At 45.1% G+C, this 63,343-nt stretch overlaps 3 protein-coding genes across 5 annotated transcripts; 1 reads left to right on the top strand and 2 right to left on the bottom strand.

The window, feature by feature from the left end:
* Window positions 1–9,802: 9,802 nt before the first annotated feature.
* Window positions 9,803–35,152, bottom strand: ZNF652 (zinc finger protein 652). Its single transcript, XM_052705021.1, has 6 exons — window positions 34,804–35,152; window positions 19,806–20,953; window positions 16,341–16,488; window positions 15,918–16,033; window positions 14,698–14,842; window positions 9,803–14,280 (listed from the first exon to the last, which is right to left on the bottom strand). The coding sequence occupies exons 2-6, from the start codon at window positions 20,712–20,714 to the stop codon at window positions 13,769–13,771; spliced, it is 1,830 nt and encodes a 609-aa protein (XP_052560981.1). The 5' UTR covers window positions 20,715–20,953; window positions 34,804–35,152; the 3' UTR covers window positions 9,803–13,768.
* A 7,659-nt stretch (window positions 35,153–42,811) lies between these two features.
* PHB1 (prohibitin 1) lies at window positions 42,812–46,996 on the bottom strand. 2 transcript variants are annotated; one of them, XM_052705054.1, is made up of 7 exons: window positions 46,871–46,996; window positions 46,250–46,372; window positions 45,707–45,868; window positions 45,074–45,216; window positions 44,689–44,805; window positions 43,590–43,685; window positions 42,812–43,180 (listed from the first exon to the last, which is right to left on the bottom strand). In XM_052705054.1, the coding sequence occupies exons 2-7, from the start codon at window positions 46,335–46,337 to the stop codon at window positions 42,968–42,970; spliced, it is 819 nt and encodes a 272-aa protein (XP_052561014.1). In that variant the 5' UTR covers window positions 46,338–46,372; window positions 46,871–46,996; the 3' UTR covers window positions 42,812–42,967. The 2 variants fall into 2 exon arrangements, with proteins under 2 accessions (XP_052561014.1, XP_052561015.1); XM_052705055.1 differs by having other exon boundaries at window positions 46,790–46,903.
* Window positions 46,997–48,735: 1,739 nt separating this feature from the next.
* Window positions 48,736–60,981, top strand: DHX8 (DEAH-box helicase 8). 2 transcript variants are annotated; one of them, XM_052705018.1, is made up of 23 exons: window positions 48,736–48,908; window positions 49,144–49,229; window positions 49,448–49,520; window positions 49,798–49,886; window positions 50,379–50,488; window positions 50,592–50,897; window positions 51,198–51,342; window positions 51,686–51,889; window positions 52,263–52,350; window positions 52,499–52,596; window positions 52,697–52,844; window positions 53,118–53,299; window positions 53,661–53,855; window positions 54,172–54,357; window positions 54,870–55,080; window positions 55,410–55,591; window positions 55,818–55,958; window positions 56,334–56,489; window positions 56,682–56,819; window positions 57,158–57,286; window positions 57,872–58,068; window positions 58,222–58,401; window positions 59,550–60,981. In XM_052705018.1, exons 1-23 carry the CDS (start codon window positions 48,782–48,784, stop codon window positions 59,767–59,769), a joined length of 3,591 nt encoding a protein of 1,196 aa, XP_052560978.1. In that variant the 5' UTR covers window positions 48,736–48,781; the 3' UTR covers window positions 59,770–60,981. The 2 variants fall into 2 exon arrangements, with proteins under 2 accessions (XP_052560978.1, XP_052560979.1); XM_052705019.1 differs by having other exon boundaries at window positions 48,737–48,908; window positions 49,801–49,886.
* Window positions 60,982–63,343: the final 2,362 nt, after the last annotated feature.

Genomic DNA, 63,343 nt, shown 5'->3' with positions numbered 1-63,343 from the left:
TGTGCACAAAGACCAAGGATTTCCTCAGGGATGGATGCTTTCTTTCTCCATCTAAAGAGAAGCACTGCACCCCTTTGCTCTGCGAGCAGCAAACCGCGGCACCGCTCCCACCAGTGCTATTTATACGTGGAGATGACTCACCGGGCAGCTGCTTCCTGGGAGAGTGTCCTTCCACCTTCTGCAAAAAGAAAGGAGTCCTTCCGAAATAAAATTAAAGCAGCCGTGCTTCCTAACATTATTCAAAGTCTGAAGGTTGGAACTGGAAAACGAAACAGACGTTGGTTCGTTAACAGCACCGAAAGCGAAGGGTTAAAGAAACTCAATTTCGAGACGAGGGTGAAAATGTCCCCGATAAAAGCAGGGAGCTGTTGGTGTCACACGCAGATGAATCTCTCCGGGTCATTTATCCCCCAAATCTCGATGTTTTCTATCCCTCCCATCCCCCTCAAGCATCCTCCCGCCCCCCACAGGAACCCAACGACATTTGCCACCCTCGTTATCTCCGCGGAGCGGTCACCGCTGTGTGTCCCAGGGGAACTCTGCCCGGCTGTGGGATTTACAGCTTAATCCCATGATTTCGGGTTCAGCCCAGGACACGGCGCCGGCTGAGAGCAGCGCAGTGCTGCACCCACCCAGCCAGCACTGCTGCAGGACCTGTTGGCACACTGAGGGGCACTGGGACATCTCCCACCTGCCCAAGCACACTTCCATCGCCCTGCTTACCCCCACACCTCCGGTTTTGATGATTTGAAGCTTAGCTGATGTTTCTGGAACAGACAATATATCCCTTTTTTAAGCCCCAAACCCAACCGCTAACCTTCGCCGAATTTGTTTGCTCAGCCCGTAAACCCGTACTAAAGGAAAAGCAGAAAACAAAGTGCTGCTGCCCCAAAAGCAAAGGAGAGGAAAGCACCCTCCGTTGGTAGATGATCCATTGGGGACCGCCCATGGGGACGGTTCATTTTATACATTTGTTTTTTCCCCCTGTCCGACAGTAAGAGGACGACGCAGTTCAAAGCGCCGTCACCAAAGCACTGCTCTCTCTGCAAAAAAACCAAACCAAACCAAACCAACAAGCAGCAAACCCGAAGCAGGCTGTTTTAGCCCCAAAATGCTACACCTGCGAGGCGGTGGACGGCAGACAGCCGGTTCTCCGCGGTACCCAAAATCGGTTCCCGGAGTGCAGTTCGCTCCCCGGGGATGGGGCTGGCGAGGGGCGCATGCAGAGGAGCGGCACAGGGAGCTGCCAGGACCGAACCGCCCGGCACACGGAGCGGGGCCGGTGCCGGATGATGCGTGGTTGCTCCTCGGGTCTTGTCGGTACGGGTGACAGCCGCAATGGGGCTGGATCACGCATGATCGGTGCCTGAAGGCTCCTGCTTTATACCAGCATATCCCGGTACCGGCACCAGCGCTACCAGATTGACACCTCCCGGCACCGGTCGCACCAGCCATTGGAGACCGTCACGGAGCAGGCACCTCCCGGTACCGGTACCCGCCTGCATCTCCCGGTACCGGTGCCAGCCGTCCCTGTGCATCGCTCCTCGCAGCCTCCTACTGGAGTCGGCACCTCTCGGTACCGGCAGCAGCCGTACCGGTGCCGACTCATGTCTGAGCAGCCTCCAGGGCTTCCTTACCAGGTCGGAACCTCCCGGGAGCGCCCGGTTCACCCCACAGAGCGGCGGAGCACAGCCAGACACCAGCGACTGGGGAGCGGCGCGCGGCCGGCGCCGCTGCCGGGACTGCCGCGAGCGCGGCCCCTTTAAGGCGACGCAAACGAAGCCCCGGCGCGGCGCCACGGGACAGCCGCAGTGCGCGTACGTCATCGCCCACGCAGCCAATAGCAGCCCGCTCTGTGCGCAGCAAGGAGGCGGGGCTTACAGAAGTCCCACCCCTTTCCCGTCGGGCGGGGGCGCAGAGAGCCGCGTTTCCCTCCCCAAATAAACGTCGGGGACGCGCACCAGCACACAGGGAGCGCGGCCGTAGCGTGACTTTGCTCCTAAAAAGTTACAGCAAAACCAGCAATAAACCAACAAGAACCTATTTCTTTTCTTTTCTTTTTTTTTCTTTTTTTTGAATCTCCGAGAAGCTTCGCCGTTTCGCACTGCTTTGCAAAAAGAAAAAACCAACAGCGAGGCTCGGACCCAAAAATGCGGCAATTCACCCCAAACGGCGCCCGGGCGGGGCGAGGGCTCGGCCCTTCGGCGCTGCCCAAGATGCCCCGTTTGTGGGTGACAGGACCCCAAAATAGCTCTTTTTCTGGCCGGGCGCCGCCCGCAGCACAGCTAATTTTGGGTGCTGGCTCCGCCGCAGGACATCGAATTGCAGAGTGCTGCAAAGCGAACCCACGCCCCGACCCCCCCTTGTGCTCGCAGGGCGGGGGGAAGCGGTATCTGCGGCTCCGCAGGACGTGTAATTGGGGCCGGGATCGCCAGTGATTAAGGGAAAAAAAGGGGGGGGGTTGGGGGGGGAAGCAAAGCGCTGCTTGTATAAAGTCTGCACTGAGGACGCGCACAGGGAGGGACGCAACAGCGTGGCATTGAAAAACACGTCCTGAAGAGGCTGCCAGAAGATGGGTTTTGTCCTGCTTTTTAATTAACGGCGGCTAAAGAAAGGAAGGAGCCGCGCTAAATTGAAGAAGAGCTGCACAAATTGGAGTTCTCCGGTGCCAGCTGTGCTGCGGAGCGCTCCCTGCCCGCAGTGCCAGGCGTAGCCCCGTAGATTCCCCCCTATTTCTCCAAAATCCAGCCCCAGCCCGCAGCGTTACTGCAGCCACAGCACTGCTATTTTGAGATCTCTCCTAACGGACTTCGCTTCTGAGAGTTAAAGCACACTGACTTCTATGCAGTGAGAGCTGCCTGCAGGCACCGTCCTCCCCTCTGGAAGAATCCTGGTTATCAAGGAACTGTTCTATCATCTATTTAGTCTGGGACGTTGGGGCTGTTACAGCCCCCCGTGCTCACACCACCCCCCAGGAACGCAGCAGGCTGCGTTTATGTGATCCATCAGTAGGTCCAAGGCAAGGGGAAACCCAACAAGGGCACGTTATCCCCTGCATGCTGTCTCTTTCCCACTGAGCAGCAGCACCAGAGCGAAGATCATTCCAGAAACACCACAGGCAGAGGAGTTTGGCAAGGGTGATCCTGTATCCCAGTGATTTTCCACTGTTGAGAATCCAGGAGAGCAAGTGAGGACGGCATGGCTCTGCATTGGGCTGCTCTGGTTGCTGGCAACCCCCAGACAGGCAGGCAACCCTCTTATGAACACACAATTTCCCCACAATGGGTGTAACATCCCTATGCTGAAGGAAATTCACTGCTGTATGCTTGTCTCCAAGCCTGTCGTCCTGTTTTCTAACCAACAAGTGGATTGCATCAGCAACCCAGCAAGCCTACAATTGCACACAGCTGCCAGCCGCCCCATTGCTGCCCATGGCCCTCCAGCAACACACAGCAGCACTCAGGTGAAGCCTAATTCCCTATGAAATCCATCTGGCCAACTGTCTCAGAGTCCTGCTCTCCTTGGGTTACACCTTTTGGGGAGCCTTGGAGTAAAACTGCAGCTTTTTTCTATTCACAAGGGGAACTCTTGCTGTCTTTAAGGTACACAGACAAGGAACCTTCAATTGCAGTCACCTTGTGCTACCTCCTTCCCAACACGCTGTCATCTTACACATTTCTTTTATAGCAATAAACATTTGCTGAGCAAATAATGTTTGTTCAGTATCAGAGAGAGGAAAAAAACAAACAAACAAACAAACAAACAAAGCACCACCAAAAAACAAACCGTCAAGAAAAGAGAGAACAAAACTCCACTCCTTGCTTTTCACTGCATGGAGTGACTTCACCATGCATCCAAATCTGCAAACCCCTCAGTGCAGCAGCTGGGACACGACACAGAGCAGGCAGGTGTGCTCAGTTCAGGCCATTCCAGGTCTCCTGAGGTTCCTCCAACACAGGCTTCAAGTTTGTACTGGTAATAATCCCTAAAGAAGACAGACAGACTCACCAGAGTGGTCAGGTAACCATCCAGCAGGAGACGAGAATCCCACACCTTTTCCATCTTGTAAATGCTGTTTTTATGGAAGCAAGTTATTAAATGGGGCAAATAAAACAGCCGTGCTCTGTACCTCCCCACAGTCACCTCACTTGTACTCATGTGGTCAGGGGATGAGTACGACTCCAATTTCTTTTTAAGGAAAAGTGAATCAAACGTCTAACTTAAATTCTGGGCAAGCTCTTCAGAGGACTTCCATCTCCCCGCTTCCCCAATCAATATGGAGAATTTCCCCTTCTTCACCTAGACAGAACTGTCATGAAGTTCAGACAATCTGAAAAACAACTCTCCCACTCAGAACTCATTCACCAAAAGCTCCTTTCTGTCTCAAGCTAAGCATGTTGAGGAAGAAGTTTTACATTAAGACTAGTAGTTAAGAAAGCATTTACAAGATTAATCACCATTAATGATTCATATAACAAGCTGCCATAATATAAAGGTACAACAAGAGATTAAAAAGAAGCACCAAACTGGAACTGTGCAGCTCCATATAAAACAGAGCACTCAATTTGTTCTGTTCTATATAATACTTAGAAATCAGGAAACACAGGCAACAAGACAGGGCTTTTTATCAGGTGGGATAAGCTTCTGCTGAAGCAGTGTAAGAGAGGCACTGATAGTGCTATCTCTGCACACTACAGGTCAGCAGAATCTGCTGCTTTAACTGCTCTCACGCTGCCAGGCTGGTGAGCAGAGCAACACATTCTTCTCAGTAACTGCAGTCCTGTCGAATACATTTCAATCATTCAGCTGGAAATCCTATTCTTTCACATGGAAGTAATTCCAATCTCTGTGTGTTTCGTAATAAACCAAGGCTAAAAATGCTGGAGAGCAGAACTTACTGGGAGTTGGTACAGCAGGAGGAAGGGACGCCATCCGAAGGGACCCCAACAAGTTTGAGAAGTGGGCTGCTGGAGCTGTGCTTGTTCAGCCTGGAGAAGGTTGCAGGGAGACCTCATGGTGACCTTCCAGTTCTTAAAGGAGCTCATAAAAAACATGGAGAGCATCTTTTGACTCGCTCTGATAGCGATAGGACAACGGGGAATGGCTCTAAACTAGAAGAGGGGAGATGTGAGGAGGAAATTCTTTACACGGAGGGTGATGAGGCCATGGCACTGCTGGCCAGAGCTGGGGGTGCCCCATGCCTGGAGGCTCCCATGGCCCTGGGCTGCCTGAGCTGCCGGGGGGCACCCAGCCCATGGCAGGAGTGGAACTGGATGGGCTTTAAGGCCCTTTCCAACACAACCGTGCTGTGATTCTGTGATTGCAAACCTGCAACTGGAATGAACAGTTAGATGACACGCTTCCTTAACGCTTTCTTTTCCTAGTCCACCTGTTCTTTTTCTCCCCCCTGGGAACAATCCTTTGCCTGCTATCAAATTCAAATTCAACCTCTCTGTTGACATACGATGCATTTTATCATTCTAAAGAACCTGTTGTGAAAGAGAGCTGTAGGATGCCTTAACCTATTGAAATCACAGTTGCTATGTAAGAACCAGAGCCATTATCACACACAGTTTGAACAGGACACCGTCGTTCATTTTAGGTGTCCTGAGACCTTCAGACTATGAATGATATCTACCAGAAAGCTGATATCTTCACGCTCGGGCTGTCTTGGAAAGTATCAATTTTCAGTCTGAACTAATTTTGTTCATCGTTACTCTGACACATTGCCCACTGAAATACAGGCTGTGCTCTGTTCCACGCTTTACCTTAAGCAATCAATGTGTTCCACATTGTGAGATGGGTCAGATTCCTGAGCTGCTGTTTTTCCTGTTGACACAGTAGCTACCGTACAACCACAAAGGAGCTGACTCTTATCTCCTTTATTGTAATATACTCCATCTACTGACTGAAAAACCTTGTGGAGGAAATTATGCAGAAAATCTAAAAAGAACTGAAAAGGGAAATGGTGATCCTGTGGTTAAGGGCAATAGTCTGGATCAGAAATAACTCAGAACTCTGTCCCCAGCTGTCATTTGCTTACATAATGTCAGTCTCTCAGTTTCACATCTGCAGAACACGGATATTTACTCATCATACACTACATTTATGCACACAGGCTGCTCAAGTAAACACCAAAGGAAAGCTTTAGGTAAATGGTTCTGTTTTGCAACAATTCCCTTTTAATACACTCCCTAATTTTAACACATCTGATGGAAAAAGTCATGTTCCTGGTAAAGGTATTAAGAAATTCTTACAGCATGCAGAAAGGAGGCTGAGTTTTAAGCATCGAGATGAAAGCACCCCAGTATTTTATATGGAAAGCAAGAAGACAACTGTTCATTGCCTGGCATTGCAGGCTGGATTCCTGTTTGAGAGCAAAACTGGCAGCTATTTTGTAACATGCTTTCTCACTCTTTCAGTTTGCAAGCTCTCAGGTATGCCAACACACAGTTGCAGAGTTATTTTGCAGCTCACAATTCAGACGAGAACACAGCATCCTTGAATTTTAACTCCCGGATCCCACTCCAATGTGCAGCACACGTGAAGGACTGCACCTCACACTGAGGTCACTGCCAGCTGCCCCTTCATCGTTACTGTCAGACAACAGGCAAAACAGAGCTAAGGCAATCTGAAGACGAAATTGCAAAATTAAGATGGTAAACATAAGCAGCACTTAGTCACAACACACTCAGTTACGTTCGGGCTGCATAAGCAAGAAGTGTGGTGTAACCAACAATTACACATCCTTACTGTTTGTCAGGTCAAGGTCACTGCAGGGCTGTCAGTCGTTTGGTGGCCGTGCTGCAGCATTCTCCTGACTTCACTCTGTGGGCCTCTTACACTCCTTTTGCTAGCATCAGCTATCACTTGAAATCTCAATGCAGGAACTGTAACAGGGATTCAGGAGAAGCAGAGTCAGAACACTTGAGGTTCATATATGCTCAACTCTCTTCTTTTAATACGTTAAATAACTTTTCAGGTGGGGAAAACTCATTACTGTGCTTTTCTACAGCTGCAGCTTTTGAACAGAGCAAAAACCCTTTTTCATAACCCTCCCATCAAGACATTGTACCATTGCTGCTTTCAAACACACACCAAGCTCTCCAACATCATCTGACAACTGAACCCGGAATTGAAGGTTGAAGAATGAAAGGTGCTACATCACTAAGCCCCTCCTGCCACATGGGCTGCAACCTCAACTGACATCAGCACCAAACCAGTTGCTGTGCCTACTGAGAGCATCAAATAATACGTTACCAATGGCAGCTGAAAAAAATTAAATCAGACTTTTTGCAAAAATACAGTCACAAATTAAGTTTCATTTTTCAAGCTTCAATTGTTTTAGGGGAGAGAAAAACTGAGACAGGCTGCTTCTGTTTGGAAAAGCTCAAATGTCTTTGGAAACACTGCCTGCTGTTTGGTCCAGCTGAGCTATGGCAAACCTCAAAGGGACACAAAAACCTTTGTTCTTACAGTGGATTCCTTTCTATACCTTCCAATCTAAGACATGAGAAAATGCAATTCACCTGCAGCTTACCCAAAGAACCTTCTGCTTTCTTACCAACAACAATTCCTGTCAAATCATGATGCTCCTGCAATTTATAACAAGAATGGGAAAGTCTCCCCCAAAGTGAGAAACCACCTGTATTACTGAATGACACAATTTATCCCAGTACTTCTAATGAACTCAGTGTGTCTAGCAAGATTGTCTTTAGAGGTAATCATCTAAACAAAGTTAAATCTGAACAGACGATGCACGTGTGTGTCTTTAAACTGCACATTAGACTTCAGCTCTTGCCCTTGATGCCTCTCCTAAGGCATTAATTCAGCAGCATATCAGAAAATCAACCGACCTCACCAGTCCATGAGAACTGGAGGGGTGTTTTCCCACCAGCCTTTATGTCTGGGTTCTGTAGCCGGTCAATGGAGCTTGAAAGGCTTCAATGACCCTGTAGGAAACCAGACACCTAGCTCAGGAAAATGTAGACGTGCAGTTTATTGAAAAGACATCCTCTACTGATTACTGTCAGCGTGGTTACAAATGTCACCTTTGTGCAGAATCGAGATAAAAAAATATCACAGAGCCATGCTGTTGTCATATGGGTTGATTAAAAAGAAAAAGTAACAACAGTGTGCAGAGTTCTCCAAGCAAAAGATAATAATTAACGTTAACAGATCAACTTCAGCGAGGGATTTCTGCTCTGCCTCCACCTGGGCAGGTTTTTCAAGGCAGGGAATTCAAACAGAATCCAAACCAAAGCAGCATTTCCTTTCTGATGCAAAATATTCTATCGTTTCTCCATTTCAGGTGTGTTTGAAGTTCATACCATAAGGCTGTTCTGCTGGAGTACATGGTGTAGGGAAGCAGCGTGAAAAATGGGAGTGCATGCATGTACCACCCAGATCTGCCTTATGCCAAATGAAAAGGATGAAAGAACTATTTAGCAATATGATGAAAGACAGTGAACACCAACACCCACTGCTGAGCTCCATTTGACTACAGTGTTTGTGTACGTAAAGTCTCAGTACACAGAGGCCTGCACTGAAAGAATGCACTTTGTACACACATGGGCCATGACTGAGCACAAAGGCAATTCCCAATATCCAGAGAAATTTCATCAGAAGATGCATTTGCCAGTTCCAATCTGCAAAAGCAGCAACGGATGAAGGCAGCAGGAGGATTTATTTGCAAGAAAAAAGGAGGACAGGCCAGTTTTTAGAATGGAGAAAGGAAAAGAAAGCCTTCAAATCTTTATCCTCATCTGAAAAAGGCACAGCTCTGCCTGAATTTCTGAGGGCAGAGGGCGCCCTCTGTGATCCACAGGGAACTTCTGCACCACGGTTAATGGGAACACGTCAACTCAGGCTGAAATTATCGTGGAGAGCTGCTGAGTGAAATTAGAATCATGGCATCACTAACCTAACGCTCATCCCTCACTCAGATTTATATTAGAAGCTGGAAAGCTGCACCATTCTCCTGCTGCTGCTAGGATAAGCAGCTTTTATTGCCAACACGTGAATGCTAAGGTAGACTTTGGTATCTACACAAACTGCAAGTGCTTGCCTTCCTATTGAATGTCTCTTTCCTTTGCAGTGGGTTTTTTCTGCCATGCCTCCAATACACCTACAGTATACAGCAGTGTTTGTTCTCAGCTTAAATCCAAACATTAACTAATTTATCCCTTCTTTGGTCAGCAAGACAGTACTGATTAGTGCCAGGTTACTTCAAGTTTCCTTCTCTATCTGTTACTAAAGTTGATTTAAATTCCAGATATGAAAATCCAAAATTTCCACCCAAAATGATCACATTTCATCCACGTTGACACAAACTCTGAAAACAAATGATCCTTCTTCCCTACCCACGCCATTTAAAGAACAGATCCTTTGAGCTGATAGCAAAGAGCACTTGTTCAAACAAAACAAAACCAAATGGTCACAAAGGTACAAAACTGTTTCAGGTACAAGCAGAACAGCCATTATGGTACATGGCAGATTTGTTTGATGGAAGCTTGAAAGTAATGAGCCACAGAGGGCTGCTTAAACCTTACCATGCACGTCAACAGTCGCACGGTGACGCTTCTGCTTTCAAAGCTGAACTGAAGAAGAATGACACCACTTAAAAGTCATTAATTTTCACAGTACTTTTTTTTCTACTTTGGAAATACTGATGATTTACTATGTGGTGTAGAGAGGAATGGGATTTATCTGTTTTGGACTGATGAGCTTGTAGCTAACGATGGTTATTTACAAGTGAGATGTTCCTCGGTAGCAGGTAAAAAAAATCCTCTTGAGTCACACATCATGGTGGTGGGTTTTCTTTTTTAATACTGCTAGTTAATAGAAATACGAAAGCATAAAACAATGACTGAAACATTTTACAACCCTGAGGTCAAGTCCCAAGAGAAAAGAAAAAAGAAGTTTGACATCATTTAGTGTTTTCCAGCGCTGTATTTGCACATTGCTTATTCTTTTATTGTTTTCTCAAAGGCCTACGTACTCTGCAATTCATAATCAAACCAGAATGTGTCAATGCAACACTACCTTTGCAAGAATAGAAACAGCTCTGCACAAGAGACTCTCCATCTCCTAACAAAATGGTACTCAGCCCCATAATGGTCACGCCGTAGGCCACTATAGTGCAAAGAAACAGGCAGTCAGTAAATAAATTACAAAAATAGCAGTCTTTTCAGCTCAGGGAGAAATCTTTCAGTTAACCTGTTTAAAACAGACTGAAAGTATCAAAGGGAAGCATTGTCTTTAAACTGCATACTGGTGAGTTTTGCCTTCTCTCCAATACACTGAAAATTGCTATTACATGCTCAAGAGATGTAGGGGGCAAAGGCAAAAATATCCAAAGGGATTGCAGTGCTGAGATACAACTAATCTCCCAGTGATAAGAGCCCACATTCAGCTCAAAGCACTCTTTTAAAAGCCCATAATTTGAGATGTGGTTGGGAACACAAGGTGGGTGACAGTAACTTTTGATGTGCACAGCAATACAAATTAGATCATCTACCAAGCATCCACGCTGTGTACATAGGAGAGCCAATAACTCAGACAGGCAAGTCAATACAAAACAGATAATCACCACACCTTCACCTAGGAAGGTAAATGAGCCTGAGATAGCACACTGAATAAACAAGCCCACACAGCCAGTGCCCTTAGTAAGGAAAAGGCACTGTCTGCAGGACTAGCAGCTTTTAGAAAAGACAGTCCTTTGAACAGCCCCATGTCCAGATTGCAATATTAGTTCTGTTGAATTCTTCCCCTTAAAAATGTCATTTCAAAAATGAAGTTCCCCTTAGGCTGTAGGATGCTTTGGAAAACTAATGGAGAAGCCAGTCTCACCTTCCAAAAACATTCAAATCAAAGCTGAAGTTGGGGTTACTTGTCCTTGCTCTTCTCGAAGAAAGCACTTCAGTAACACAAACCAAGCTCATGTGCTACCAAATGTAATAAAGCTCATACAAAATATTATTCCTAGCTTGTTAACATGCAAAAAGTAGTAAACGCACTTGAATACATTCCTTAGTGTTGCACAAATTCTGTAGGTGTGCATACTTATGCAAATCAAAGCAGGAGTAAAAAGCCTCAGCAAACCTTACCCTTTAATTTCCAGACTTTTGTAACACCCACTTTCCTTTTTCGGTAAAAGATGTACTTCATCAAATCCCACATTGCAACACTCCTAGACCAGTCTGTCAGCTTTCACTACGTCTGTCCCAGACAATGAGGAGAATCTGTTGACATGACAGACTGTGAAACTGGTTAGAAAGTTTAATCTTCTTCCACAGGAAGGGATTCCTAAGTTTGGTAAGTCTTGGTAGAAAAACAGAAGGGATCATTGCTATGAACTAAACAGAAAAAAACCTGTGTTCCAAATTTCAGAATTCTGAATAGCAGCCTAATGTGGTAAATTTATTGAGAAGGTCATTTTGCAAAAACGGAATACAACTGATTTTTAGCATTTAAAAATCATTTAATAATGGGCCTGACCGTAAAATAGTGGCACAACAGAAATGTAGGGTGCAAACGTGACATGGAATGCATAGAACCTCTGGGGCGGACCAGCCACAGTAAATACAACAGTTGTCATCACGAGTGTAAATTCACTTTTGTTGGCTTTTTTTTTTTTTTGCCTAGAAGATAAGAGAGTGTATATAAATACTGTAGAGAAAACATTGAAAAAACACCTTGTTTTATTTCTCAGAAATGCTGGAAGGGGTTTCAGCTCAGTCAAAAACGCATAGGTTTGTTGGGCCAAAACTGCCCTTCCTGGTTCCTACAGTTTGCTATGCATGTTATGAAAAAAATATTAACGATTAGATGGCAGGAGATCGTGAAAAACATCAACTAAGGAACTAATTCTTGACAGACAGAGGACATAGTGTTTCAAAACACAGTGCTTAAAAGCGTCAACTTCGAGGAAGTAACAGGAAGAGGAACTCCCACCATTTCTGCTATCTTGGAGACCGAAAAAATTTACTCCCATCAGCCACAAAACCCCAGTTCGTCAGTAAGCAGAATGGTATGGTAGACATCTGTCTAGAGGATCTCTGGATCTACAGTTTGGTGGGATTTAATTTAAAAAGCAGCTCAGAAGAGTATAAATTTGAAAGAAATGAGAACTTGCAGTGCATTGCCTTGAGCATCTGTCTTCATTGAAGGTGGCAACAATCTGCTAGATTGCATAATGCTGCTATACTTAGTTTTAGTTGAGGAGAAATACAAACCTGAAAAAATTAATAGCTACTTGATGGTTAAAACATACACATTTGGCATTCCAGCCCACCATCCCTGCACTACTTGTCAATTTCCTCCTCATTGCCTCCCAGGATTATGGAACAGTGACATGCCTACAATTCAAAGCTTCCTATCCTACAACTGTAGAACTTAGATTTGCCAAACATATGACTACAACTCCTAGAAATCATCCCATAATTTCATGCACAGTATATTTACGGGATGGAGCTTCCCATGGCACATACACTGCTGTCAGCTGTCTTCACAATGCAACTGAAACACTGTTGTCTCATCCAAACTGCTCACTCTTACAATCAACCAGTCAGAAACACTGCATTTATGATTTCACTTAATTACCCTCTCCTAACTCCAGGAATTCCAAAAAGCAATCTGAAGAGCAGCATTTGAGAGGATCCCCAGCTTAAAATCATACCATGAAAAGCCATTAAAACAGGCTCTCCTACATAAAGATGCTTGGTTGACTTGAAATACTCCCTTTCCAGCCCATTTCACAGCTGACTCCAGTTGAATTTCATGAAATTTGAGGAGGGAGAATACAGTATCTCAACATCCTTCTCCATAAACTCTTAACAGAAACTGTGGAAAGGGAAACTTAAGGTAGAAAAACGAAACAAAACAAAACAACCCCACCAACCTACTAAAATAAATTACATAAAGTTCTGAAATCAACATCACTTTTGAGGCAACCTTTCCAGAGACCTCTTGGATTCCTTTCTTCTCTGAAGCACCTTTTGTTGTTTTAGGTTGTAAGGTTGTAAGAATAACTTTAACTATAGAAGCTATATGCATCTTTTAAGAATCACATTTTGATGATTATAAAAATTTATCTATTATACAACATAGGTCCAGCTACACTGAAAAAATTACACCGCTTATTGAAATACATTTCATTTTAGAAACTGACTACTAAATAGGTCTATACAAAAAAATCTAAAATAATTTCTGTAGTAAAATAAAGAGTGTGTTAGGAGAGCTACACAAACAAGAAATTTTTTTGTCTTTCTTTATAATGCTCAAATATACCGTGATACGTGGCTGGCTCACTCCATAGCCGGCACCAAAAGCTGAAAAGAATCCATTACGATACACAGTGATACAATTAATGCTCTGTATTAATCTCACAGCCTTTCCGATTAGTACAAAGAAAACCAGGCCTCTCTCCTCTTTGAGGAGAAGTCCAGGATATAAAAGCAAGCATACCTCATCAGCTGATATGAAATTATAAAATTCCACAAGTCTCAGTATCCGAAATTTATAAAAGTCACCAGGAAAACACAAGCAAATCGGGGTTAAGTCCTGTTGGTTCCCAGGTTCAAATGAGCACTGCTGATCCAAAACAGGATTTCCTTGTTTGCTAAATGATTCAAAGGAAAAATCGGGACCATCTGCTGGGGCTACGAGAGAGACGAAAGTCCTCATCAACTAACCCTCTGCACTTCCATGAGGGCATTTTGTTTCCATGTGCATAAAGTGGGAAAATAGCTGGCAGGAAGCAAAGATGTTAGTGGTGCTGTGCTGAACTGTTTTTTTCTGCCAGGTGTCGCAAAAAGCTGTCCTCACTCTGACCCCTGTGATTTAAAGGCTCACTCTTAAAAAGAGCAGGAGGAGGGGGTAAATGGGGAACGGGGGGAACTGGAAGATGATGTGGATGGTGAGGATGAGGATGTAGGTGAAGATGTGAATACGGATGGGGAATGGGGCGTGGAGGAAGCGTGCTCACTGGGTTCAGGTTGATTGGTGGGGTTGGGGCGGTGGGTGCGTTCACTACAGCAGGAACTGTGGAGGCAGAAGTTGTGGACAGTGGGATCTGGACAGCAGATGACACGTTAACAGGGCTGGTAACACGGAAGCACTTCTCCTTGTGTGCCTTGAGCATGTTGGAGAAGCGAAATCGCTGGCCACACACATCACACGGGTAGGGCTTCTCCCCTGTGTGAGTTCGGCGGTGTCTCTTCATGTTTGGGCGGCTGGTGAAGCTTTTCCCACAGATTTCACAGATAAAGGGCTTCTCTCCTGATAAATATGGATATGGCAGTTGGTTAGACACTGAATGTTTGCTAACACTTACTTCAGCATGCTTATACAAATTGCAGACTACAAAAGCTATTTTAGCTGCTACCTTCAGCAAACAGATTCATCTGTTTCACAGAAGCCCCCACTCTTTATGATATCCTCTCTCACCTTAGCATTATGATCGCCCAAGAAAATCTTCCATAAGGCCTAACCTCTCAGTTCCCCGGGCAGTGAATGAATCACAGGTCTATAAACACTTCTTTTCATTTAACGGGAAGTTATCCTATTACTTTCTCCTTTCTGATTTTCTGTTGGGTAACAGCTTTGATCCCAAGTTCCAAGGGAGGGAATACAGGCAAAAGAATAGGAATGTTTCTGTGCTGTAGGTACCTGCACTTTTCTCTGCTAAGTTCTTACCAGTGTGTGTCTTCATGTGCTCATCAAAGTACTGTTTCATATTGAAGTCTTTGCCACACCACTGGCACATGAACTGCTTGTGCCCGATGTGGATGCTCATGTGGGAACGCAGCTGATACTTGTACTGAAACCTCTCATCACAGTTCTGCAACAGAAGGACAGCAACCGTGATATTCAGGCATCACACATCAGGAAGCAAGGCAATCATAGGATAGCACTCAAACATATTAAGTGAAGGAGGAAAGAATTCATCGATTAGCACAAATACATACCCTCATGTCCTACAAATGCAGGACTTAAGTTACTTAATGACAGAAGAAACTGGCCTGTACTAAAAGGTCTGCTGCCACAGTAGTCTTAGCAAGGAGTACGGAATGCCTGCAGCCTTTATTTGACATAGCTGTTGGTAAAACTCTGGGAGAGACACAGTTATGGCACAGTTATGGCAACAGAAAAGTGCTTCTGTTCACTTAATGTGCCAGATGGAAATTCTGCAGCTTTGCCAGCTGTAGCTGTTGGACTACAGCATGCCTCCACTAGAGGACTCTGCTCACACAGCAAAACCAAAAGCAGCACACTAAGGCTTGCATTCCAGAAAGACAGATCGATTTCCCAGCCATTATTCATTGGCATGAAGTAATTTGCTTTCCTACAAGCTCTGTGTGGCTGCAGTACTGCCATTACTATTTCACAGGCTGCAGGAGTTTTTCTCCACTTTGTGGACAAGGCGAGGCACTGGACTGACCTGGAAGCAGGAAGTGCTCTGCACCAGGGCCTGCCTCCATCATGTGATATCCACAAGCATCCCCATCACATGATCGAGACATTATCTGCACTAGACACATGACTGGCTAAGTCTATCCCATACAGACCTCCTTCGTGGGGTCAGGGAAGGAACTACAAATCACAAATACACATGAAGGCATTACTGAGATCCTCCCTACTTCCAACTGGTGTTCAAATCCTGCTGAAGTATTTCTGTAGTGTTCTTGTTGAGAAAAACATAACAGCCAACCTTAAAAGCAAACCAAAAGCCTCTCAGTTTGAATTACTGTTAGATGTGCTCTGCCTGCTCTCCAAATGGAGAATAATTTTCCCCAGATTCTTGTGAAACTGCACCTTGTATACAGTCGGTCAGTTCTACTTTCACCTACTGACAGCGTTATTAATCTTGTGTCTTAAGCTACCACATCTAAAAATACTCATATTTACAGGCTCACCTCACATCTGAAAGGCTTCTCTCCAGAATGCTGTAGGGAATGTACCTTGAGAGACATACTGCGTTTGAATGATTTCCCACAGGTTTCACATGTGAAAGGCATGTCCTTTGTGTGTGCTGCAACACAACAGCATGTTACAGACAGTCACTAAAATGCAAACAGTTCTTGAATCAAATTTCTTCTCCAGCACTGAGCAGGAAGATGATCAGTATTACACAGCTTACAAGTACGTATACGTATGCTACGTACACACATGTATATTTTTTGATTGTTGTTAATGTTACAGACTTGAGCTTTTAGCTATGGATAATGCTTGGACAACTGAATCTGCCTTATTTTTTTGTCTCCCCCAAACAATTTGGAGTGACAAAAAACGAAGACGTTCTGGGGTAGAACCAACAGAAACACTGATCAATAACTCACCAACCATATGTTTCCGCACATGGGCCATGGTGTAGAACTTCTTTTCACATATCTCACAAGAGAATTTCTTTTCTGCGTATCCATGGACAATCTTGATATGCTCATGGAGGGACCAGAGTTTCTTGAAAGACTTATTACAGGAAACACACTGAATGAATAGGATAAATACAAGGAAGTTTACATTAGAAAGATTCAACCTCGCAGAGTTAAACCGTGTGTCTTCCTCTCATGTTGCAAAAGGAAACCCCAAAGAGGGCAAAATGCTGTGTACTCTCTCAGACTGCACTTCAGAATACTTTCACTGTTTCACAGCTGAAACAAATGCACTAAGAAAAGGCTGCAATTTTAATTAAGCAGGATTAGAGAGGGTGTTAACACACTGCATTTTGGTGCTAGCCAAAGAGGATGACAGCCTCTGTGCTTATTTCCAAAACACATCCATAGCTGGATGCAGCCTCCAGGGAACAAAGCTGCAAGCCCTAACAGAGACTACAACTTCACAGGCTCTGATGCTGCTGGTAATCTAAACCCCAGCATGGGAAGAAGCCAACAAAGGTGAAGGGGCCTACCACCATCTAGCTGTTAAGCCTTTCTGTCCACCTAACCTGGCTTTGGGAGCACTGTGACTCCTGAGATTGCAGGTCTCCTAACCCTTGAACCAGTCAAAGCACTCTCAGTCTTTTAGCTCTGTACAGAAGACAGCTTCCATCTTGCAACTATTGATCATGCAAAGAACCTGGCACACAGTTGGTACAGCATGTTGTCACTGCCATGTGTTACATTCTAACTCTTCACTTAGACACATCAGTAGTGCTGAAGGTCTAAAATGACTACATGCAGACAGTATTTTAAATCTCTTCCCACAACTACTGTGAGACATCCATTAAGTCAGTGATGAGCAGGATGAACAGGCTTTTATGTGTTTTCTTCCCAATGGTTCTTGCTAAAGACTTCATAAAAATCCTTGCACAATTCTGCAAATTCCATAATAATCTGAGTTTTGAAACTTGACAGCAGCCATACATATGAGGATACCAAGTCAATTTCATCATTCAAGTGAAGAGGGAAGGAACTGTAGGTTGTTGGTTCTGATGGCTGTTGGGGTGTTCGGGGTTTCCAGTACATCAGTTACCCTTCTCCCCCAAAGCTGGAACAGCTGTATGCTCTGCACTGAAGAACTAACAAATATCATGCCTTCTGTCAGCTTGAGTTGTTTCTTCTGTGCATAAAGCAAGTAATGCTGCTTCCACAGTACTTGAATCTCTGCAGGCCTGGAGAATCTGGTACAACACTCACCATGCTGACTGCAAGGAGGTCCTTTACCTCAGAAAGTATCTACTTGGAGGCATGTCAGGAACAAACTGCAGTGCAGGGGAGCTGGGGGGAGAACACAGAGTGGAACGGGACCCTAGAGAGCAAAGCAATGCTAAGAAATGATGAAAAATCCTTTAAGGTTATATGAGTCCTTGAAGCTGTCAATCTACAATTTCACTGATGACCACTGCAAGCAATTCAGACCACTAACATTGACATCTACTACACAGACTCTAAGATGACAATGACAATTCTGGGAAGGTGCTCATTTTGAAAGGATAAAACCAGAAATTATCTGGAAAAAAAAAAAAAAAAAGATATATTCCATGACTTAGATGACAAATGCAGAGAATGGTCAGTCATATTTATCACCTCTTACATAATGGAGCCATTTGTGTTTAGATAATTGTGTCTCCCTTGACACATTAAACCCTGCATTAATGTAACACTTTCACATCCCTTTACTCCTTTTGCCAAGTGTAATAAAAACAAATTTGCAGGCAGCTGTGAAATGCATTCCAAATGTTAAGCCTAACAAAAATAACTGCTGAATATATACTTATAGCAAAAATGTGAAGATGTGTAGCAGTGCCTCCACCAGTAGGAATAACAGGGAAGCTTCCTGGAGCTGATTCTTCTGGCACTGGATATAAAACAATTTCTACAACTTCTTTTTCTATTCCTTTGGACAAAGGAATGCAACCCTTCAAAGGCCCATGGTTGCATGGATTATGGGATGCTTCTCTGTTCTATACTACACAAGCTACTTGTGAATTCTTGTTTAAAATCAAAAGATTTTATGCTGTGAATGAGCCATCTGGATGATAAGAGTATTCCTGCTCCTTAAGTGCCCTCTGCCACAAAACTGTGCAACAGTTTATTTCAAAAATTCAAAGAAATATCTATGAGTTATCTACGCATTTTACTAGCTATGCTCAAGACTCATCATATTATACATTCCTTCCTTCAGTCTTCCTCCTATGAGCTGAAACATAAGGAAAAACAGCATAGCGTTATACAGATCTGCATTAGAGTCGTGCAGCAAAGAGAAATTGCAACAGATATTTCAACCGTCTCCCACACAGTGGGGACTGAATAACAATTCAGTTCAGCACTTCAGCAAATAAACAAACTAAAAACGTTTTTGGTAAAACTCACTGGACAGACAAACAAAACCTTGTTGCCCTACAAACTCCAGACATTTCAGCTGCAAAGAAACTGAACCCGAGCTGCTTCACCCTGGCAGTGGAAGAATTTCAACTAGGCAACACCACGCCAAGTTTAACAAGGCAAAAAAGCACGTTCAAATCGCCAGATAAAACAACATTGCCCCCAGTTACATGAGAACACAGATGCCTATGAGCAAAGTACAAACCACAGATGAATAAGAAACTAAAACTCTTTCCACAGCTTTAACTTTAAAACGGTTCTATTACAACACAGGCTTCCATTGTTGTATAAAATCATACACTGGAAATCTTCTGGTGAGTAACACCAGACATCTCTGCATTATCAGTAAGATTTACTTGCACTGAGAACAGGGCAGGCTCATGAGCAGGCTTACTCACTGAATTCATGCGTTTCCCTGTGAACACATGAGCTGCAATGCTGCAATGCTGCGTTACTTATATATGATTATCTCAGTAGGATTTAAAGAAATTGCATCTTAACACAACTCCAAATCCTGACTTGGCTAGTTTCTTTCTCACCTGCTTGCCTCTCCAGTTCTGTAAAGTTTTCTGCTTATGATACCACTTATATAATTTCATTCTCCCCTGAAACCTTAGGTTCTAAACTTGAAAGCTAGTGATAGCTGCAGGTGCTCAGCACCTGAAGAAGTTGGCTCTACTCTGTCAAATGCACTTGTTTCCAGGCCAGTTACTCTAGAGTTTGACATTTGTTAAAGTGGCTTTGCATTTTCCCCAACATACAGTTAAATACTAGAGTAACTCTGCTAAATCAGACGACGCTTGCACACTTTGTTCCCTACCATTTACTTCTTTTGGAAGACACCAGGTGTTGATAAGCAGAGACAAGGCCTTGGTCAGAACCTGGTCTGCACAAAAGATTTCCCCCTCTGAAGTGTCCGCTAGCTGTATCCAGGGCACGACAGAAGGTATGGAAATCTGGCAAGCAGGTGAGCAAACCTACCTGGATATTTTTTTCACAGTCTGTTTGCTGGTGAAGGGACAGCTCACTTTCTAGAACAAATTTCTTCCCACATTTGTCGCAGATCTGCATGCGCCTGTGAGTGACGTTCATGTGCTTCTCCAGGTACCAGCGTGTGTTAAACACCCTGGGGCACTTCTCACAGGTTAAAGTCTCCTTCTCTTCACACTTTGATTTCTGCACAGGTGCCTTGGGCTCCTTTGCAGCTTTCTTCTTACGCTTGGGGGGCTCCACACTCTTTCTACGACCCCTTGTAGTTCTGGGTGATGGGGAAGTTGTGGCTGCTGCAGCAGATGCAGCTCTCCTTGTTCTCCTTTGTGCAACACTAACTTTTTCCACTCTTTTCTCTTTTTTCTTCTGCCTCTCATTTTCCTCATAATCATTACTGTCTTCAGTGGCCTCTTCCCCACTGTCACCCTCCTCTTCCTCACTGCTGGTCTTAAGAACAGCAGTCTCTTTGGACTGGGAGGGGACACCCTTCTCCCCTTTTGATACATTTAATGTTTGGTTGTTAAGGTTTACCTCTACTATAATCTGCTCCCTTTTGTAAGTCACTTCATCTTCCTCCTCTTCCTCCTCCTCAGAGTCGTCAGAGTTTTCTCTATCTTCTTTCACAGCCCGGACTTCTCCTACTGATCTGTTCTCCCTGAAATACGGCTGCTCCTCTCTTTCATGGAGATGTGGTTTGCTCATTTTGCTGTCCACCAACACTGGGTAAGGACTTCCTGACTCTCTCTTGTATACTTTGGTGGACAGATCGAGTTCCTGGCTGGCACCATGATAAAATGTGGGTGGCACTTGACCACGGCGACTGTCCTCTTGCGCCATACCTGCTACATGCACAGCACAGTTTTCAACCAACTGTTGGCAAGAATTGGCTGTTTGACTCATCTGGGGGGGCCTGATTCATTAAGCACCTTTAATCCCAGAAAACCAAGCAAGCAGCTTTAAATCAGGGTGGGTTCTCATGACCGATGCCTGTTCCATCTACACAGAAGGAACAAACCAGGATTCTCAGCTGATGTTTAGCACGGATGTGTAGGTCACAGAACTCTGATATTATGGCAAGAGCAGAGCAGTAGAAATTATTCTTCTGAAGAAAGTTGCCAACGAACTGTTGAACATTTTATCTATAAAAGACAACAGAGAACATAAGGTCAATTAAAAATAAAAAAAAATCACTAAAATATTCACCAAATTCTTTTGATTTTGTACAACTGAGGTAAAGCCCAGTGTATACCATCTATGAGCTGCATCTCCTGCAGGTTGGGGGGGACTGCCCTACAGCATTATCTCAAGCAAATGTGGGAGTCAGGCACAAATTCATGCACCTTTATGTGAGCTAGAAGTAGACTTGTGAGGATCTGAAATCAAAGCACAGTATTAATTTCCAGATGAATGCTCTCCACCCGCCAAAGACCAACTATCACTGCCTCAAAGCTGAGTCAGTGTGCTGACCCGTGTTTCTGCTGGACACTCTGGAGGACTGATGGTCCCCAGACAATGCACTACTCTACATGCCTCTCCATCAAAAGAGGTGTACGCCTACCTAGAAACAGCTCTTCTCCATCAGAACCTTCACTGGAGAGCCCATTCTTACCCCGAAAGTGGGCATGTTAAGTTTTTATACCAAACAACATTCCATTAGTGTAGATACGCATGAAGAATTTCAATGGAAACATTTTCAACTGGCAGCACTGACTCAGGTTAAGAACAGCGTGTCCCCTCCTTGTTTCCACCTCAGAAATCCCTCAGAGCCTCTTGATTTAAGATACCTTATTCTTTTGTCTCACTCTCCCTTCCCCCAGCTATTTGTTCCTCACTGCAGTAGCCAAGTGATATTACATTTGCCCATCTAAATTTCAGTTATGTTATCCAAGTTGGAATTTGACCAGGATACCATTACTTCCTCTTGCAAAAATTATCACGTGATCCCTAATGAATACAAGTAATCAAGCCCTCTCATTTATTTTTTACTAGGACAATTACATTTTAGTAGCACAGCATTAACAATACCAAGCCAAGATTGTTGGTTATGTGGATCAAGTCAGAAATACATCAGAGCTGCTCATGCAAACAGCACTTGAAACTACAGGATGCAGAGGTTAATGAAGGAGAGACTGCGAGAGATCCCACGAGGAGATCATCACTCATGTTTGCTTTTAGGGACCTTCTCTAAGTATGAAGAAAACAGAAGTCCCGTTACCAGGGCCTGAAAATCTCATCGAGTTTCATGTTAGAAACCTCAGGCAGCAGACAGGAACAAAACATTTACACTTGTGGACTCATACTCTGATTTTTATTATTATTCTTGGTGCAGTAATGAAAAACAACCAATCTGAAGCAGTAACACAGACAGGGATTTTTATCAGAAATTTCCTTCCACTTCATTCTGAGTTACTTTCCACACAACAAATGCAGTAACTTCCTTCCAAACATGTTTTCATACAATGTTTTATATGTTGCAGTTTCAAGCTTACTGTTCCAATAGAAATTTCCCCCTTCCAAATGAATTTAACTGAACAGGAAATAAACCTACCAATGGTCTCAGTTGTTTGAATAATAACAAAGATTGAACCTTGCCCTAATCTTTCTGAAATAACACACTGGGGAAAGTGACTTACCAACAAGCAGTTGCTTGATTACAAGCCTGCAGTTAGTTAAAAAGACTCTTGAACAGCTCTTGCAATTTCCAAATGCACTCAACAAGAACCCTGCAGGCAGACTCACAAGCACCCCAGCAGCACGGTCTGCTCCTGCTGCTCCTGCTCTCCCCAGCCCAGCAGGCTCCCAGTTGCAGCTTCCCAGCTGCAGAGGTGAAGGAGGAGGAGGAGAGCCAAGCCCAGCTGGGCCAGGAAATACGTGGAGATGGGGCTGTTAACATTGGCTTGTGATCACAAGTAACGTTCGGATGGAAATGCTAGTAAATAACCAAATAAGCTGGCTGTGATTGCAAGCCAGAATTAACAATCCTATACCCAGGAAGGAGCTTAAAAGCAGTGGGCACGATGCAATCCACCGTTCAGTTTTTCTCTGACAACATTTAATAAATTATTCAGCTGCTCCCAAAAAATCACTATGTTGCATAGAAAACCACACCTGATTAATTCCTGGGCACATTAAGCATTTCTCACAAACTGCAGGAGGAGTTCAGGAAGGCTACCAGAATTCTGCTGCTACCCAGCCAGAAAAAGCAAAATCTCATGGTGAGAAGAAAGCTTTAACTTTTTAACCATTAATGCTGAAACGTTCTTTCTGCCATCATTTCATCTGTGCCCGTTTACGGCACATCCAATACAAAACACCACTTTGTATGAACACGTTACCACTTCAAAAAACAGTTTTTAAAGAAGGGCAGATTACGAGTTATCAAAGCTTCTGGGTCTGAAAACCACTTCAGCCTGCAGGCACCGTAACCTACTTTCGCTTTCAGTGCACTGCTTGCCACCCTCGAGGGACCCACAACTTTCGAACAAAACTATTTAGCAGCCAAACAGCTGGTAAAGCAAAGCCCTCCTCATACATCAAACACAAACAATGCACTATTGGGCGGCTGACAGTTCTGAGAGGCAGCAGTTCAAACACCGTGAAAAAATCTTGCAACAGAACTTGTTTGTTTTTCCTCTAATCTCAGATATAAGAAATCTTATAGGGGGAATCCATTTCTTTCTTAAAAGCTGCTCAACAGAATTTCAGCCATACTACAAAGGAGAGCAACGAACGTTCTCATTAAAACATAGATGGGATCACAGAATCATAGAATGGCCTGGGTTGAAAAGGAGCACAGTGCTCATCTGCTTCCAACCCCCTGCTGTGTGCAGGTCACCAACCAGCAGCCCAGGCTGCCCAGAGCCACATCCAGCCTGGCCTTGAATGCCTGCAGGGATGGGGCATCCACAGCCTCCTTGGGCAACCTGTGCCAGTGCCTCACCATCCTCAATCTAAAGCTTCAAAGTTGGTTTTTGGAGATTCAAGACATAAAAAAAACCATGGAATGACCATTAATGAACACAGAACGAACTTAGGAGGCGCATGCAGTGTTTGGTAATCAAAGATTGCATGAGAAATGATTGCAAGCCTACCAACATCAAAGCTCACACCCAGAAAGAAAGCACACATACACATATATATACACACACACACGGGTGGAGGAAGCGTTGTGTATGTGGGAACAACACTTCACATAACGCTTTTGCTGCTTCTTGAAGAAAAACACATTTCTTTGTGCTTTCTGGACTAAAAATAGAACAGTTTCTAACACAGAACACTGCCTGCCTCAACTTTGACTCAGCTGATGCCTTGAAATCAGTACAGACCAAGTCCAGTATTCAGAGGGGTTAATGAATTTAAATTAAACGTCCTTTAGGGCAGAGGGAGGCCTCTGAAAGCGGCCAGCTTGAAGTCTGGATATCTCAGATTTTAGTCCGACGCGCATTCAGGTTGTGTGATTTGTGTGCTGGCAAGCATCCACCAAAAGCAGACACTGATGTAAAGAGAAATACTGCTTACCCACCCTTTTAAGTACGTGAAGTGGTAGCACAGTCAGTCTTGCATATCAAGGTTCCCTGGAAGCTCCTGACCCCTGCGTGGCCTACAGCTGTTTGCCTGAGGTCAGAAATAGGCTGCCAGCTCCACAGATGTACACTGAACTGCTCATTCTTTCTGCCTGCACTGTTTCTGCCGGCTCCCTGAAGGGGAATGGAAAAGCTCCCCACAACCAGCGACAATCCACCCTCCTTTTAAGTACCAGTTTCACTGCTGCCACCAAGTTATCAGTATTACATCTGAGAACTGGCAGACATTGGTCTAATTTGTTTTGCTGTAGGTTGGCAAGTCTAGGAGAAGTAATGCAGGCACATGGAGTGATGCATATACATGTGAAGATAGCACTGCATCGATTTATTACTTAGTTAACATCTGGAGGTTTCCCCACTCTTCCCAGATTGCTGTAAGGGCCAAAAAATCACTTCAAAAGATAAAAATCCATCCTTCAATTTACAAACCATCGCCATTCTGTGTCTGCATTAACAGTCTGAAGGCGTTAAAGACCCTGGATGTCTTTTGGTTGGAAGCTACAATCCAGCAGCTCCACCGCAGCCAATGCTGCACACAGTCTGCAAGCACTGAAACAACCATGTGTATAAAATAAATCACTTATATTATACAAGATAACGTGCCAATTTCAAACTAGTCAAGTATTTGTTGAATAAACTGCTCTTGGAGTCAATAGCAGGTTGGGGGGTTAAATGAACACAGCCCCAACATTATGCCATGCTGGGGACGCGCCACAGGCTGACCACCACCCAAATTTCTAATTGAAGCTGGAGAATCTGCTTCTCTGCTTCCGATGGCTGTGTGTTAATTCAACAGGTAGGAATGCCCAGGACAGCTAAAAGCTGAATTCAGAATACAGCAGGATAGCTCAACCCTCTCAAAATAGCAGGATTTTAAGTAAGAACAGTTCCACACCTATTAACGACCTCATTTGGGTGTAGAAGAAGTATGAGGATTGTTCTAAGGCAGCATTAATTGTGTTCAGTTTGAAAGGTAAGTGTAAATGTGGAAGTAAAGCAAAGGTGATTTTTTGCTCAGCTTCTGTAAATATTTGTAGTAATCAGTGTTACCCATTAATCAATTTAATGTCACAAATTTCATCAGATGGCAAGACAGAGATGCAAGGGAACGCATCAGCAAAATGAGTTTCTCTCTGAATTCTGAGTAGCACATTAACAAGAAATGACTACGGATGCAATGCTGAAGTCAAGGCGTTGAGTAAAATGCTCCTTGCACATTTCAATACATCAGCAATATCTCAGAGCACATGAAAAAAAGCTGCAATACAGCCACACAGTTTGAAGAACAGGTGCACGAAACAGAGCAGTGCACAGGCACAGCAATTCCCAGTTAATGGTAAAACACATCTGGTACAAGTTACATCGTGTCAGCAGAGGGTAATCAGGACTATAGGACAAGAGGGAATTATTTACATCGCCGTACAATTGCTCCTTTCTTGTGCATCTCAGCTGCTTCAAATGCAAAAAAAAAAAAAAGGAAACGTTCTTTACTTGTAAATCCTCTCTCAAGACAGCACAGTGCTGCTGTTTCCACACTGCCTTTGCCCACCTGAATTCAGAATAAAAGAAGAAATGCAACTGTGTGTTGCACCGTCAGTAATACCCACCTAAAAGGTGGCACCTGCCAGCAGGTTCGACTCGGAGGAAAAGCTACAAAGGCAAGCAGAGATGAGCAATCCTTTCTGCTGAATCAGAATGTGAAATTTGCACTTTGGGATCTGTGGGTTAACATGGGGAGAGGATGTTCGGAAGCAGCGTTCAAAAAGGAACTGCTGAGGCTGTACTGTGAAAACAAAAATCATAACTCTCTTCACTTGAAGCAGATTTTCCCATCAACTCATATGTAAGCTGAGATACAAAACATGTGCAGCACCGTGGTTTGCATTTTGGTGAAATTAAAGCTGTTCAGACACCATTAAAAAAAAAAGAATCCAATGAAACACAACAGTGCTGGCAGTAACTGGAAATATGGCAGGGAGTCTTGGCAAGGAAACAAAAGACTGAAGAGTGAGTAAATAGTGCCCAGCTCTCCAAGCAGAGGTTGGGCACAAGTATGCTTGGCAGGATGGTATATGAAAGGCAGAGATGAAATACAACATTCAAACAGTCTCATCTCCCACTTTTTGTTTTCTTTTCCCCAACTGTTTCTAACATAATCTGTGATAGGTATCTCGCTAACTCAGCAGGCAACATATTTTCACTGTATGGAGCTGTCTTTTTGCCTCTCAATATTTAACAACCGAATGGACAAAAAGAGGCAGAGCGTCTTTCCAATCTGAGGGAAATGCCTCCTATAATTCTGTAATATCCCACAGTTAAAACACAACAGAGAGGATAAAAAAACCTCCAGAATTTTTCTGTTTCTGAAGATGAAATACTTTGGCTGTGTCTAGAAATCTGCTCTGGAGGACAAAGGCTTTCATAACCAGCAATTTTCACAATCTAGAATATTTTCAAGCATTATCTGCACAGAAAATAGTTGAAGAATTTGCCATTTCAGGACTCAGCAGCATTATAATCCCCCAGATTTTGCCACAAGCTGAAGGCTTTCTGTTGGGAAGGAACTGCTTTGAAATAAATAACCATGGATCTCAATGTTGTTATCCTGAAAGATGTTCTGTAAAGCACAACTTATGTTAAAATTAAAAGTCTTAACACTTCCTGCTGTCTTTAATATATCAAAATTAAACACTTTTGGTTAGGAACTTCCTTGTATTCAAATCTATTCTGAGCAGTTTTATTTCTTTCAATGCAAAAAAACAGCAAGATAAAAACAGAACCAGGTAGTTACTTAACCATAGCCATTCACATATACACGCCTAGCTTTCATGCTAATCACTTTTCTGTAATAACTGTAATTATGGAAAGATTATCTGTCCTTTTGAATGTGTATATTCCTCAAAGTATGTGCCCAAATCCCCAGAACTGCCATGATACTGAAAGGCAATTGTTTCAGCCATTAGTCTGTCCTTTGTTCCAAACCACTCGGTTTTTGGCCTGGTTTTCTTCTTGTTCAGTAGCAAGATTCCTTTCTGCTTCACAAACTCTCCCTTCCTCATTATCTGTTTGCATATCTTGAAACCTAATAAAAACTCCACCAACGTTTTAAACTGTTCATTTATTTTCATAGATGCCCAGTGATGATATTACTTATTAAACAACACCGACAAGACTGCAAATAATTGCCCTAACAATATAGGCTACACGGGCTGGCATACGAAATCTAATCCTCAAGATCTGTACTTTTGTTTCCCTAAGTGAACATTTTTCCTCCCAGAGGGTGAGGAGTGACAGAAGTGGCAGGAGATGTGCGGCTGTGCCTTTCAATGGAGATCAGTGGAGTGAACTTCAAAAAATATAACAGTAAACAGTCTGTCCACAAAGCAAAGTTGACAAGTATATCTTCCATCTGCACATCTATTCCAGGGGAAAAGGTGTTCTTCCTCAGTTTAAACTAACAGCAATAACTTGGTGAGAAATAATAAACCTTAAGGGATACCTGCACTCAGAATTAAACCCAGAACAGCTGTAACTCATAGCTCAGCGAGCCCTGCAGGAGACATTTGCAGTGTGCAGAATGGAGAAGGCCATCCGCCTGGAACGGAACTGCTCTGTACGAAGCACGTGAAAGCTCACAGACAGGTTCACTAACACTGCTGTTTGCCAACACGTTTTCAGTCCATCGGTCCGTGCTGCACATCGCAGCACATCACGTCCTCCTGCATCATTTCTCTTTCAGGGGAATGTTTAAAATGATTCAACCTCAGCCGAAAGCGTGATGTTACAAAGCACACTTTACAGAATCCCTGTTTAATTTACATTTATTAAAAAAAAAGAAAAAAAGAAAAAGAAGAAAAGCGTCACTTGCAGTCCACCAAAAATCTGCTCAGTATTTTTGGCTGAGTGCTACGTGATGGGGAATCAAGGTTTCAACAGCAAAACCTTTGGCTTCGTGAAAGTGTGAATTTGTTTAAACTAAAGGTTGTTCTTCTCACACCAGCAAAACATAAAAGAAAAGATTTAAATCCTCTGTGTTCCCTTTTTATAACTTCCAGCAGCATTTTAACTACTGAATTGCCAAACGCTACTCAAACTTACTCTATTTGATCTCATGCTTCATGCAGAAAGTGTGTTCATGCAAGCACAACGACCAGAACTGCCGTCCTGGAATGATTGCTGTAACATTTAGACAAGCTAGGGTAGACAAAAAAAATATGTCAGTGTTAGAACTATACCACTGTATGTGCTTCTCCTTGCACAATGTCACAGTGTTCCTCTAAACACCGAATAACTGTTTGATACTGTATCTTATATTACCAATTACTGGCTTGTTTTGGGCTACTGAATCTTCCGAAACATGGTGCACTGTTTTAGATGCACAATGTAAATGTTTGGAAAAACATACAGTCTTGCTTTTAAAATATTTATGTTACTTCAAGTACATTTAGCAACACACAGTTTTATCAGCGTTCAACAAATGCTAACTGAGGGACAAAAATTCCTACTTGCATAAGCTCTACCTTTGCAAGCAGAAATGACATTAAGTGCTAAAATTACCAGAGCCAGACATGGAGATAGAAAGCCTTCAGCAAGTCTACTTTCACCTGAAGGTGTGATGGAAATACACAGTGCACCATGGAGCACTCCATTTCAAGCTTCACATTTGGCAGGTGCAGCTCTCAAACATAAGTACTCCTCCACTGATACAGCAGCGTTGATTCCCAGTTCTTCCTCTAGTTCCTCCTTCAGCCACCTCCACCTTATCTGCACTCTGTGATAAATTTCCTTCTGGGTGAAGTGAAAACAATAATCAAGTTAAGGTCAAAGTTACTTGGTTCTTTTAATCTGATCTAAGTCTGTGTGACGGCCAGAGGAGGCAGCGCACTCTTTTTGCAGTTCTGTGCCAGCAGTGGCATTTTTATGGCTGCACACAGAGATGTCTTGGGAAATGAGTCCAAAACATCATCATTCCTTGGGATTTGTTTTCGGCTGGACCAGCGAACCAGCTCACTCTGCACACACGTGAATGCTACCATCCACTGCAAGATTTTGCTTCCTGAAACCACCCGTTTGTTCTATAGGTGTGATCTGGCTTTCAATGCCCATAAAAAGCAAAGTAAGAAAACCAGAGGCACCACAACAATCTGAGGATGATGCTTAATAATTTAAGCTGAGAAATGCTTTTTCAAGAGCCTGTGGCAAACAGGATTTCTCCTTTCCAATGACTTCAGCCCTTGCGTAGCTTAAATTCTCACTTAAAAATGAATTCCAAGGCCTAGTGATGATAGGTTCACCAGCAGAGACTCTGCCTTTACAGGAGCTAGCAAGTTTCAGGGTGAGAACAGTTAGAAGGGGCAGTAGAAAACACCACAGTAAAGAAAAAGCAAGGAGAGCAGACACCAAACATGGGCACAGAAGATACAGAGCCAGTTTAGAATGATACAACTAGAAGCAAAGTGCAACAAGGTATGCCTTAAAACTGCCAGGAGAAAAGCTGCCATTACATTCAGTGCTTAAGTTTTCTCAGACTTTCAAACTGCAAGCAGAGTGCCATGTCACTCCAATAGATTTTACCCTGCAGTTAGGAAGTGTGAAATGAATGATTCAAGATACAGACATTACAATAAAGGTAACTAGAGCTCCCCAGCAAACATTTTTACTACTACATGACCTGGGTGAGAAAGATGCATGAGGACACATTTCTGTCCCTGCTGAAGCCTTCTGAAATCACATCTCTGTATCACAACTTGTAGGGAAAAAAATAATGAAAAATCATGAGAATGAAGAAAAGAGCTCCATCACTGTATGAAACAGTACAGTAGAAAGGACAGAACCAGAAAACCTACACAAGTGTGAGTAGGAGAGCTGCTTCTTTAAAACATATACAGCTAACAAGATCTCCATCACTCAGAAATCATAAACACTGTTCAGCCAGGGTCCAAAAACATTAGTGTCAATACCTACTACACATTAGGAGAAGCCTCATCCCTGCCATCACAGAATGGCCTGGGTTGAAAAGGAGCACAGTGCTCACCTGGTTCCAACTCCCTGCTGTGTGCAGGGTCACCAACCAGCAGCCCAGGCTGCCCAGAGCCACATCCAGCCTGGCCTTGAATGCCTGCAGGGATGGGGCATCCACAGCCTCCTTGGGCAACCTGTGCCAGTGCCTCACCACCCTCTGGGTCAAAAACTTCCTCCTCATATCCAACCTCAAGCTCCCCTGTCTCACTTTAAAACCATTCCCCTTGTCCTGTCACCATCCACCCTCACAAAGAGCCGTTCCCCCTCCTGTTTATACGCTCCCTTCAAGCACTGAAGGCCACCATGAGGTCTCCCTGGAGCTTTCTCTTCTCCAAGCTGAACAAGCCCAGTTCCCTCAACCTTTCCTCATTGAAGAGGTGCTCCAGCGCTCTGATCATCAGATACCAGCAACCAGGCCTTCAGTTAGAAATAGCTGCCTTCTACACCAAAGTGCACACTTATCAGCACGTGTAACTTGTATACACACAGCAGAGTTAAGAAGTATTCTATAAACCCCCTTCCATCCCATTAGGACTAACAAAGTTGTGATGACTTCCAAAGAACTGTAAAGCTGAGAACAGATTGTCAGACCTCCATCAGACTGGTCAGCCACAGGAAAAGCAGCTCTGGTCCACATTCTGCACCTGCAAGATTCAGCTGTGCTCCAACTCAAATATTTGCAACTTTCTGTGTACCGAATTCCCACCAAAGAACGACATCGATCAATGGATGCTTGTCTGTAAATTCCAAACTGTAAAGCTTTCTGCTTGTAAAAATAAATAAAATTAGGAAAGCTTCACAAGATTTACTTCTCCACTACCCTACCAGGCCATCTGATTGCGCAGTGGCACCACAAATATATATCTAAAATTCCAGCTAAAAAGCTTTCTGCTTGGTAATATTTAGTACCTGAGAAAGGATGGGATTGGCTTAACAGGTTTTGTCTCAAATGTCTCGATATGGATCCCAGCAGCGAACTACCAGCCAGCAGGCCAGCTCTCTATTTCCACATTGCATTTCTAAAATCACTTCTCCATGAAAAGAATCAGGTTTCAAAACTTTAGATGTACACAAGCGAGGGCACATAAGTGCTGGGAGCTGCTTAGCATAGCAAAATGTTTCTCTTGAGTGAAAACTACCAGTCTGAAACCTCCTCAGGGAAGGGTGTCTTAAAGTGTCAAGGAAACTCATGCAAGCTGCTTGCCTTAATGAGTTTAAGCTGCTGGCACCAGAGCTACTGCCAGAGTTTCACTCCCCATGCAATTGTTTTGCAGGAGGGAGGAGCAATTAAAAAAAAAAAAAAAATCATCAATTTAAATTCACTCACAAACTAGGAATTTGCAAAAGTAATTGGGAAATGATGTACTGGAAGTTTAGGTTATAGGTACGTTCCAAGTGAACTCGGAAAGTCTGTCCCTTGCGCTTCTAATAGTTACTGGACCTCCATCAGCTTTAATTCAGAGCTGTAAGAAAAGTGCACCCACTTTCTGAAATGAAGATCCTTCAAAGACCTGAGAGAGGATATGATTTTATTCACACTTTTTTTTATTCTAAGGGTGTTCAAGCAGTCTGTAACTTCAAGGCCAAATCACACCTTTTATTAAATGTTCTGAAAGGCATCAAATGGTAACTTCCACCCAAAACACCCCTATAAGGTAACAGGCAATAACAGTTCCTTGGATACAATAAAGGAAATGCTGCAGTTTTTAAATCTGTAAGCCTAGCATTTGCAGTGGAAATACTGAAGTTGGGCTTTTCAATCCCCAGGAACAACAGGTTAAATCTACAAATCCTGATGGAAAACACTGAAATAATTCAGCCACGCTTCCTCAGCTTGAAGAAGCTCAAAATATTATAGGGCAATGTCAACTGCAGACAGCATCTGCTATGCTGATTTGCATTAATATTGAAAGTGCATGATAATAAAATGACCTCCACATAAGAATCCATGGTTTTTCTGCTTGCTGTGGGGGTCCCATCCTTCCCTGTGCTATGAGATTCTGAAGAGACACATAGCAAAGACAAAGCAAAACATACAGAAAGAATGCTTAAAGGAACTGTGTGCTCTTAAAATTTGTTTAATCTTCCATTTAGAAGGCAAAATCTTGCTGAGGGGGCTGTTTTACTGCAGAATACATTCAAAGATCAGCTGTTACATACTGCAGGAATTTAACCAACAAAGAGAGGGTTATAAAACATCTTAATACAACAATAATCCACAGCATCAGGCTGAGGAGAACACATCAATCTTCTCAGTGGGTTGGCACTTTCTTCCAATTGTCTTTTTGTTTATGGAGTTAGAAAGAAGTTTATTCTTTGATAAGGCATGTTATGCTGTGCCACAGAAATAGGTCACGGATGACACGTAGTTTTGTAATCACTGTAAATATGCATATGTGCATCTCAGATATGCTGTTGGTACACCACTCTGCCATTAGGCACTGAGAAATACAGCCCATGGCATCAAGACTGGCAAGATGCAATCTTGTTTACTGAAAATATGGATATAATGCAGTTGTCAACACTCAAAGGACTCTTCCTAAGTAGTTCCTACAGGGATACCTTATGCTCTAGGTGGGACTGCATGAGACAACTTCCAACCTCTAAACAGATCTTTGTGCACACAACAACTTCTTAACTTTAGATGAAATTGCACCTCTCAGTCTGAAATCTTCACGTTGTATTACTTTAGCAACGAGAGCAAAACCACAACATCCCAGTACTCTGCGCTCACAGGAGAACCTCACAGCTCTTTACATTTAGCTCCTGTATACAACTAAACATTCATACCAAACTGCTAGAGAAATGAGGCTCCAAAAAATATCAGCCAAAGGTTTTCTGGAACAGCATTAAGAAATAAGATGATCAACGATGTCCTTTAAGACAAATGAATAAATCTCTAATGACAAAATCTCTTTGATCATGTAAATACGTGGAAGTTTGTTTCTTCATAAAGTAATACGAATGCTAAGCCACAAAATATTTTATCTTACCGGGTATCTGATCTATTACTGCAACTAGATGCTGAAGTTCCCATGAATGCTAAACTTACCAAACACTGGATAGCGTTATAAATAAAACCTTCAGTCTCAGATTATTACATATAATTGCTTGGTTAGAAAAACAAAAAGCCTTCACGATTTGGCATTTCTCTTTCAAACACAAACGCACTGAAAGCGCTTTCAAAATCTCTATCCTTCAACTATAAATTTACACTGTGAATTTATATCTCAGCTTTATTATCACTATCTACATTTGAGTGTTGGCTGCCTGGGGCAAGGACTGAGTTCATACAGCACCCAAACCATACAGCAAGCACTGGATTCATCTCTGTTAAGCAAAAAAAATCCAGGTGGAAAGAGAGAGAAGAGATACCAACGATAGCAGCAAATCCACATAAAGGAAATACATTACATGCAATAGTTCCTTTCTATCTGAGATTTTAAAACTGGTGTTTTTAGCCACATAAGTTGCATAGAATTCTGCAACCATAGCATGCACGTTGTCCAGCAATTCCAACGGAAGGAGGGCACAACTTCTGCAGGTGAAGCTGCAGCCAGCGCAGAGACAGAGCACCTCCACAAATCGCTGCTGGCACCCCAGCTCCTGCATTCAGTCCACACTCATTCCCACCACCGTTCTCTCGATTCACACCAACACAGCGTGTGCCAGTTGCCATTCCCAGAACAATATGCAGCTCCCCTGGAAAGACAAATCTCACGTTCCTCACATGTTTTGTGTGTACAGCACTTCCTCCTCTTTCCCTTCCATCACTTCCACAGCACAGCGTGACAAAACTCAGCCACGACCACAGAATACACCATTAAAAAAGAAACGCGCCTCAAAGAATCCGTTCTTTGCACTTGCGAGCTAAAAAGCAAACCGAAAACGCGGCGACATGCATCCTACAACCGACATCCCGAGGGCAGCGGGAAGAGGAAAACACCGCAGCAAGGAGCTGAGGGAGAGGAAGACCGTCCGTTTTCTCCCTACCTGCACCTACACGACAGCGGGCTTCCGCAGGAGCCGCCTCCTCACCTGACACCTCCAGGAAGGAGCGCGTTTAATCGCGATTGGAATCACAGCCCTCACCTCGGCCGCGGTGGGGGGCACACAAAGCCGGCTTTGGGGGCTGCCATCTCCCCCCCCCCCCTCCTTCGCTGCTCCCAGCAGGTGGCAGCCCCCAAACCCCCCCCCCATTTCTTTACCCCTTCCCCCTCCCCCCCCCCCGCCCCTCAGCGGCCCCTCAGGCCGTTCAGCCTCGCTCCCTCCGCCCCCCACCCGCGATCGGGCCTAGCGCTACCGCCAGGCCTGGGAGAAGGGGGAAGGGGAGCCGGGCCGGTCGGGCGGCCCGCATTCACTCACTCACACACACACTCACTCACCCAGGCCGATCCCCTCAGGGCCGCCCCCGCCGCCTTCCATGCCGGGCGGCGAGAGGAGGAGGGGGGGCACGGGCGAGGCGGCGGAGGGCGGGTGGAGGAGGCGAGGCGAGGCGGGAGGGCGGAGGGCAGGGCGGCCGGGGCCCTCCCTCCCCTCCTTCCCTCCCTCCGCTCGGCCCCCTCAGCCGCCTCCGAGACGTTCCGAACGACCTCTGCCTTTGGGCCGAGGGTTCGGGTTCACGCCAACGGACGCGATTCCCGCTCGGACTCGGCGGCTCAGCGTTCCTCTCCTCCGCCGCCGCCGCAGCGCTACGTGGCCGCCCGCAGCCAGTCTCGCGACTCTGCCGCGCGCACGCGCGGGCACGCGCCGAGGAGGTGGTTGCCGCGGGCGCGCGCGGGGGGGAGACACCCATAGGCTGAGGGGAGGGCGAGCGGCGCGAGGCGCGCGGCGGCGCATGCGCGGCTGCCTCTCTTCTCCCCCCCCTTTTCTCTCTATTCAGCTTAGGCGGCGGAGGGGACGCGGAGCGCAGGTGAGCGCACTTTGGGGGGGAGCTGTGCGCATGCGCGGCGCCCGGCGGGGTTCAGGTGAGGCGCGCGCGCGGCGGCAGGAGGGGCCGAGCGGCGGCGGCTGCCCCCGGCCGGACCGACCGTTACTCCGCTGAGGTAATAAAAGAGGCCGCCCTAATTGCAGTCAGCTGAGCTGGGCGAGTTGCGGCTTCGCTCCGGTCCACGCCTCCTTCCCTCGGGTACCTCCGTGGCTCTGCTGAAGACGGGAGGGATGGAGGTAACGCTTCACCGAGCGGCTGGAAGGGGCCGGGCGGGTCTTTGAGGGCCGCCCTTCAGGTAAAGCTTCGTGGAGAGAAAACCCACCGGACCGAGGATCCTGTCATTCTGTTAGACCAAAGCCTGGTTTCCTCTTGTTCCACGCCTTCTCTTGCTTTAAAACGTTAATAACCACTTAATTCTGGCCTGTGGTTTCTTGATTGCACCCACCTGCAGGGCCTGTGTGATGTGTGAGGGAGAGATGCAACGAGAAATGGATTTTGCTGGTGGAATCGGCAGCTTGGGGCAGGTATGGGGCTCATGAAGGGCTGTGGGGCTGGGGTCCAGCGTGTTTGCCCTGTCCCTGGAGGTGTTCAAGGCCAGGTTGGATGCGGCCCTGGGCAGCCTGGTCTGGTATTAAACGTGGAGGTTGGTGGCCCTGTGTATAGCAGGGGGGTTGGAGATTCATGATCCAAGGTCCCTTCCAATCCTGGCCATTCTGTGATTCTGTGGGGCTGGGGTCCAGCGTGGGGCTGGGGTCCAGCGTGGGGCTGGGTTGGGGTCCACAGTGCTGAGCAGCAGTCCCACCTCTCCCAGGAAGCAGCAGTGCCTCCTCTGTAGCCCTAAAAACCACTTCTGAGTGCAGTGTAGGAGGGGAGAGCGCTGCTGTGGTTTAGGTTTGGCGGCAGCAAAAGGACAGGTAAGAGTAGCAGAAACAGGAAAAAGGGGCAGGGCACAGCCTTTTTGGTGGTGTTAGCTGCATCCTAAGGCTTGAGGAATTTTGTGCTGCATAGCTTTGACTCTGTCCTGTCTGATTTCAGACTTGTATCCCTTCCATAGCCCCATTCTAAAATCATTTAGTCCCTTCCTCTACCTGTGGTTTGTTTCCTTGTTTGCTGTAAACGGTCCCCAAATGGTGTAGGAATCTAATTTGAGTTTTTTTGGGGGGAACAAAAAGTCTTTTCGCCTACTGAAATGCTACCTGCTGGAATATTTGACCTGCTTTTTATTACTGCACATAAAACCCAGATTTGAGCTCCCTGTGGAGAGCAGGGATTGGGACTCTCAAAGTTCACAATCAAATAAAAGGACAGCGTATGCTTGGGAAGCACCACAGTAAGATCAGAATGGTGTTTATAGAGGCGCAGATTGGCTTGGGTTGGAAAGGACCTTAAAGATCATCTAGTTCCAACTGCTTGCCAGCTTTCTTCTTTGCCCCAGCAACTCCTGCTGTGTGGGCATGGGAAAGGAGTAAAGCACAACATGCGTTGCTCAGGCCAGCCCTGTTGGAGCTATTACTGGCAGACTCAGTTCAGAGCAGATCCCAGGCTGTTCTCATCTCTGCAGAGACTGTGTATAGCTGGCAGGGGAGAGGGTAGCTAAGGGAGACCCAGGTTTTGAGAGCATGTTGTTGCCCCTGCTCAGCCCCACACCTTTGTGCTATGCAGCTCTTCATAAAGAGAGGCCATGTAATTAAATTTCAAACCTTGAAAAGAGCAGGAAGAAAAGCTCTGGAGACTTTTTTCTTGTCAGATGGACGAACAAGAAAGCAGTGGGTTGTAGAGATGCTATTTCAAATGTGAAATTCTGTCAGAGGGATACCTGTGTCCAAAGGAGTGCAGGTGAGGAGTGAAGCCACCATTTCCATGTCTGTATAAAGGCACAGCCACTGCTAATGTCTGATTGTGGGACAAGAGCAGGCAAGTGCCTTGATAAGTTTTTTCTCCAATGTGTGGGAAGAACACCTCGTCTCTCAATTTGTTTTGCTGTACCCACCTTCCCTGATGCTGTGTCTGTGGTTTTCTAGCCTGGCTTCTTTACTCTGAACCTATGGCATGAAGTCCCCTTACCTTAAAATAGATACTGGAAGATTGCAGAGGCTTTCCTGTAAAAGATGCTTTTTTACTTCAGTTTCACATAGTGATTTTGTTCTCCCCAAAAACAAGTTGTACAGAGGTTAAAAGGAAATGTTAAGTCCCTCTTTCTCAGCAGACACCTAGGACTCTGCAGAGGAAGGACTTAAAAAGATAAGGGACTGAGCGCAAGTATTCTTGGACTGTCAGATTTCCAACATGACAACAAAGCACTTGTCCTTATCTCTCTGCTTTGTCACTTCTGCATCTGTGTTGGGGAAGAGGCTGCTGCAGAGGAGACTGACTCTTCTAAGCCTTGCTGTGTGATTTGGCTCCTGAATGCCCAGGGCACCCTGCAGTTGCACACTTTCTTCCCTGGCTGTTTTATTAATGGAAGTTGACATCCTCATGCTGGCTCCCAGGGAGGGATCTGTCTGAGTCATTGGCTGTAACACAGCCCTTTTCCCACAAAGGGCTCCCTTCAGCTATTTACATCCCTCTCTTTGATCTATCTTTTGACATGAAAAGACATGTCAGCCAGGTAAAGGGAAACAAACAAAATGCAGGAACAGTCCCACATCTCTGCTTGCACATGATCTGCTCCCTAGCACACGCCTGCCTTACAGCCACAGATCCTTATCAGCCCTCTGATTTCCTTGCTATCATCTCTGTCTTCCCTTCATGCTGTTGTTTAACTTCTAGAGGCATATATGTGCATCTTGTTCGCTGCTCAGTAAGATGCTGTGGCACGTTTGCCTACTTTCTCTGGTATTTCCCTTCTATCTATAGTACAGCTAGGATGGGAAATGCCCTCACACATCCTCCTCACTTCATGCAGTGCCAGGAACAGGTGATACAGATCTTCATTTCCTGCCTTCAACTGCTGCAGTGTTTCAGCAAGCAGCTGTTTGCAGCTCGCTCCAGAAGTAGCAGCAATGCAGCTATAGGTGAATTCCTTTGTGGGAACCAGATCCTTCATTGCTAAGTAGCTTAGGATCTTTCAGAGTTAAAAAGACTAAATATTATGCAAATTCAAATTAGATGCACCAGAACACAGTATCGCACACCTGTGTTTTTTTTCCTATAGGAATGGGTGTTCTAGAATTGCTGAGAAAGCAAATCTAATGGATAAGAATGTTGTTGAGATGCAGCTCTTTGGAGATGACTGCTAGTGCCAGGTGCAGAATAGTGTGGGAAGGAGAAAAATCAAACAGAGCTTAGTTCCTACCTTTATCAGCAATTTTATTGTGGCATTGGCCAGCTTGTTGGGTTTGCACAGCTTGGTGCTCTTGGGCAATCTCTGAGCTGATTGGTCTGGTTATTTTATGTCTTCCAGATAGTAAACCAGTGCTGGAGTGCTCTGGGAAAGGAGATGTCTGTCTGGTCCAGGGCCTGCAGTCCCATTTAAGCTGTGCTGCTATGGGATGTGGCTCTGTCGGTGAGGGTTCTCTATTCTACCCAAGCAGCAATAGCTCTCTGCATCACCTGGACTTGTGCTATGATAATTTCTTGGGAAACTCTCAGCAGCCAGTGAAACAGCCCTGCCAGTGTTCTTTCTTCCTACAGCCAGCAGGGAGGTGGGCTGCCTTCCTTTTGTCCTACTCACTGTTCCCACAGGTGAATCTTCATGGCTTGTGCTGTTTCTGGGCTGGCACCAAGCGTAGCAAGGTGCTGTTTGACTGAAGCCTTCACGTCATAACAGTTCTGCTTTGGGAAAAGCCTGAACTCAGTGTTGAGGGCCTGGTGAGAATGCAGTTGCAAGTAGGATTCTTTTTCCTTCCCCAAAGGGGAAACGCCCTCAGGGTTGCTCAAGGATGCTGCAGTGAATGGGCCCTGAGGGAGAAGCGAAACTTAAGCATGGACAGGAGCACTGATGTCTTGCTGTAACCCAACCACTTGCTTTTTGGACTACTAATACTTTAGGTATTGTGCTACGTCTTGCAGGATTCAGGATCCTCTCAAGCAATGGGAAAGGAAGCAAAAGGGAAACAAAGGGCTTTTCCTGCCAGCTCTTGTCACAGGAAGCCCTATGCTCGAAGGGAACTACCCCCTTGAGTGTTGGGCTTTGACACTGCATCAGCACAGAGAAGATCAGACAGAGGAAATTCCTTTTCCCACTCTCCCTTCTCCTTTGCTAGCTCAATGTGAGGCCGCATTTAAAGATTATCTGTCTCCAAATAATGCAGAGTTAACACCACCAGCATCTCTCTTCATACCCTTGGTTAGACCTTGAGAGCAGCAGGATGCAGGTGGAGTGGCCACACAGAGATTGAGTAAACTCCTGACTCCACACAGGACTACCTGAAAATTAAACCATATGTCTAAGCTTGCTGTCCAGACACTTGGTGCTATGATTGCTATGTAAGCTTTAAGACTTGTGATGAAGTAATTAAGTGTGAGTATCACCTTACCAGGCTGTGGAAACATGTTCTTTTGTTAAGAACACCTCTACTCTGATCAGCATCAACTTCCTACCAGAGTTATATGAATGCAGGTCTATTATATGTTGGCTAGTGAGGAAAAAAGTGGCTGAACTTGCTCCTTTCCACTCACATCCAATATTATAGCCCAGCTTCATGTGTGAAAACACCTCTTTGGGTTTGAAAATCACCCACTAAAAGCTGTGTTTGAGAGGAAGCAATTGCCTCAATAGAGCAATATTTACTGGCTTTGCAGCGGGGGCACAGTGAGACTCACCCCTACGAAAGTCATGTTGTGTTAATGTCTCTGGAGTGGGCTTACCTTAGTCAGGCTTAACCTTTGTTTCCTTCCTGTCCTTGCATCTGCTGTGTATTTTTAACCTACTGCTTCTGAAGCATCCTGCACACATTCTTCCCTAGCCTCCTCCTGCCCTTCCTGCCTCACTTTGTCTACCAGCTTGGGGGACAGAAGCATGTCAGTCTTGCAGCTGGCATCTCACACTGTTAACTTTCTGCCCTGCCCTCCAGCAGCTGGGATGCACTGTCCCAGCCTTAGGCACAGTGATGGCCTGTCAGAGATCAGGGGTAACTCACTGCAAGTTTCTGATGCAGTCCAGATCAGTATTGTATGCTGATTTAGCATAGGAATCTCAAATGCTGTTTTCACAGCAGTAATAGAGCTAAGCCTCAGAGGGGACCCTCTGCCCCCTGTGCTGCCTAGTGTCATGCAAAGAATAATTAAACTAGCTGAGCTCCAGTTTGGATTAGGCAATTATTCACTTCCTACCTACTTCCACAAGAGCTTCCCCCCATTCTCTGCATTTTGGGATAGGCTTTTTCTGCTTGATCCGCAGTACAAAAGAAGCAATAAGGAAACTCCTCCCTATTCCTTGCTCTAACCACTTCAGACGTACTGCCAGTTTGCTGCAGGGTACAAATTATCATAAACTCAGGGAGCTCCCTTACCTAGAGAGGTTTCAGCAGTTTTGGTATACTAGCAGCTATCAGAGTAGATGCCCATTCCTCTGCAACAACCAGTCTGCAAAGTACAGCTGCTCCAGAGCACCTGTCTGTGTGGTTTCTTTTGCTCTCCTCTCAACTCAGGTAAGCTGGTTATCTGTTAAATAGGAAGAGAGGGGGTGAACAGAGGAAATCAAACAGTTTCCTGTTTGTTTATCATGAACAAAAGCTTGTTTGGCTGGTCTGCATGTTGCTAGCGGGCTAGCCCAGCTGCTGTGGTTAGTGCAAAGCTGAGCTCTTCCATAGCATGAAAGGAAGTAGTAAAGCCAAGTCTCCAGGGGATGGGAGAGAAGAATCTTTCCCCCACCCCCCCCCACTTCTTTGGAACTTTGCAGACAAGGCAGAGCAGGGTGGGCTGGGAGATTTCACTGTGGATTGTAAGGCTTTGATGTGTGAAGGTAGCAACCAAATGCTGCTCTTTGGTCTAAAGCAGGAGATGCGTTCTGGCACCTCTGCCAGCACAGAAGGTTGCATACAGGGCCCTGCAGCAGCCCCAGCAGGTCTCTCATGTCGCTCACAAACAGCAGACCTTACCCAAAGCTATCAGTCCCCACAGCTTAGTTTTTGGGCTGCTTTCAGATAATTGCCAGTGATAAGTCTGTGCTGCCGTTACTGTAATTGCTATGGTGCCAAGTAACTATGGGGCTTTAGATTGAAAAAAATGCCAATCTTTTACCAACACTGGGTAATTCTTACTTCCAATAAGAATTGGAAATACTAGTTGTCTGGATCCAGAATCTCAATTCTATTTCCTAATGTCAAGCTATACAACTTCAACCCTGAAGTCATGCCTAGATGACTTTGTTACTTCTGCCCACCCTGTTAGTACTAAGCTAGGGAGAGCCTTCAGGATCAAAAGGAGCACAGGAGGAACAGTTGAAGGGCTGCAAGGAGACACACAACAAAGCAAAACCACCTTGGGACCAAGATGACAGGCATTTGTTCAGCATTTTCTGTAGTTTAAAGGGGATAAAACCTGGAGATGGGACCAGAGATGCTCCATATAGTCGAATGGTCATCAGTTTTACTAGCACAGCCTGACACAAGGAATACTTTTACCTGCTTTCCAGAACAGCACTGCCCAGTGCTGTTTTTATACCAGCTTTTTTGTTTGTTTGGGCAGTGTGCCACTGTGTGTGCCACTGTGTGTGCCACTGTCCAGCTCTGCTTTGTACATCCTCTGCCCAGGCCAGGGGGAACCTTCTCTCCGGGCAGGCCGAGGCACAGCTTGGTCTTCTCCACCACCCTCCGCGTGCAGATAGCAGAATAGCTGCTGCCACCATCTGGTTGGAGAGCAGCATAGCTGCCGCCCCAAGCCTTCAGTTTGCATTCGTTTTGCTTTCTGAAAAAGTTAAGCTCACGTGCCCTTCTGAGCACTCTTTTTTAGAGTGTGACTGTCACATCCACTGATCCTGTGAAAGAACTAAAGCTACACAACAGGAGAAGTGACAGGGAATGAATCAGGATGCGACAAAGGCAATGCCCAGCATGCACGTAAAAAGTTCTTCCTGCAGAACCATCTTTTCCTCCATGCCTGAAATCCACCCACCACGTTAAGTGAACCTCTGCTTTGGCACCCCCAGACTCAATCCACTGTCTTTCCAGCTCTCACTGGCATGATTCACAAATAGCAAAGCCCAGGTGTCCCCTTGCTCTTAGCTGACACCTAAGAAAACACTGGCTTGACTGACCAGCAAGTTCTCAGCTTCTATTCCACAGTCCAAGGACCTGCAACTTTGTAACAGCCCACGTGTAGTCAGCCTAAAGGCACTGAACAGTGCAGCAACACATCGATACAAACACTGCGGTGTTCTGAGTGCCACTTAATCGTGCCCAGAAACAAACAGAAGAAAACTCCTTTACTCAAGCTCCCTGAAAAGTTGGTATTCTCAAACCTAGCTTAATTAATGGTCAATGAAGCCATTACTCTGACAATATATGGGAGGCACACAGGTCTGTTCTGAAGCTTGTTCAGTTTTATTTAAGAATCCTGTATCAGTTGAATTTTCATTTTCTCTGCTTTACCCAATCAGGAAAATGCAAGGATTTTTCTGCAAAGAGCTGATCTGGCAGGTAAAGGTGATCAGGGTAGCTGTGGCTGCAGAGCCAGGTTCACTGTGGCAACTGGAGGAGTACAGACTGTCCAGAGGGCAAGTAGGTAATGTTGCGAGACCTTGAGAGCTGGTAAGCAATATCTTCAGCTGCCTCCAGCTTGCGTAGCTCAATTAAGCCATCACCTGCAGTGGCTAGTGAGTTGGCAATCAGCTCAGCTGCTTTGGAGTCTCCCTCAGCTGAGATGACAGCTGCTTTCTTCTGCTGCTCAGCCTGCAAAGGAACAGATGAGAAGTGAGCAGAACAGAAAACAGAAGGAAGATGCTACTGTCAAGTTTAAAGTACAAATTTCCCCTTCACCAGCCTACTGTTCTTTCCTCCAGAAGACTTAAGAGAGCTAGAACAGGTAGCTGTATCTTAAAACTGTGTACATACATGCACATTTTTTGTCTATTGTGGAGGAGAGGTTTAAAAGTCTTGAAATTATCTTAACCTCCTGGAAGAGCAACTCACTTAAGGGCACTCTTGGTGGATAGCTGTCTTAGAAGATTTCAGAACTGTGAACTATATTAGCATTATGGTTCTGAGTGAAACCAAGTGAATAAAACATTCACAATGAGATGAAATTACAGAGATACCAGAGACTGTTTTCAAGCCAAAGTTTCTCAGAAGGATAAAGCACCTTTTCCACAATGAACCTGGCTCGCTCTGCTTCTTGCTGGGCCACTTGCTTCATTTCAACTGCTTCAGTGAATTCCTTGCCAAAGGTCAGGTGGGTCTGCAGGGCAGAAATCACAGTTCACAACAGCATTTACAGCGACACTGCTATCAACAGCACACCTCTAAGGCAGGAGGCATCCTGCCTTCATCAGAGAAGATGGAAAGCCAGTATCACTAAACAAAAATTAAAAATGCAGTGTAACAGAAGCTAAGCCTAGCAAACTTTCCCTTTTTTTAAAAAAAAAAGTCAAGGAAGACACCATAAACACAATTTCAATCCAGCAGGTCGGTCAACACAAATATCTTGAGAGACATAATATGCTCTCCTACTATTTCTTGCTTAGAGATCAGGAGCCTGCAGTCTGCCAAGCAACCCTGTCCTCTTCATGCTCAACTATGCACTGTTGTGCCTTCCCTGAGCTGTTCTGTACACATACAGACTACTGGGATGCTCCAAGGGAAGTGTGAGTTTCCTTAAGTACTGCATTCAGAAAAAGAGACTAAAAAAAAATAAATCACAAAGCCACATTCCTGCAAACGCTTCCTGTGTGTTCAAAGCCAGATGAAAACGCTTGTTTCCCTTTTCTCTAGGCAGGATTTTGGAAGGAAATCCCAGAAGAGGGAGATGCATGCATAGATCAGTCTGCCAAAGATTTAATTTACAAAGCTTCTAGGGAGGAAGGAGGGGAGTGCTCACTCCCTGAATAGTTTTAAAAGACAACACAAACAAAAAAAAAATGCTATGTCTTGGGGTATTTGTGGAACAGCAGGCTTCTCTATAGCAATCTGCAGACTGATCCATCATCCACAAAATCATTTGCTTCTCATTTTAACTACACAAGCCCTTTAATAATGGACTCTGTTGATAAGCTAGTGCAAGAACTTGCTCAAGGACATAGGAGGCCAATAACACAACCAACTGCTTTGAACTGTAGCCACTGCATCATGTGCAACTGCAGACAAACATGGTCCACATACAGAAACTTTCACACCTCTTCTCTGATCCTCTACCAATTTTCTTCCCTTATTTGTGCAGAGAGAAAAACAAAGAGAACTCTTACCAAGGATACGTCATCCAGAATGAGGCCAAAAGTTGCTGCTCTTTCTGTGAGGTCTTCACTCACTTGCCTGGAGACCAGTTCTCTCTGAGTGATCAATTCTCCAGCATCAAAGCGAGCCTGAAGTTGGGATGGACAACAGTGAGAGGAAAGCTCTCAGATGCTCTGCTTGTAACTCAATGGAAGTAAAGCCAAGGAGTTAGAATGACAGAGAAGCAATTAGCACAGCTACAGTTTTAACTCCTTTGGATTGCCCGTTAGAGCCAAGGGGTAGAAAGAGAAGTCTCACTTTGGAGCTTTACATTTTTCACAATCCAGCAGGTCCCATAAACGCTAAAACAAAAGAAAGGTGGTGGGTGGAGCCCAGCAGCATTCACACTGTTCTTACCACAACAGATTTGAGGATTTCAGTTGTGATGGAGGGCAGCACTCGCTCATCGTAGTCCTCTCCAATGCTTGTGAAAATGCGGGGTAACTGCGCCGTCACGGGTCTGAACAGGATACGCAGCGTGATGTTCACGTTCTGTAGATCTGCAGAAACAGTCACAGATTTAGCAGCAGGGGAGGAGATATCCTGAAGTTGTCCTCTCCGAAGGAAAGCAAAATAAGACAAAATAAGCATTCAGATTTCTAAGAAAGGAAAAGTTTTTAGTATTTCTTTTACCAAGGACTGCTTTTCACCTAGGGATCCAAATCCTCCTTACAGATTAAATTTAAGCTTCAGTTTGTAACTCAGGGAATTACTGACCCTACTGCAAACATAGAAATTTTTTATTTAAGGGACAAGTATCAAACTATTCCTGACTGCTAAACTGGACTCTACACACACAAAATCTCCACGTTCAGAAAAGAAAACCCTCGTGCCTGTAGTCCTCTTCAGCAGGTTAATATATAATAAAGGTCTTGACTGTGGGAAAGCTTTTTCTCATGCATCTGTTCATCCAGCTGCAAAGCAGCAAAAGAGACACATGGCACATCAGAGAGCCCAGATCTTGTAGAGCTGCCCAGTCCAAAAGCTCACCTTTACTGCCAGTGATGACAGGTATGTTACGTGGGCGAGAACGGCAGTCAAAAATGATTGGTTTCTGTACCCAGGGGATGAGGAAGTGAGTGCCTTCTCCTACCACTGTGTCCTGGACCCCACGGAATCGATCAAAGATAACAGCTCTGTGTCCTGCATCAACTGGAAAATAAAACAACATTGTTTCAGTATTGTCACAAGTTATACCTGCACAGCACCAAAACCTCCATGGAAACAGCCTGGGAGTTAGTTAAGGCCTTTTGCACTGTGAAACTGGTGAAAATATTTACATTCTTAGGAGCAACAAATCAAAAGAGAATACTCATCCATAACCTTTGACCTCTCAGCTTGCTCACAAGAGACAGTTTTCTTGAGAAAAGTCTGCTGTCCTCCTCCTTATGCAATGCACAAGGTACAAAACAGCCCTGAAAGGCTTCGTGGCTGTTTTCCCCAGACGCCATTAGCAACAAAAGTACAGAGCAAACAAGAGCCTGGCAAAAAGGATACAAAGAGAACTGGAAGCACTCAGCCTGTCCCACTCACCATTGTATAGAGCAGAATTGACGACTCCACCTGCAACAGCCAGCCCCAGGCCGAACTTCCCAATGCTTTCAAACACCTTGGCAGCCATTTCACACGAGTTCTAGCCCCTTTAACAAACACCTCCTGCAAAAATCCACGACTTCTGTAAAACTATGCGAAACGAGAAAGCCAGGCAGCGCTGCACGTGTGCACCTACAGACCTGGGCAGTAAAGAAGTAACCCTCCTCCAAGGAACCCGCCCTGCAGTAGGAACATTAACAGAGCAGCTCTTTCTCTCCCCCTCAGCAGCCACACAGGCTTCCTTTCCCCCCTCTCCACCCCCAACAACCACCACGCTGCTTCTCCCTGAGCTCTGAGCCCAAGGCCCCGCAGCTCTCCCTGCCCCAGCTTCCCCCACCCCCCTCGAGGACCCCCACACCCCGAACACACTTTAAGCTCCTCTCACGTCCCCGTTCTCCCCGCCGCCCTCCTCCCATCCACGCTCCTCGAGGCCGCTGACTCCCAGGACAAAGTCCTGGTGGGCGGAGGTCCCGCTCCTACCCGCAGACCGCAGCGCAGCTCCCAGCGGCCCGAGACCCTCCGCCACCTCCCACCCCGCTCTCCTTCCGCAGCGCCCCTGACCTCCACATGAATCCGCGGCCGCCCGCCCTACCGCGCCTGCGTGCTACGTCAAGACGCCCGCTCCCCATTGGTCCATGCTTCTTCGCGACATTGTGGGACTTGTAGTTTTTCTTTGCCTTTTCAGCTGTCGGGCGGGACACAATTCCCGGCGTGCTCCGCGGCGGCCCGCTTGCTGAGCAAGACCGCTTGTCTTTGGCTGTTTCTCCCGCTGCCCGCTACTGCCGCCCGCTGACAGAAATGAGGTACTGCGGCCTGAGGGAGCGGGGCCGCTGAAAGTGATGGGGGGCCGTCGAGGCCTCCAGGGCTACCCGACGTGCTCTGATGCACTCGAAGGCTTCCTAGAGTTCCTCAGTGTGCTCTAGGGTGTCCTAGAGGACTTCAAGGGCACCCCACTGAACCCAAGAGTACACTAGAAGCCTCCCTAAGCTCCTCAGTGTGTTCCAGGGTGCCCTAGAGGCACCAAGGACTCTCAACATTTAATTTCTCGTGGTCTTTTTAAAGAGAGAGAAAAACTTTTTTACAGGAGGACCAGTCCTGTCAGCCTTCTGTCTGACTGCAGTAGCACCACCTATGTGCCAGGTGTATTAAATGGATGCTTTGAGTTCTAGTTTAGATGCTGCCTGATGCATTCTAGATGGTAAAACAGCAGAAATTTTTACTCAGGAGCTGAGCTTTTTCTTACCTCTGTCCCATTTAAGGGGAGTACCAAAGCATCACAATAGCTGAAGAAAACCTCTGAACTCTTCTTCAAAACACGCTTCCTGAACAACAAACACAGGGCTGTGAGTGTGAAGCATTGTCCCTCACTGCGTCATCTGCTGGGATCATGCAGAAATAGTGAAGCTTCCTTCCTGGGGGAGCTCTCAGCCAGCAATCCTGAAATCTGGCAGCCCCAGGGAGAGGATAGGGCATGACAAGCAGAGTGAATAAGGATTTGGGAGAGCGCTCACTGCTTAAGAGAGACTCTTCCCTTCGAGGCGCAATGCTGTTTTATTTAGCTGTTAGCTTTTGCTGCTGACATTGGTGAAACAGCCTTTGCGTTGTACACAGGCGGTGCTGGGTTCGTTCTGCTGGTGGAGGTCTGGGAGTCTCTTGGTCCTCACCATTGCTGCATGTACTGTACAGCCTAAAGATGCAAAGGGAAATTACTGTCTCTTCCGTCCCACAGCGCTGCATGATGTTCTGCTTTGTTTCCCATACGTGTGAAACGCTCAAGGAGTCATTTTGCACGATTCACACTAAGCCTACAGGAAATTACCAACCTCTTCCTCAACGATCTAAGCACAAAATAAAACAGGAACGCCACAGATCTAAACGTGTCCTGTGTAGCTCTCACGTGTGTTCCAGCTTTTTCAGGAGCTCCTTACCGAGAAGCGATTGGGCAGTTTGGCACTGGGGTTTGAGACATGATGACACGGGCAGCAGCAGCGGCCGGGCTGAGGCTCTGTGACAGGAATGAAGCAGCCCTGAGTCGGGCTGGGGCCGGCTCTCAGCCCCTCCTTCCACCCCGGGACTGCGGGGCCGCTTTCTGCTCACCGGACAGCAAGGCCTGCGTCGCGCCGCTATCGCCGCCGTGCCCGGTATCCATCCTGGAGCCACCCGTAGCCTGCAAAGCGCGGACGAGGCGATAAAAGCCACCCCGACGCCACGCCTCCGACCCCGCCCCTGCCCTCCACGCACCCGTAGAAACGCGGCCCTACGCCGCTCCAGCGCCGCCTGTCTGCGCCTCGCCTCCCAGTGGAAGGCCGACATGGCGGCTGCACGCGTCGCCTAGCAACGGACACTTCCTGCGCCCCGAGCGCCCACCGTCTGTGCTGATTGGCTCTGGAGCGAGCCGCTCTAGCACACCCACGTCCTCTCTATGATCAGAACGACTTCCGGTGCCTCTCGGATACGGAAGTGGCTCCGGGTATGCGGGGGGAAGCTATGGCGGACCTGGCGGCTTTAGAGGAGCTCGCCAAGCTCGAATATTTGTCGCTGGTTTCCAAGGTCTGCACCGAGCTCGACAACCACCTGGGCATCAACGACAAGGACCTGGGTGAGCGAGGCGGGGCGGCAGCTGCGGGGGGAGGGCGGTTGTAGCCGGGCCTGGCGACCGCAACGCCTTTAGCAAAGGGTTTTTGGAACTCAGAAAAAATAAAAAAAGCCTTCCGAAGAAACACTGTGACGAAATTTGATGTGGGCTCCCAGAAAGGGAAGCCGCTGCCTTGTAGATAGATGGATCTAGTTAGACATTGCCCTCATTTAATTGACTCTGTGCTCTTTCTTTGTAGCCGAATTCGTGATCAATCTTGCCGAGAAAAACACCACGTTTGACACGTTTAAAGCTGTTCTCCAAAAGAATGGGGCTGAGTTCACTGTGAGTGAGATCTGAATGCTTTTTGTGTGTTCCTTTGACCTGAATTATCAAAGAGAGTTGTGGGGATTGGCTGCTGATTTTTTTCAGCTGCACAGCTATGCAATATTCAGCTTTTCAGTTTTCTTTGCCCTGTTGTTTACCCCTCTGTTGTGCTTTGTAATAATAAACAAAAGTGATGCTATCACTTCTTAGATCTAAGCCTTCCATTTCCTTTTCAGGATTCCCTCATTAGTAACTTGCTGCGTCTCATACAGACAATGCGGCCTCCATCAAAACCATCTACGAGTAAAGGTGAGTGAAGTCTTTTCCCTTTCATCAGTTCAGCAAAAAAGAAACAAAAATAACAATACTGTACTCTCATGTCCTTTGCAGTTTTTGTCTGTATTTATAGAGACAATATATATTTGTATTTTTACAGAGCAATATATGTTAGTATTCTAAAACCTATGAGGTCTGTATTAACCTTTGTATTCGGCTGAAACTTTGTATTTAATTTCAGATTGGTTGAGCAGAAATCATTTTGACTCTTCAAAATTTTCTTGTTTGTTTGTTTTATTAATCTCCAAAGCAGAGGCTGTTGTCAAACCCAAGTCGGAAAAGGAAAGGTTGAAGGAATTATTTCCAGCCCTTTGCAGGCCAGACAATCCCAACGTTAGGGTAAGGTTATGATTTCAATATTCTTTCAAGAGTGTGCAAAAATGCAGATTGTGGCTTTTTTGATGTCTCTGTTTACTTCAAGTTTTTCTTCTTAGCGTTTGTATCTCCAGCCAAAGCATGAATAGGAGCAGACTGAGAAATAAAACATAAAAGAGCCCGAAGGCTGATATTATTGGATGTAGTCATCAGGAATAGCTGTTACAAACAGTTGCTTGTACAAACTTACATTTTGTAACTCAGTAATTTGGTTGGAGGTTTGGGATGAAGCTGTCTTTGATGTAGAAGCAGATTGGCTCACTATTGTGGCAAAATAAAGTAGCTTTGTTAGACTTCTCATTTGTTCTTATCATATATTCTGCCTGATCTTTTTTTTTTTTTTAAACTTGTATTCTTTCTGACTAGAAATGCACGAGATAATTTTTTCTGTAGGTGAATTATTGGTGATGGATTCTTTTCTCAGCTGGCTTATAGAGTGATTCTCTGTTCTTGTAGAACATGCTGGATGAAGATGATGTGAAAGTGGCAGCGGATGCACTTAAAGAACTTGAAGCTCTGATGCCTAGTGCAGACAGGCAAGGCAAACAGAGGAACAGTGAGCACCGGTGTGTTTTTAATTCATCTTTAAGGGAATGGGTATTGGCAGTTAATATTGTCTGCTTGCTGTGTGGAATTTCAGTGTGAATATATTTCCTTTTGTTTGTTAAGGGCAAAGAAAAAGAGGAGGAGCCGAAGCCGGAGCAGGGACAGGAAACGAAGGCACAGATCTCGTTCTAGGTCTCGTTCCAGGACTTGGGATAGGAACAGGGGTAAATCCAGATACCACTCAAGGAGCAGGAGTCCAAGTAGGGACCGTAGGGATCGAGACAAGTATGTCGAGAAGAGCAGTGAGAGATGGAGAGACAAGCATGTGGACCGTCCACCGCCTGAGGAGCCTTCCATTGGAGACATTTACAATGGCAAAGTCACCAGTATAATGCAGTTTGGGTGCTTTGTGCAGCTGGAAGGTCTGAGGTATGTTATAATAATTACAACAAATCTGGTACTGTTCTGTCTCTGCTTTTTTCTGCTGGTGTCTCAAAGAGGTTACAGTGCTACAAAACGGTACGCTGAGTTTTGTTGCTAAAATGAAGTTCTGTTTCAGAAAATAAGGTAGACAGAGGAGAACGTGAACTGTTTTTACAAAAAAGCAGTTCATGAACATACACAGACAACCAGTTGACAACAAAATGTTTTAATCTGGACTCTTCATGATCTGAAGGACCAGCTGAGTAATCACTTTCAACGTCTCACGTGGTTCTGTTTCACCTACAGGAAGCGTTGGGAGGGCTTGGTCCACATCTCAGAGCTTCGAAGGGAAGGACGTGTTGCCAACGTTGCTGATGTTGTGAGCAAAGGTCAAAGAGTGAAGGTCAAAGTGTTATCCTTTACTGGATCCAAAACCAGCCTGAGCATGAAGGTATGGAACTGTCACATCCCACTGGATGTAGAATCCATTCTGTGGTGCTCTGTGTAGAAGTTACGGGATGCTGAGATGTTTAAAGATTGCATTTCTTTTTGTTGTCTTGTTAGTGAATGCTAACACGTAATTCTTCAAGTCAGAGATAACAACTGTAACTCGTTTTTTAAGTGACCTGTTATCTCCTATTCATTTTCTGTAGTTCTGTGTGTTTCTGATGTAATGGTCTGAACAGTTGTTTTGATTTGACACTCACCTGAATGACTGATGAAGCTTCAAGCTGTTGCTGTGCTTATCTAGATGCAGCGTAAGTAGAGCTGACTAATTCATCTATCTGATGTAGGATGTTGATCAAGACACTGGGGAAGACTTGAATCCAAACCGGAGGAGAAACTTGGTTGGAGAAACCAATGAAGAAACTTCAATGAGAAACCCAGACAGACCCAGTCACCTGTCCCTGGTGAATGCCCCAGAGGTGGAGGATGATACCTTGGAGCGGAAACGGCTCACCCGCATTTCAGACCCAGAGAAATGGGAAATAAAGCAGGTGTGTTTTGTCTTGAGGGGAACAGGGTGTCACTCAGTAAACCTGCTAAGTTTTGTGGTCTAAAATACAGTGCGTAGTTTAGTTTATGCTTTGACTCTAAGTATAGAGCCTGCTGCTTTCTCGTGGGGCTTTTTGGCCAGCTGTCTCATGCTTATGTTATGCACAATAACAGAAAGACTGTTGTGAGGCTGGATGACATGGGGAGATGTGTCCAGAATGTCCTCAACGAAGGAATGGTGCTTTGTTTTGAAATCAGAACATTCCTTTATTCCTGGCTTGCAATTCTGATGGTATCATTAGAACTGAGACCTCATGGGTGCAAGCTGTGTTTGTTCATGGGGATAAATTCATGTTTTATTCATTCTCTTACCAGATGATTGCTGCCAATGTGCTTTCTAAGGAGGAGTTTCCTGACTTTGATGAGGAGACTGGGATTCTTCCTAAAGTTGATGATGAAGAAGGTAGTGTTTCTGAGTACTCTTATGGCTCTTAATTCCTTATGTTTCTGGATGTGAGAAATCACATTTCTGCTGTGAAATGAATGTGAAACATATCACAGTTTTCTTAAGCATTTGGAACTCTATTAAAATTACCACTTGTTGAATTTAGATGAAGATCTCGAGATTGAGTTAGTTGAAGAGGAACCACCATTCCTTCGAGGTCATACTAAACAGAGCATGGATATGAGTCCTATAAAAATAGTAAAGGTAAGAAGAGATTTTTAGGGTTAAAGACAGGATGCTTTATTTAATTGATTTAATTGGGAGCACTTGAAATTTTAATGTGTTTTTTTTTCTTGCTTTTCAGAATCCAGATGGCTCGTTGTCCCAGGCTGCAATGATGCAGAGTGCTTTAGCTAAAGAAAGAAGGGAACTTAAACAAGCCCAAAGAGAAGCAGAGATGGATTCTATCCCCATGGGACTCAACACACATTGGGTGGATCCTCTCCCTGATGGTATGCCTGCACACATCTAAATGTGAACTGTGCATTTTTTTGTGGCAGCTGAGGATGCATTACTAAATAGCAAGATGGAAGGTGAAACAATTTTATTTTGCTTTTAGGCTGGAAATTAATGTAATAGAGGGGGGGTATTATATAGGAACTTTGAAAATGCATAAATGCACAAGAAAAATATAGAAGGTGTGGATGATGGAGTGGTAGGAGCAGGATTATTGGGATCTGTGCTGCGTGAACTTAAATGTGGTAATGAAATTGATTCTTTTCTAGTGGATGGAAGACAAATAGCTGCAAATATGCGAGGTATTGGGATGATGCCCAATGATATCCCAGAGTGGAAGAAACATGCATTTGGTGGCAACAAAGCCTCTTATGGTAAGAAGACACAGCTTTCTATCATTGAGCAGAGAGAGAGTCTCCCAATCTTCAGACTGAAGGAGCAGCTAATACAAGTAAGACTCTTGAAATTATGTTTGAACCAGCAGTAGTTTAATACAAATGTTGTTTTAGCTTGTTAGTAGGTGCATAACCACTTGATTAGAGCATAGCTATAGCTCAGAGTAATTATTTTTACTTACAAATATAGATGTTAGTAAATCAAAATTAAAGCTTGAATCACGTGGCCAAAGAGATTTGTCAGCTGTGTGGTTGAGAAGTTTGCAGACTCTTTCAGTAAGAGTACATCACTTTTGGTCTGGGTCAGCTGGAGCAAGAGAAGTGGGTTTTCAGTTAGCCCTAACCATACTACATCTGTGTTTGCTTCTTCTCATTTTTGAAACTGTGAATATATGCATTTTTAATGATCTTTTCTAGGCTGTGCACGACAACCAGATTCTGATTGTTATTGGAGAGACAGGATCTGGGAAAACGACACAGATTACTCAGTACCTGGCTGAGGCAGGGTACACATCAAGAGGGAAGATTGGATGCACTCAGCCTCGCAGAGTGGCTGCAATGTCTGTTGCAAAGAGAGTGTCAGAAGAATTCGGTTGCTGTTTGGGACAAGAGGTGAATTTCAGAGTTGAATGATGTACCAGAATAATCATGAAGAAATCAGTAGTGGAGCTGTTCTGTTGGGTTTTTTTTTGCTAATGTACATGTGTGTGTTCCCTTGTAAGCTGGAAAATTGGCTGGCAGAATAATCAAACTAGGAACTAATGGTGGTAATTATCACATGCTTTGGCAGGGGGGTTGGACACGATGATCTCTGGAGGTCCCTTCCAACCCCTACAGTTCTGTGATTCTGTCATTAATTCTCTCTTTTGGGTGCAGATGCAGTTTCAGTGTAAAAATGGTGTGTTTTCTATTCAACTCTTCCTTTTAGGTTGGCTACACCATTCGATTTGAAGACTGCACTAGCCCTGAAACTGTCATCAAGTACATGACAGATGGGATGTTGCTGAGAGAGTGCTTGATAGACCCTGATCTGACCCAGTATGCCATTATTATGCTGGATGAAGCCCACGAGAGGACAATTCACACAGATGTGCTCTTTGGACTCCTGAAGAAGGTAATGTCATATCTGATTTCTATTGCTCTGATGTCCCCTGTGTGCTGTACACAGGTAGGAGCCCACTGGGAAAGGCAAGGCCACGCAGGTCAAGTTCATTTCAGTACTGAGTTTCTTAAGAAGCAAAGCTGTGTTCCTGATAATTTGTAGTCCACGTTTTTCTCTGTGTGAAGATGAAGCAAGCAAAATTCAACAGAAACAAAAAGCTTTAGCTTTCCAAGGTGCTTTTAATGTTGGGTGAGCAGAGGAATGCTGTTGCGTTGCTCTTCCTTCTCTGCCCAAAGCTTTCTGTGATGGGTGCTGCTAAGGAAGGTTTGAAATGTGACCACAGTGGCTCATTATTTAAAATTCCCAATGCTGGATTGAGTCACCCAATTATTTGGCAAATGACCTGAGACAGCTGGTCACGTTTCTTTCTTAAATACTAAATATTTCTTTGACTGAAGTCAATTGCCGTGTTTTAGTCGTCCCAAAGACAATAAATGACCTGAGAACTTTCTTTCCTGCCACAGACAGTGCAGAAAAGGCAGGATATGAAGCTGATAGTGACGTCGGCAACACTGGATGCTGTCAAGTTCTCTCAGTATTTCTATGAGGCTCCAATCTTCACAATTCCTGGCAGAACGTACCCAGTCGAAATTCTATACACAAAAGAGCCAGAGACAGATTATTTGGATGCTAGTCTGATTACAGTAATGCAGATCCACTTAACTGAACCTCCAGGTGAGTGGAGAGTCGTGATTCGTGGATAGTGAGTCTGGGTGATAGGTAACTGGGGGACTGTAAGCTATGAGCAGTACCTTTCTGATTCATGGAATGTAGTTGGTAACAGGAGCAGAACAGAGCCCTTGGCACTGCTGTCTGTTGTTTGCAAATACAGTCAATAAAATGCTAAAGATGCTGGGTGAAAGGCAAAGTGAGTTGCTTCTGGCTGAAGGGCCAACAAAAGTGGGGCTCTCTGCTTCAAATGGAAAGGTGTCACATGGAAATCTGGTCATACAAGAGCTATACTAAGCATAGTTGATCCTATGCATATTTCACTTCCTTTGTAGGTGATATTTTGGTGTTTCTAACTGGCCAGGAGGAGATTGACACAGCCTGTGAGATCCTTTATGAAAGGATGAAATCTCTGGGACCTGATGTTCCAGAGCTGATTATCCTCCCAGTATATTCAGCCTTACCCAGTGAAATGCAAACCAGGATCTTTGACCCAGCTCCACCAGGAAGCAGAAAGGTAATTTCAGCTAAGTGTGGCTTCATTTTCTCCTGGTATATTTTAATAGTTGGGTATTTAACAGTGCTGATCGCACTTCTTTTAGCGTTTCCCATCCTTGTAGTTACTATTTCAAACAAAGGGAAGTACTTTTGGAGAAAAGGTGGCTCTTCCATAGCATGGAGAATGTTTTTGGTTGCATGTATGCCTATAGAAAGTGGTGACTGAAGCAAGCTGTTGTTTGTAGGTTGTTATTGCCACTAACATTGCTGAGACGTCGCTCACCATTGATGGAATATATTACGTAGTCGATCCTGGCTTTGTGAAGCAGAAGGTTTACAACTCCAAGACTGGGATTGACCAGCTGGTTGTTACACCAATCTCACAGGTAGGCATTCTGTACTCAGTGCTCTTATTTCCTGCTGTTAACATGCATTTAAATGGTGTGGGATCCAAGCACAAAGTAAAGCAATGATAAAACTGCATTTTTTAAAACTCTTTGAGATTCTTTGTGGCCATGCTAAGGAAAATCATAGAATCATAGCATCACCAAGGTTGGAAAAGACCTAAAAGATCATCCAGTCCAACCATTCACCTGTTCCCAATAGCTCCCACTAAACCTTGTAATATAACTTTCCTGGGATGTGTTGGAAATCTTTTTTCTCTATCACAACAAATAAAACGGTGAATGATTATTTTATGTCACGTTTTTTAATGGTACCTGTTTACACCTGTTCACTGCCATGCCTTTTTTTGCCTTTAGGCTCAAGCAAAGCAGCGAGCAGGAAGAGCTGGGAGAACAGGACCTGGGAAATGCTATAGGCTGTACACAGAGCGTGCTTATCGAGATGAAATGCTAACAACCAACGTGCCTGAAATCCAGAGAACAAATTTAGCCAGTACAGTGCTCTCCCTGAAGGTGGGTATTCCTCTGGCTTTCAGCAAGTCAGCCTGATCATAAACTTCTCAGTGGATTAGGCTCTGCCTCAAGCCTTTCCATGCGGGTTCAGTCAGTTGATGATTTGTTTTGATGCTTATGTATCTCTGGCTGGAGTTTGGTGTCTTCCTTCTCCTCTGTGTTTTAACTTGCCTCTCCACTCCCTCTGCTCAGGCAATGGGCATCAATGATCTGCTGTCCTTTGACTTTATGGATGCTCCCCCAATGGAAACTCTCATCACTGCCATGGAGCAGCTTTACACTCTGGGAGCTCTGGATGATGAGGGATTACTGACTCGACTTGGGCGCAGGGTAGGCTAAATAAAACACTTCTTGGTGCTGTCTGGATTGCCATTCAGAGGGTGGCATGGAGCAGTTGTTTTGTATTTTCTGCTTTTTAAGGATCAGCTGTTATTTTTGCTTATTCGTAAGGTTACTTATATGAATATCTGAAATAATCTCCTCTAAGTGTTGAGATTTCCTTGTGAGTGTGTGTACAGACAAATAATTTAATGTTGAATATAATTATCCTGGATAATACACACAGTTTTGATGAGAAAGCATAGGAGAAAGAGCTTTTCTCTATTCCACTGAGAGAACTCAAGGTTTTTTGAGGCTTTTCAGGGTACTCTGAAACAATTCTTTTGCAGATGGCAGAATTCCCCTTGGAACCCATGTTGTGTAAAATGTTGATCATGTCTGTACATCTGGGATGCAGCGAGGAAATGCTGACAATAGTCTCCATGCTGTCTGTTCAGAATGTGTTCTACAGGCCGAAGGTAAGGAATGCTGCTGAGAGGAAGCACTGTTACAACATGAGTGTGTTTTGTGTTGACTGCCTTAGGTCTTAGGGAGTGAGCATATCTGCCAAAACAAACCTGTTGGTTCATGCATTGCATATCTGCCACCTTTTTTGGACACTCTGTAGCTGGGGGGATGCTAGTAGTTTCTTTGCAGGTGGGAAGATGGAAGCTGCAAGTCTTTTTCTTTCCCCAGTAAATACGTATAATCCTAAACCAAGTCAGCTTTAGCTGTGCAGGTCAGAATGGCTTTGTCATTTTCATGTATATGGAATGTATTTCTTCAGGACAAACCACTGATGATTGCTTTTAAGTCAGCAAGCAGCAGGCTGTGCTGTGGTAGGATTCCTTTGCATCAGACTGCTCTTGAAACCATTGGTCCTTTGTTAGGATGGCCTGCTGCAACTTAGACCAAAATTGAAGTTAACAGACTATGTAATACAGTGTCTAATTAATGACTTATGAGCAGATTGGACAAGTGGGGAGGGGTTGGAAGAGCAGCAGGGTCAAAGCTTCAGTAGCTCTGGTTAGATGTAAGTGATGGATGCATTCTTTATGCGTTAGGATAAACAAGCACTTGCTGATCAGAAGAAAGCCAAGTTCCATCAGACAGAAGGTGACCACCTCACCCTGCTGGCTGTGTACAATTCCTGGAAGAACAACAAGTTTTCCAATCCTTGGTGCTATGAAAACTTTATCCAAGCCCGCTCCTTACGCAGGGCGCAGGACATCCGCAAGCAGATGTTGGGCATTATGGACAGGTGAGCATCTCCAGAGGAACTTTGTGCTGTTCTTATACTACAGGAACTGAATAAAACATATTAATCTGATGATAGTGGCTCCACTTGCCTATGGAGAACTCGGATTTACTTATTTATTTTTTTCTTTTTTTCTCCCTCACTCTTTTCTGGCAGGCACAAACTGGATGTGGTGTCCTGTGGCAAGGCAACAGTTCGAGTCCAGAAGGCCATTTGCAGTGGTTTCTTCCGAAATGCAGCAAAGAAGGATCCTCAGGAGGGTTATCGAACGCTCATCGATCAACAGGTTGTCTATATTCACCCATCCAGTGCTCTCTTCAACAGGCAGCCAGAATGGTAAGCTGTCATGGTTTTATGGTTTTTTGTTGTCTAATTGATGTAAGGAAAGGGATATCATGTAATTTCCTATTTCAATTCAAACTCCACAACTGAAAAGCCTGTCATATGCACTATTTGTAGTACACAGATTGAGGTGTAGGCTTCTGATTTCTGCAGTGAGTGGAGTAAGAGAAGTTTCAAATCTGCTTTTGGCTCTTTCTGCTGCTGGAATTTGTGCCTCTGCAGACATGAGACTTTCGTTTAGAACCAAAGCTGGGACTGAATTAGTGGCAGTTCTGTGTTTGTGTTTTGTGGGATTGAGATTTGTGGAATGTTGAGAGAGAGAATGAGTCGTTTTGGGCTGAATGGAACTTTCTATGCTGAGGAGGTAGGAGAGGAAGGAGAAGATAGTTCTTCTGGAAGGTTCTTTTGGAGTGTTCTGCTGAACAGGGGAAGAATCAGAGATAAAGTGCAGCCCTTGACATGCCTCTTTTTTATTTCTTTTTCCTTGGAGATCTCAATATCCCAACTTGCTGCCTCTTTCTCCTGCAAGAAAGATATTGAGGCCCTGGAACGTGTTCAAAGGAGGGCAACTAAGTTGGTGAGGGGTCTGGAACACAGGCCATATGAGGAGAGGCTGAAGGAGCTGGGAATATTCAGCCTGGAGAAGAGGAGGCTCAGGGGAGACCTCATTGCTCTCTATAACTTCCTGAAGGGAGGTTGTAGTGAGCTGAGGGTCGGCCTCTTCTCCCGTGTCATCAGTGATAGGAGCAGAGGGAATGGTTTCAAGCTACAGCAGAGGAGATTCAGGCTGGACATGAGGAAGTATTACTGTTCAGAAAGGGTGGTCAGGCACTGCAATGGATGCCCAGGGAGGCGGTGGAGTCACCGACCCTGGGGGTGTTCAAGGAAAGACTGGATGTTGTGTTGAGGGACATGGTTTAGTGGGAGCTGTTGGGAATAGGTGAACGGTTGGACTGGATGAGCTTTGAGGTCTTCTCCAACCTTGGTGATTCTATGATTCTGGAGGGTTCTTTTGGAGTGTTCTGCTGAAGAGGGGAAGAATCAGAGTGAATCAGAGGGAAGAATCAGCCCTTGACATGGCTCTTTTGTATTTCTTTTTCCTTGGAGATCTCAATATCTCACCTTGCTGCCTCTCTTCACAGGGTGGTGTATCACGAACTGGTGCTGACCACCAAGGAATACATGCGTGAAGTGACAACCATTGATCCCCGCTGGCTGGTGGAATTTGCACCAGCATTCTTCAAGGTTTCGGATCCAACCAAACTGAGCAAACAGAAGAAGCAGCAGAGGCTGGAACCTCTGTACAACCGCTACGAGGAGCCCAACGCCTGGAGAATATCGCGCGCGTTCCGACGCCGATAAGCACCCTGCCCTCCTCCCACAGACTGCTTTTCTGGGTGATTTTTGGACTGTTGTGTCCAAAAGCAAATCTAAAAGCAAGTGTCCTTTCTTTTAGAACGCTTGCAATTGGAGTTTACTTACAAAGTTGACAGAAAAGAGGTGTTTTCAGAGAAAAAGCACAAGGGGGCGGCGCTTGCTTTTGTCAGCTGCTCTTCACGTTTCTACAGCAGTGTGACAAACGTCCTCTGTATTGCATCCCTTCAGAAACGGCCCTTGAAACACTTTGAGTCATTCCCCTTTTTTCTTTTTAGAGATGAAACCTTGAGGCTCAGAAATCTGAGCAGGACAACAACAATAAAAAGGCAGTGGTTAAGAAATAGCTGCTAACCAACCCGACTGTTTGGAATGGCCAGGTTTATTTCTTTACTCTGCTAAGGGGCTTCTTTCAACTTACACTCTCAGACAGTGGCTGTTTTGAGGGAGCTGCTTATTCTGCATTGTTCCTGTTCACTTTAACTATTCCTTCTGCAATGAGCTGTTTAGTATCTATGGCTTTGGAATAATGCAGGAAAGATCCCTTGAAACTCAGCTAGAACGTCTGTTATACTTGGATAATGGCACAGGTCAGACTGCAAGTCTTATCCTTCCTCACCATCTCCTATGTGCTGAAGGCTAGTATATCAAATGGTAATTAACCACATCCACTCTGTAGCACGGCTCTGTCTATGAGCATAAGTGGTTGCAGATGTTTGGACTTTCTCTACAATGTGTCATGTGTTTTATTTCCACTTCCAGTGCTTGGTGACATCACAACCGTTGGTTTTTCAAGAGAATATTCTCTTACAGCTGAAATGTCTGTAAAACACAGTGTAACAGTTCCCTGTTTGAGAGCAGATCTGACTGCCCTGTGTGCACTATGTCATGCTGGAGGTATCTGGAAATTGTTGGTTTTTTTTTCTGTTGCAAACAGATGAAATTTATTTGGTGCCATAGATGGAGATCTCCAACTTTTTTGTTTGCTAAAGTTGTTTAAGTGAGTAGAAAGAACTTGGCTGGTTGTTCTCTACCTAGCTACCAAGAAATGTGCTTCAATCTGCAAAGGAGATGTGCTGTATTTATGTACAAAAGTGGACAGGGATGTTGTATATACTGTTTTATTATGTTATATAAATACCCTGAGCTCTTCCCTGCTGTTACGTCTTTACAGAGCTAAATAGAATTAGAAACTTTGTACGTTTGGAGGCTGTTTATTTTCCTTGTTTCACTGTGCAGATACAGTTGTCCTGTTGAATCCTCTTCTGAGCCATTTCCCTTCTGCCTGCTGGCAGAGAACAAGCTTAGCAGTGAATTAGCTACAAGTAAAGGGGGAAAGGAGACAGGGAGTGAATAACTGGGCACGATTAAAGTGAAGGGTTGCAATGAGAGCCATTCCCCAATGGTTGGCAGGCGGGCTGTTATTTGCCTCCAGCTTGTGCTAGTGAGCTGCATCAAGCTGTGGTTGGCTTATATTTATATATGTCTATGTTTTTATATCTTATTTTTGTCTGTCTTATTTCTTCCTGAAAGCCCAACCTTTTGCCCTTCATTCAAGAAAGATAAATGTGATTTTTACAGCCGCCCTCACACGTGCTCCATCTGCTATAGTAACTGCTTTAGCCTCATTAATGGGCTTGTTACCAGAGCCAGTGTGACAGCAAAGTGCTCCTTATACAACAGGGGCTTTGTTTGTAGTAATCCAGTTTCCATGAGCTTTCTGTGACAATTGCAGAGGGCTGTGATGTCGAGCCATTAGCACTTGTGTGGAATTTTTCATTTATGAATGTATTGTTCTCTTCAAGCCAGCTGGGAATACAGTGAGCCCCCATTTTTAGCCCACGTGTTTTGCGTGTGCATTTTCTGTCACCTGCACAAATCCTTGGGCTGGTGGCTCTGTGCTGCAGGTGCTGGAGCTGCATTGGCTGTGCTGCTTGGACTGGGCTGAAAATGGTGCTGCTGCTCGTGGAGCTGCTTGGCCAGCAGTCTGTGTTCAGGAGGGAAGAGAGGGAATCCCTGAGTGCAGAACAGTTTCTCTTTTTAAAACAGCTCCCTTTGGCCAGAATAGAAGCAAAGAGGTGGAAACAAATTGGATCCTGGTGGCTCCTGGCTATTTTGGAAGCATTACCATTCATTTCTGCTACCAAGATCTGTCAGTGCCTGAAAACTCTGCTGCTGGAAATCTACTGTCAGACTGGTGCACCTGAGCAGAGCCAGCAAGGGGAGGAGGAGCTGCTGGGTGATGCAGGTGATACTGAGCAGTGCTGAGGGCCACAGCTGCCAAGCTCTGCCCTCTGGGTGTCTGCTGGAGCCCTGGGTCCTCCTGCAGTGAGCTGCCTGTGAGCACGGAGGTGTGACCTCCACTACAAATCCAGAATCAGAGCTGGGGAGAGCACCCAGAGCCCCTGCAGCACCAGTGGTGAATGCAGGCACTGCTCAGCTGTGCATCCTTGCACCAATTTCTTTCATATTTTTCATAATTTCTATGTTCCTGTTGTGCATTAATGCAAATACTTCAAAACTGCTGTGCCTGCTGGGCTGTTTATGTGGTTGGTCTTTTTGGTTTTGCTTTTTTTTGTTGTTGTTGTTCCCTCTTCAATAACTCGCTTTAATTCATTTGTACTGGGATCCTTGAACTACGCCAGGGTTTTGCATAGGCAAAAATCAGTTTGGTTGGGGCTGTCAGCTGCTGGGATGTGCCTGCCTGACCCTGGGGGCTCTGTCTGTCTCTGCCTGATGGAATGAAAGCAGAAAGGGCAGCTGTGCACCCCAAACTCACATGGAGCTCACTCAGAGAAATGGAAACAGGTGCCACGGGGCTGTGCCAGAAGATGAGAAGCACTTCAGGTGCCATTAACTGCTCCTGCTAACGAGCTGCTATAGGGGATGACATTTGTTCCTGCGATTCAAGGAGGAGGGGGAGATGTGCAGAGGTGGCATTATGGGGCTGAGGAATTTAGCAGAGCAAATCTCTTGAGCGTATCTGCATGCTTGATGCCTGTGTCCTCCAGGTTTGGTTGTCCTGCTGTCAGTGCCCCTGGGGTTGTGCTCACCCATGGTGTGTAATGGTGTGGCATGCACTGCTCAGCATTCTGGCTGGTGCTCCTGGGACAAGACCAGCACCAAAGCAGTGGAGCAGTGCCTGCTGCACTCTGTGCTGGATCAGGGAGAGATGTTTGCATTGTGTCACTGATCCCCCTCCTGGTCAGGTGAGATTTGCTGTCGCTTTTCTTCATTATCACCATTCAGCCTTATGGAATCCAGGGGTAGAATATTTCCTGCGCCGACCTCCATTCAGAAAATCCTATAGATGTGGGCTCAAGAGAGTTCAGCTCCACTTGGCAACCTGTTAGGGCTCATTCCTTTGTCCCAGACAGCACACACTTAAGGGTACATCTGGGACATGCTGTAATGTTGCACGTTAATTATTTACTATGACCAGAAAGGAACTTTGCATTGTGCTCTGTGTGAGAGATTTACAGCACATCCTGCTGGGCTCTGGGCTGTTACTGGAGGCAGAGGGACAGTAAGGCCGTGGCAAAAGGAGCAACCAAAAGGAATG

This window comes from Tympanuchus pallidicinctus, unplaced genomic scaffold (genome assembly GCF_026119805.1).
Source record: "Tympanuchus pallidicinctus isolate F22 unplaced genomic scaffold, pur_lepc_1.0 scaffold51, whole genome shotgun sequence".
Classification (NCBI taxonomy): Eukaryota; Metazoa; Chordata; class Aves; order Galliformes; family Phasianidae; genus Tympanuchus; species Tympanuchus pallidicinctus.
This window is presented reverse-complemented; position numbering and strand designations above follow the sequence as displayed.

What these genes read in the sequence shown, in the direction of transcription:
- ZNF652 (XM_052705021.1), bottom strand. Translation starts at nt 20,714, where the DNA reads ATGAGTCAAACAGCCAATTCTTGCCAACAGTTGGTTGAAAACTGTGCT. An exon ending in ACTGTGAAAAAAATATCCAG is followed by an intron (nt 16,489 to 19,805) that starts GTAGGTTTGCTC and finishes CTATTCATTCAG; the next exon opens with TGTGTTTCCTGTAATAAGTC. An exon ending in TGTGCGGAAACATATGGTTG is followed by an intron (nt 16,034 to 16,340) that starts GTGAGTTATTGA and finishes GTTGTGTTGCAG; the next exon opens with CACACACAAAGGACATGCCT.
- PHB1 (XM_052705054.1), bottom strand. Translation starts at nt 46,337, where the DNA reads ATGGCTGCCAAGGTGTTTGAAAGCATTGGGAAGTTCGGCCTGGGGCTG. An exon ending in TTCTGGATGACGTATCCTTG is followed by an intron (nt 43,686 to 44,688) that starts GTAAGAGTTCTC and finishes TCTGCCCTGCAG; the next exon opens with ACCCACCTGACCTTTGGCAA. An exon ending in CCAGGTTCATTGTGGAAAAG is followed by an intron (nt 43,181 to 43,589) that starts GTGCTTTATCCT and finishes GTTCCTTTGCAG; the next exon opens with GCTGAGCAGCAGAAGAAAGC.
- DHX8 (XM_052705018.1), top strand. Translation starts at nt 48,782, where the DNA reads ATGCGGGGGGAAGCTATGGCGGACCTGGCGGCTTTAGAGGAGCTCGCC. An exon ending in AGAATGGGGCTGAGTTCACT is followed by an intron (nt 49,230 to 49,447) that starts GTGAGTGAGATC and finishes TTTCCTTTTCAG; the next exon opens with GATTCCCTCATTAGTAACTT. An exon ending in GTGCAGCTGGAAGGTCTGAG is followed by an intron (nt 50,898 to 51,197) that starts GTATGTTATAAT and finishes TTTCACCTACAG; the next exon opens with GAAGCGTTGGGAGGGCTTGG.